Here is a 60,948-nt window from a genome sequence, read left to right as displayed (position 1 = left end):
TTAAAAGGACAGGTGATGGAAAAAGACAAGAGCAAGAATTTTGGGTTTTGATACCAACAAGAGCATCAGCAAATCCGTGCTATGTTTGTTCTGTCGGTAGGTAAGAATTAAATGGACCTCTTCCAAAAAAAAAAACATAAATAAATAAATAAATTTAATTTAAAAATAAAGTTCAAAAAATCAATAACAATGGAAAATAAAAAATATTAAAAGTCTAATATACAGAAATAGTTATAGAAATATTAAAAATGATTAAATATCGATAAAATCTTATAAAAAAAATCAAAAATTGTTGTTAAAAATGGAAATTTTTATTGCAATTTTAAAATTATTTTTTTAATTAATTAATTATTAAATTAACTAAAAAATTATAAAAATATTGAATGCATTTATATTTCTTTTAGTCAATCAATATATAATAAACGTTAATGATTATAAGTATAATTGTCAATTAAAAATATGCAAAAAAAATATATTTGATAAAAATATTTATTAATTAAGTTATATAAAATAATTATTCTAATTATATTATATTTTATAAAATATCATTTCAATACCACATTAAATTTCTAGTCTTGGATGGTTAAAAATTTTTGGTCTCTTCCTCTTCTTCATTTCAAGATATGAAATATAAAAAATAATAATTAAAAATTATATCTTACTAATAATTTTATATGTAATTGTTAATATGCCACCATATGAATTGATATTAAATGTCGCTATTTAAGTTAATAATCATTATATGATATTGGTTGACTGTATGCAAAATTATTATCTTTTTATTGTTGAATTTGAAATAATACTCATGAGTTATTATTATGACATTCTCTAAACATTCATCAATATTTTATTAATTCATTTAGCTACATTTGCATTGAATATATTCCTTGTACATCTTTATAATATTTATCATTTATTTCACATGCTTGTTTATATCTTTGTCCATATTATAATTTATATCTTCTTTATAATATTTATAGAAATATTATATTTATTATAGTAAAAAAATGATAAATAGAAAATTAAACATCAATATTAGTTATTAATTTTTTGAAAAAAAAATTTTAAAAATTAAATTTAATAGAAATTTCCAAAAAATTTCATAAATTTTTTAAAAATTTTGAAAATTTTCTATAAATTATTAATTTTTTAATAATTTTTTAGTAAAATTATAAAAAAAAAATTGATGTGAATATTTAACAAAAATTTTAATTAAGTATTAAAATTTCCATAAAAATTTTAAACCATTTATATTTAAAATCTAAATTTGCTATCTACCAAAAAAAAACAGAAATACGCTGAAAATTCTTGATTTTCGAAACTTGAAAACACTATCATGAATGCAACATGGACCATTCGTGGTCACCCATTATTTGACCTTCAATGTCTGCCATCTTTGACATTCTAACTGCAAATCCTAGCCGTCCAAACAAAAGGAGTACTTCTTTTTCAGACAAATTAGTACTAGAATTGCACCAATTCATCGTGCAAATAATCAAATGACTAGTCAGTCTTGGTGGGGACATTCAAATTCCCACCACCAAAGGAAAAATTTTCATTTTTACGAACTTTAAAATGGTTTTAAAATGAATAATATTGTTTAAAATGAGTATTACTTATCAATAAAATACTGCCATATCGTTTTAATTTTTTTCACCAATAGTAAGTAATAACATTTTTCTTGTTTAAATTTGTTTCTAATTTTGATTTTATTATGATTATTTTTTTTATTGTATTTTTAAATATAGAATAATTTTATGATATGGATCGTATTCAAAATTAATATTTTTTAAATTTGAATATAGATACTTCATATCCTAAAATATCTCTTTAAATATATACCAGACTTTCTGGTAGTAACATTTTATCAAATAATGTTTGACAAAATTTAAGGCCCTAATTGTATTGTATGTATACCTGGCAATTTGTGTTCGTGGGTCGTGTTCGTATTAATCCGTTTAATAATCATGTCAAAAATATCTAACCCGAACACGACCCATTTATTAATTGTGTCAGGTATCTAAAACACTAACCAGACCTGTTTATAAACAGGTCAACACGACACGACCCGTTTAACACGATTATTTTAACGGATCGTCTTAACCTATTAATCCGTTGACCTGAAATTGACCTATTAATCCGAAAACTAATCCATTAACTCGTTAACCCAAAAATTAACCTATTAACCCGAAAAAAAATTTATTTTTTTTTATTTTTATGTTTTTGTTTTATTAAAGATGTATTTTTTGTTTTTAAAAAATTAATAATAGAAAATTATTTTTATAAAATTTTTAATTTATAATATTTTTTAGTTATTAAATATTATATTAGTGATAAAATATTAATTTAAAATTAAATTTAAATGGGTTGTAATAGGTATATAATCGTGTCGGGTTGAAACTGACACGTTTAGTAAATGGGTCGTAACGGGTCAATTTCGAATTAAACAGGTTAATCTGAAAATGACACGATTAATAATCGTGTTAAATGGATTAACCCGATTATGATCCGAACCTATTTATAATAAATCCAAATACATTTATTTCGTATCGTTTTCGAATCATGTTGCCGTGTTATGACCCAAATTGCCAGGTCTAATTGTATGGAAAAAAATGTTTCGAAATTGCACTTATGAGTACATGTCGATGACTGTTATTTCTACTTGTAGGGGCCGATGAACTTGGAGGAATACATTTTGAATTAAAAAAAAAATAAAGGAAAAAAAAGAAAAAAGAACTATAAATTTTCTTCTTTTCTCACCAATGATTAGACAGGCTTTTTTCAGCTATCTTATGATTGGGATGCCACGTATTAATGATTTGGCAATCATCTTAATTTTTTGCATTCAAAATTTTAAAAAAATAAAAAAAAGAAAAGAAAATTAAAATCAAGGAAGCACTGGGGATCTAAGATCAGATGAGGATAAAATATCATGTTTGATTCATTCTAAGATTTGCTAGAATTTGAATGATTTCTATGAGTTTCTATTTTGTGGGAAAAGGTGTAGCAACCAATATAAGTTGAAAATTTTTAAAAAATTCGTATCCATGGATGGTGATAATATTATTATCTATTAAGTGGTTTGAACATTGAAATTCATCTCTCTCTCTCTCTCTCTCTATATATATATATATATATATATATATATATATTTTTTTTTTTTAAAGTAGAAACCAAATTCTAAAAAATTCCCATCAACAATGAGAGATAATAACCACTTGCAAATCCCACCCAAATCCCAATATTACAAAATTCAAAATTATTTCCCCAACAACAAAATCAAAATCAATAAAACTCAAGACTTAATTATAATTTATATATTTTGGATTGATTTCACAGAGAAAAAAAAAAAAAAAAAGGAGAAGAAGGAGAAGAAGAAGAAGAAAAGAGTACCATTTTTATGTCAAGAAAAGAGTGCCATTTTTATATTGTAGCGTCCCATATAACCCTTTTTGCTCTGAAATTAATTATATAATGGCCAAATGCAAAATAGCTATTAGCCTGTTATAGTACGCATCTTTGTTTTTTTGGTAACAATAATATGCAAGTTGTTTTTACAACTTTCTAGCATGTAATTCCCATCCTTGTATTGGCAAAACCCATATTTACTTTTTCTACTCATTCCTATAAATCTTTAAATTCCTAACTCATTTTTTTCCCCCAATTTGCACAACTTTATGTCTCCTATCACTTAATAAAAAATAAAAAAAAAACTTTTTGTCTCCTTCGGCAATATTTTTTTTATCATATCAAAGATGGAAATTAGAATTTACCCCAAAAAAAATGATTGAAATTTGAAATTTAAATCCTTACAGCAAATATTTATCCAATAAAATACTGGTTTTTTTTTTTTTTTTTTACTAATTGTTAACGTCACTACTTTATTTATTTATTTTAGAGTCCATTATCAACCATCAATTGGGTTTCAAATTTTATTCAAACATTCCAAGTCAAAACACATCATCCTCAATGCATTGTACAAAGTTTAAAAAATAAAAAAATAAAAAAAATAAAAAAATAAAAAAATAAAAAAATAAAAAAATAAAAATAAAACACAGCGTCAATGCATAATGCTCATTATACGATCAAAATATAAAAACTCTCAAAAATAAAAAACCCCTACAAAAATTTTAAAAAAATTCATTCAATTTCGTCAGTGATAAAAAAAAATCGATAACAAAAATCCATACAATTTTCTGCCACTCTTAAAAATTCAAAAAAACCAGAGAAGAAAAAACTTTACCATGACAGCTCAGGGTACTCAAAAGTCATATAACATTCTCAATCTTCCAAATTAATATACATCCCAAAAAAGAAAATTCACATAAAAAAAAAAATTCCAAAAAAGGAAAAAAAAATGAAACCAAAAAAAAAAACTCATACCCATTTGCCATTTACATGTAGTAAAAACCAAAAACACAAACCTTGACCTATCTCTCTCTTTCTCTAAAACAGTAACTCTCTCTCTCTCTCTCTCTCTCTCTTTTTCATTAACGGCGTTAAGTAGCATGTGAGTGGGGGCAGAGCGAGCAAGAGAGAGAGAGAGAGAGAGAGAGTTTAGAGAGAGAAAGAGAGTGGGAGAAGAGAGAGAAGAGAGGAGGGGCATGGTCCTTTACAGACTGTAGTTACTCACCTTCACCAACCAACACTCTACACACACCTGACCCAGAACCGCCATTTTTAACGGATTTTTCTCTCTCTCTCTCTCTCTTCACACATTCGTTCCCTTTCTCTTTCTCTCTCTAAAGCTCTCTTTTTTATTTTCCATCTTTACAAGTTCCCAAGGATATAATAAAACCCTATTCTTTTTTCTTTTTTGTTTGGGTTCCTTCTTCTTCTATCTTTTTTTTTTGTTTTTTTGGCTGGGTTCTCAATCTAGGGTTTTTTGAGAACTCTGTTATTTTCTCTTTTGTTTGCTTCGCTCTCAATAAATGAAAATGAACCATTAGTTGTTCTTTTTTTTTTTTTTTTTTGGTGGGGAATCCGATGAATCTTCCTGGTCACATTCTTTATTTTCTTCCTCTGCTCTTCGTCTCCACTGTCTTCTCCGCCTCTCAGTCGGAGCTCCGATCCCTACTTGAATTCAAAAAGGGGATCCAAACTGACCCGCTTCGCAGGGTCTTGGACTCATGGAACTACACTCCGCTTCAAGAACCCGACGCTTGCCCTCGTCAGTGGACCGGTTTGGAATGCGACGAGAACGGCAATGTCAGCGCCATAGTCCTCGACAGGCTCGGGCTCGGTGGGGAATTGAAGTTCAACACTCTGACTGGGCTTGGGGCTCTCAGAAATCTCAGTCTCTCCGGGAACAATTTCACGGGTCGGGTCGCCCCGGCATTGGGGTCCATGGCTTCGTTGCAGCATTTGGATCTGTCGGGGAATAGCTTCTACGGGCCGATCCCGCTTCGGATCAAAGACATGTGGGATATGAGGTACCTCAATTTGTCGAAGAACAAGTTCACAGGTGGGTTTCCGAGTGTGTTCATGAATCTTCAGCAGCTCAAAGTGTTGGATTTGCACTCCAATGACTTCCATGGCGACATTGTTGACTTGGTGTCGGAGCTGAGAAACGTGGAGCATGTTGATTTGAGCTACAATGGCTTTTCTGGTCGGCTATCTGTTGCTTTGGAGAAGATTTCGAGCTTGGCAAACACCGTGCATTATTTGAATTTGAGTCATAATAAGTTGAGTGGTTTCTTTAGAGGTGAAGCTATCCAGTTGTTTCGGAACCTGCGAGTCTTGGATTTGGGTGATAATCAGGTCAATGATCAGCTTCCCTCGTTTGGGTCGCTGCCTAATTTGCGGGTTTTGCGTCTGGGAAACAGTCAGTTGTTCGGGCCAATACCAGAGGAGCTGTTGGAAACTTCTTTACAATTGGAAGAATTGGATCTTAGCAACAATGGATTCACAGGTTGACTTTTCGTCTTTCTTTTCTCATTTAATTATGTTATATTCTCAAAAAACAAAACTGGCATATATATATATATATATTAATAAATTTTAGTCTGTGGAAGAATGGTTTGCATCTATATCCTGAGTGGGTATTTGATAGGTTGACTTGTTACTAAGCTTGGGAGCTTGTAATCGTTGCGCTGCCTGTTTTGTGTGTTACATGCCTTCTTCATTTGAATTCAAGTTGGTATCCATGACTTTTAAATGCTTTTTACATAGAAGATGGTGTTACAATCTAAAATTTCCTTGTTTGATATATATTTATCTTTCCTGAAATAACATAAAGCTTATCTAGCAATGGGCCTAGAAAATATGTCTACCTTAGCGACAGGGATTGCATGTTTATACTGGCCTAAGGGCCTAATATCTGGAAGTAATGCTATAGGTGTGATTTGAAATAGTCTGCTTTTGGGTTCTTGTAAATGTATATTTATAGCTTAACATATCCATGGGGCTCATGTTGATTTAATAATCTGAAATTAGAGGTGAAACCGAAATTAATTGACTTGTTTACAGATTAGACATATACCTGATTCTAGGTGTAGGATCTTGTGGCATTTTGTTGTTGTACTGGGGAATGCAGCATCTCTGTGTTTCTGTATGCATGTTGTCAGATCTGTGTAGCATAGGCAATCTTGGGCCCACAAATTCAAAATCCCCAAAACCTCCTATTTGCTGAGGCAAGGTCAAGTGCGCAAGATGGTCTAATTTGTAATCATATAGAAGACATGAGTTGGATAGCTACTTTGTTGATTTAAATGAATTTGAAATATCAACCTGTCATGAAATCCTTAAAATAACTCTTCTTTGCCTGTGAATCCTCAAGGGTTATCTGAAGGTCCAAATGACTATTAAATAATATAGATTTGCATTCAGCTTACTTTAAAATTATGGTATGATTTGAATTCTTTCAAGGTTTGATGTACTAATCTTGGATAATAGGGGCATACTGCATTACACCAAGTCTAAGCTTGCTTCAGGAGACATAATTCATTATGCACTAGGGTGCATTGAACGTTATCTCCATAGGCCTCCATAGGCGGCACCTATCACATATCTATTGAGAAAGTCGATTATAGTAAATGTCTGTTAAGATACTTGTTGTTACAGTGCAATTATGTGGACATTTGCTTTTGTATGAAGAAAAATGATTTCTACCAATTTAAATTCTGTTGTTAGTTCATTAACATTTGTTATTTGTTAAGTCGGTTTACCTTATGTTGCGCTTTTTCTGGATGAAGATCCCACCTATCCAATTAGCCTTTCATTTGGATGATATTCCTTTTTCTGTTTGCACAGTTGAAGAATTAAGTAATCTTTCCTTCTCATATGAATTTGTGGCTCAGGCATAGCTCATATGTAATATATTCCATATGAATCTAACCATTGAATTAATCAAGTTTATGGTCCTTTAACATGATATGTAAAGCGTCCCATCTGATATTTCCCTGTCAGAATTTGTAGAAGGCTATGATCCCATGGACTCATTCTCTCATCTCTTGGTTCTGCAACCCAAAAAAAAAAAAAAAAAAGATTTCCAAGGCTTTTAACTTTTATTTGCATGTGATTTTATATATGTTTTAAATAGTTTTATTTTCCTTATCTAATGCTACTAAGTAAACTTCTATCACCTTAAGACTAAAATGGTAACCTAATATTAAATGGGTAGTATCAGGGGTAACACTAAAAGTGGCTTCTATTTAGCTGCTATATTATGTTGGTAGTTTTGGAGATTGGATCCCTTGAGTGGCTAGTCAAGATTCTGAATGGTGACATTTGTCTTTGCTTGGAATCTCCTCTCCTCTCTGTCTTTGTGGTTGTGAATAAATTCATAGAAGAGGACGTTTTCCTAAGTAGAAATAAACATAACAATATAGAAAAAGTAAGCTTTTCATGGTTTTAAAGGACAAAATAAACACTAGTATTTCAGAAATGGGTTCCTGAGCATCATTTTTACAAAAACAGTATGTATTGAAATTTCCAATGCCTGCTTGTGATCAAGCTATCATTTAATTGAGGGATTTTCCAGATTATTAGGGTAATTCATGAACCCATCTAAGTGAAACCGATAGACAATCTTTCCACCTTTCTATAGTCCCATTGCGTGCTTCTCAATGGCCTACTGGTATGTTTTAAATTTCCTTTCAGCAGAATCCAACATTTGATGCTGGTATAGATAAAGTGCATACCGTGGATACAGTAGTATTGAAACAAATTACATCATATACAAACTGATTTCCTTTGCATATCATTAAAGTATCAAGTTTCTTTTTTCCTTTTTATAATTTCTGTTGGTGTACTGGAGGGTTTCTTGATTTCAGCGTTTATTAGTTCAACACTTACTAGACTTGCAGCCAGTCAAATCATATTATAGTTACTGTAAACCACGATAAAATCTTTGCAATCATATGCTAGAAAAACTTTCACTATTCAAAAGTATTTGAAACTTTTCTTATGTGTTGGTGTAGTAACTAAATTACTTTGCAGTTTTGTTAGTCATTTGATTATTCTGTAATTAATGTGTTTTTCTTAAATTTTCCATACTTTTAGTTTATCGATATGTTGTTGTAGAAATTTATTTGAGAATACTCAGAATAGAACATTGTTGGTTCTTTCCTGTGGTTAATAATCTGAGATTCTTCTGGGAAACTGTAGAGATCACTATGCTTATGATGTATGCATATGGATTCTGCAGTTACTTGTAGATGCATGTTAAGTTTGGAATGGAAAATCTTGTTAAATATTTTGATTCTTTAAGTAGTTATACTTTTAGTCAACACAACTATCATTTCATATGTTTGGTGGTTGTTGCGTGCACTTGTTTTTACTAATCTATTTGATAAATGTGACTACTTGCTCATTCTTTATTGAGCTAGTCATATTTGATTGCGTCTATTTCCAAATTTTGGTTCTCTTCTGATTATGTGTATGTTCGATATGTGTTTCCTTTTCTTTGATTATTTTTTTCCTTTTTGTACTGGTTGTATTAAGAAATAGGTGATTGTGGATCTGATCTTTTTCTTTATGTGAGTAAACTAAAACTTAATACAATGTATGAAGTATCTGATTTTTCTGTTTATAATTCTACAGGTTCGATTCCTGGAATTAACTCTACAAGTTTAAGATTTTTGAATCTTTCATCAAACAGTTTGTCAGGATCATTGCCCACAATTCCAAGGGAGTGTGTAGTTATGGATTTGAGTAGTAATATGATCTCTGCTGATGTATCGATTATACAGAACTGGGAAGCTAGTTTAGAGGTTCTTGATATGAGTTCAAACAAGTTGTCGGGAAGCTTTCCAAACTTGACTAAACAGTGTGGGAATCTAATGACACTTAATCTAAGAAATAATTCTGTAGAAGGTAATTTGCCTTCTTTATTGGAGACATGTCCTCGATTGTCAACGGTTGACCTAAGTTTAAATGAGCTTAATGGTCCTATTCCTGGTAGTTTCTTCACTTCGGGGACTTTGACAAGACTCAATCTTTCAGGAAATCATTTTACTGGCCCTCTTTCCCTTCGAGGTTCACATGTAAGTGAACTATTATCTTTACCTTTAGATCCATTGATCGAATATCTCGATCTCTCCAGTAATTCTTTGTTAGGTGCCCTGCCTCCAGATGTAGGGAACGTGGTGGGTCTCAAATTGCTGAATCTTGCAAAGAACAATTTTTCAGGACATCTACCTAGTGAATTAGGTAAACTTGGTAAGTTGGAGTATCTTGATTTATCTGACAACAAATTTAGTGGTCATATCCCTGATAATCTTCCACCAAGCTTAAAAGTATTCAATGTCTCGAACAATGATCTATCGGGTACTCTTCCTGTAAATTTGAGAAGATTCCCTGAAACTTCATTTCGTCCTGGAAATAGCTTGCTAAGCATACCGAATGATTTGCCACCTCCAACTTCTATTCCGGGTAGTATTAATAATCAAGGGAGACATCAGAGTTCGAAGGGAAATATTAGAGTAGCAATCATTTTAGCCTCACTTGGAGCTGCTGCGATGATAGTTTTTGTTTTACTGGTTTATCATCGATCGCAGCATAAAGATTTTCATGGAAGAAGTGGATTTGGAGGTCAAAGTACAGGGAGGGATGTGAAGTTAGGAAGATTTACACGGCCTTCACTTTTCAACTTCCACACAAATGATCAGCCCCCACCAACATCATTGAGCTTTTCACATGATCACTTGCTAACTTCAAAATCAAGGTCATTATCGGGGCAGACAGAGTTCGTAACTGAAATTGCTGAACATGGTTTGCCAGGTGAAGTGGCAACAACTTCAGCTTCTGTGAATCCCCTAGATAATCATCCAGCAACTTCTGGAAGGAAATCCTCCCCTGGTTCCCCATTATCTTCCTCCCCTCGTTTTATAGAAGCATGTGAACAACCTGTGATGTTGGATGTGTACTCACCAGATCGGTTGGCTGGAGAATTGTTTTTCCTGGATAGTTCACTGGCATTCACTGCTGAGGAACTGTCTCGAGCTCCAGCAGAAGTACTTGGCAGAAGCAGCCATGGAACTCTGTACAAAGCTACACTACACAGTGGGCATATGTTGACTGTGAAATGGCTACGGGTAGGACTGGTCAAACACAAAAAAGAATTTGCGAAGGAAGTTAAAAGGATTGGTTCTATAAGGCATCCCAACATTGTCCCATTAAGGGCTTACTACTGGGGACCCAGAGAACAAGAGAGGCTTCTTTTAGCAGACTATTTCCAGGGAGATAGCTTGGCTCTCCATCTTTATGGTAGAACTCTAGAAACCTAATTTCTATTAAATTATTGACATTGTTTTTATTCTTGTTGATTTTTTAAGATACTTCTGCAATGCATCTTATCAAGTTTTCTTTTTTCCAACCTTTGGTTCTACTGTGCTGCTATTAATTGCGAGTACATTAATATCCACTTAAAAGTCTTATCCAAAAAGAATCCTCCATGCATAAAATGTGTATTACACTTCAACTTTTTGTTTTGATATATTTTCTTGTTGTCAGATTTAATTTACACCAGAATAAAAAATGGTACATATCTGGTAAAATCTTTCACAATTTCTGGTTCATACTTCGCCCTTAAATGTCAGACTATCAATGAAACTCCAATGCATTATGTAACAAATCCTTTACATGTGACAATTGGGTTAATTTCTATAGAAATATGTTAGAAAAGCATTTTACTATTTGTTTGTCTACCTTTTTTCTTTATCAGCATGCTTTTTGGCCATGATTGGGTTCAAATCCAGGCTGGGCATGAAATGAATATGGCAAGTTGCGATCCTGACTTACTGGGTAGCATCGATAATAAAGTTTCTTGAAATAGATTTCTATTGAAGTTTCAGAATTTAGGTTTACATGAAAATAGATTTCTATTATCAACATCTATCATTAACTTACCAAATATGCTATGCAACAGCTTGAATGTGACACTATTGTTAGTTAATATGCTACATAAAAAGATTAGCTGTAACATGAGTGAAAACTAGCGGTAGTATATGATCATATGTACAAATAAGAAGTGAAAGGATCAAATGATCATTGGCGAAATGAGACCTGTGAAAGACTTGTATGATCATGATAGCCATGCTGCTATTGCTTTTATTCTAGATTCTCTGTGCTCTGGGACAAATGTATCTTCATAGGTATGAAATTCTAGGATTATTAAGAAACTTGGTGCTGTTAATTGCCACAAGCAACTAGATAAGATGACAAAACGTAATTTATTTTTGGGTTACCATTGTTAATTTTTGGAAGTGTTCTGGTATTTCTAAAATGTGACCCAACGAGTGCATCCACAGAGACATTGTGCTTATAATTTTTTGATTTGTACATATGCACTTGTATTTGCAAAAGCATGTGACATGCTATGGGCTACTTATTTTAGAGTATTTCATCTATGTAATGTTTACAGAGACCACACCTCGAAGATACCCTCCATTATCATTCAATCAAAGACTAAAAGTTGCAGTGGATGTTGCTCGGTGTCTATTGTACCTTCATGATAGAGGCTTGCCACATGGAAACTTAAAGCCAACTAATGTACTTCTAGTAGGCGCTGAGTATGATGCTCGTCTTACTGATTACAGTCTTCATCGTTTAATGACACCTGCTGGCATTGCAGAGCAGATATTGAATATGGGAGCGCTTGGATACCGAGCTCCAGAACTTGCTTCTTCAGCTAAACCAATCCCATCTTTCAAAGCTGATGTATATGCTTTCGGTGTGATCCTGATGGAACTATTAACCAGAAGAAGTGCTGGTGACATTATATCAGGTCAGTCGAGCGCAGTTGATCTTACGGATTGGGTTCGGCTTTGTGATCAAGAAGGAAGGGGAATGGATTGTATTGACAGAGACATTGCTGGTGGGGAAGAACCCTCAAAAGCAATGGATGAGTTGCTTGCAGTGTCACTCAGGTGTATTCTCCCTGTAAATGAGAGGCCTAACATCAGACAAGTCTTTGAGGATATTTGTTCTATATCTGTTTGAAATTTTTGTACATGCGTCTTGGAATTAGTTTTTTTTTGGTTCCTTGACCAAATTTTTTTTTTCCTCTTTATTTTTATTCTCCTCCCCCGTAATTGGTTTTCTGATTTGGCTAATCATCACATTTTTTTTTTTCTTTTTTGAAAATTTTCTTGTAAAGAGACAACCTATCAATTGATTATTTGACAGTGTTTGAGTTTGGTATTAAATTGAAATATGAGTGTTATTTTTTCTGTTTTACGGTGTCATTTTAGTTTATATTTAGTTGAGGTATTGTGATACACACTGTGGAGAATAATGACGTTTGTCAATTCGCTTATTATTATATAGAAGGAATTTAATAATATGAGGTTTGATACCCTTTTTTCTTCTTTTATAAAAAAAATATTTATAATTTATTTGTATGTTTTCTGAAACTTTTATTGGCTTTTGCATGTGTAAACAACAATATCTTACTATTCTACAAGAAGTCATAAATTGCTCAACCATTTTGCATTTTATAATCTCTGGCAAGTCTCTCCTAGGTTAACAAAGTTTAAAATTTCAGTGTCGATGAAATATCCAAAATCAAAATATGAAAATTTTCATGGATATATTAGAAAATATTGAATATCGATTAAAATTTATAAAAATGATGGAAATTTATTTAAAAAAATAAAAATTTTTATCGAAATTTTAGAATTAGTTTATTTAATCAATTAATTATCAAATTGATTATAAAATTACATAAATATTGATAGATATTATATTTTTTTTACTCATTTAATTTATAGTAAGTGGTAATAATAATAAATAAATTATTATTAATAAAAATATGTAAAAATAAGTACACATATAATAAAAATTGTTTATTAATTAAGATAAAACAATTATTACAATTATATTATATTTTATAAATATTATCTTAATACTTATAGAATTGTTAGATGGTTAAAAATATATCTTCTTGATAATTTTTCGTATAATTATTAATATGTCAACTATAAAGATGTTATATTAGATGTAGTTGTCTTTTATGTTTAATATAATATATTCTATCATCTTTTTATTTTTATTTGTTTAATATTATTAATTTAAATACTATCAATGCCAATTTTATATAATATTGTTTTTCCATGTTATTATTTTATGTTAGTATTTTCTATTATTATATAATCAACTATTAATTTGTAATTATGGGATTCTAATAAATACATTTTATATGTATAGCAAGTATATATATACTTTATCAATAAATAAAATTTATCAAGATTATTAAATTTAATTCACCTTATTTTATTCATACCATTAAATACTTGAAAGATAATTAAAAGATAAAAAAATTATCACTAAAATTAATTTGATAAAATAATTTATTAAACATTAATAATATTTATGAATTCTTTTATAAAAAAATTAAAAAAATTATAAATATTTTTGAAATTTCAATGAATATTATAAATTTTTTAATCAAATTATTAAGGATTTGATGTAAATATTTTAATGGATCCATAAAAGTTTTTATAAAATTTCAAAAATTTTAATGGATATTATGAAAATTCGATCTATTTATATTTGAAATCTAAATTTGTTTTCAACCTTTTTAAAAAAACATAAATTTTAAAAAAAATTTAAAATATTTAATACTTTGCATTCTAATCCATAAAATTCTAGAAAAGAAACGTCCGAACTATAAAATATTCAAAATTGAAGGGTTAAACTGTAACGTCAAAATGTTTAAGTTTGTAAATTTAAAAAATATATGCCCTAAAAGGAAAAAGCTTTCAAAATTTAAAAAGTGTAAACCTTAAACCCTGCTTTCCCCCTTTCCTTGGCTTTTGTGTGAAAATGCCAATTCTCGTATCTAGTCTCTGCTTCTTTCATTGGGTCTTACATTTCCAATTTGTTCCCTCTAAACCAACCAGAATTTTCTCCTCTCTCCCTCTCTCTCCTCTCCGGCTAAAACCCTCAATCCAAATTCGCCATTTTTCAGTTACCTCACGAATGCTTTCAAATTGACTGAAACCTAAGCTCTCTCAATCTCAGTATCCAGTCGCTTCTCAAGGGTCAAGGCCCTCAAAAAACGCCAATCCGTGCACAGTTTTCTTCGGGAGTACGGATTATCGGAAACCCAGATCCGATCTGCGGTTCGTGTCTCGCCCCAGATCTTGTTCGCTGACATTAACAAGACCCTCAAGCCAAAGCTCAAGTTTTTTTCGACAACTGGGTTGCTGGTTTAGATTAGGGTAAGTTCATTTCCAAGAATTCGATGCTTTTGACTGTTAGTCTGGCAGGAAAATTGTGCGCTGTGTTGAAATTCTTAAGGAAGTTTTCGGAATGGTTGGAATGGTAAAGATTTAACTCGGATTATGAGCAACTGGAATGGGGTTGCCAGGAAAGAACCACAATTTGGGTTGTTGGGAAACATTGCATTCTTGGAGAGCTGTGGAATTGTTGGTTCTCAGCTCTCTAAGCTGCTGAAAAGGAAGCCTTCAATTTTTGTTATGCCAGAACCTATGCTTAGAGACGTTGTTTCCCAGGTTTTGGGTATGGGTTTCTCGGTAGATTCTGGGATGTTAATCCATGCACTTGGGTTTTTATACCGTTAGTTGTTTGAGTGATCAGACACTTAGGAAAAAGCTTGACTTATTTCGCAGTTTTGGGTTTTGTGAAGACGAATGTATGGAAATGTTTAGAAGAGCACCAAGTTTGCTTAGGACTTCTGAGGAGAAGTTAATGTTTGGAATTGATTTCTTCTTGGATACAGTTAAGTTTAAAAAGTCTGTTTTTGTTCATAAACCAACTTGTTTGATGAGTAGCATGGAGAACAGAGTGATTCCTCGGTACAAGGTTCTACAGGTTATAAAGTCGAAAAAACTATTGAATAGGGAGCCAAGTTTGATCCGTGTACTGGATATGACTGAGGATGAATTCTGGAGAAGTTTATATCAGGATATAGAGATGACGAAGAGGAACTGTTGTTTGCATATAAGGGTCGTCTTTCGGATTCCAGTGAAAAGAATCTTAAAACAAGTTCTTCATGAGATCCTTAAGCCATTCTAATGGTGCAACATGCCATGTTCAATTATCTATGAGCATCTAGGGGCCATTGAAGATGAGAACAATACTGGTTGTAAGAAGGGCATGTTATGTTCAAGCAAACATCAATAATTGGTCTTACACTACAAGTATGTGAAAATTTTTTAACTTTACATTCTGGCCTTCTATTGGACTTTTATATAACCTCCATATCAGTCGGCAGCGTAGTTGTCATCGATTATGAAATTCCTGTCAGCATTGTGTTTTTATTGTATATAATAGACAATAGAAAATTCCCGTCAGCGCTGTGTTTTTTTTGTAGATGATAGACAATCATCAGCAGCTAAAGTGAATGGCTAAATCATAGTCCTCTTTCATTTTACGTGTAAAATTATTTATATGTAAAGAAAAAGTTCATCCTATCAAGTTCAATATGTTAGGTTTTGCACATCTCATGTTATGCAATTTACTTTTAGTCCTGTTTCAAGCATTGATCGATGCTAATATATTGGTTTTAAGATTTGTAGTTTTGCTTTTCTGAATGTAACAAACCCATCATCGAATTGTTGTATGATAATATGTTTACAAAATCATGTAAATTCACTGTAACTTTTTCATGCAAAATCTCATCAGAACTTTTCTAGATTAACCAATATAGTCAGCTTGTATGACTTATGTTTCATTTCCTTGATTTTGTTAGAATTCTAGAAAGGATGGATCTTTTCTGGCCTAAGTTTTATCATTGTCATCTAATTTATTGCTGAATCGAATTTTTCCCCAATTATCAGGGAAGTTTGTCAACTACAGCAACCACTCCTTATGTGTTGGATGACTGCAAGTTGAATCCATTTTCCTATACCCTTGTATGGACATGTGCCTTTGAATTTGAGCATAAATTAAGCAAATTAAAATGCAGTTTATTCTAGAAAGATTGCACAACGATTAGATGTTGATACCTTGGTTTGTCTTGAAATTTAAAAGCTTTAGAATATTTCTTGATGCTTTAATGAATGGTTGTTGCATGATGGACATAAACATGATGCAAGCACTATTTGCAAGTCTTCTGTCATCATATTTGCTATCTGTTGCTCTGTTTGTGCAGGACTTTCATCAATTCACATTTACAGGGTTCAACAAGCAATCAATATTTCACGATCAAGGGTGTAGTACTATTTGTAGTAGCGGTCCTTATATATCGTATTAACAATCGAAAGATGGTCGAAAGAAAAAATCTCTATTTGACAGGGCTTCTTCCTATACCTATGAATTTCATTGGACCCAGAAATGATACATTGGAAGAATCTTTTGGGTCTTCCAATATCAATAGGTTGATTGGCGTGCCTCATAGAACTTGTTTCCCAAGGTCTACTTATGATTAGTTGGTATTCATAGAGAAGGAATTTATACAAGGTGTTGGGAATTTTTCATGTTAAGATAGCAACTAGCAAGAAACCTGATTTGGTTACTATACTTTAAATGATTTCAGACTATGGGGCCGAGCATCAGCATTGGGCTAGGAAAGTGGAATAACAACTATTACATCTTCATATGGATTTAGAGAAAATATATAGTCTTCCAATGCAAGAGTTGTTCCATGCCATGCCGGAGAAAACTGTTCTCTTGGACACAGATTTCGAGGGTCTCATTTGAATGGTAATTTCGCTGGGGTTGAGACCAGACAATGTCGCATTTATTGCTCGTCTCGTTCAGAAAGGAATTGAATGTTCTAGTAATTACTCCTGTCTCAGACCACTGCTCAATGTATTGCCCATTTTTCTTGGGCCTAGTTAAGATCAATGATGAAATTTCAGAGTGAAAAAAATAAATAAATAAATTAATACACCAGGACAATTTGGGTATTATTATTATTATTTTTTTTTTCCTCTCTACTGCCGATCACAGTATTGATGACAGTTTTTTATAATATTGGTGATGATTTTCTAAAAAATCATCGTTAATACTATGAAAAACCGTCATTAATATTACGCTCCTCATACGAACCATCCTCACCATAAAATTTCCGTATATATCTATATCTATTATACTAATATTGCAAAATATATATATATATATATAATATTATGCTTTTGTTTTATTCAAAATAAAAAAATATATATTATGCTTTGTTTTATACAAATAAGAAAATATATATTATGCTTTGTTTTATTCAAAATAAGAGTCTAAAATAATCTATGGTCTGTTGATACTTTATAGCTAGAAAAACAATTATTGAATGATTAATTAAATATTAACTTTGGTTAAAAAATTAATAATTGCTTACGAATTCATTACAACTTTTTTTTTTTTTTTTGGGTTTCAATATAAACTAAGTTACAATTTTTTTTTTCTAGCAATAATGAATTAATTTAATGGGTACATTTAAGAAAAGAAGGGTAGGTTGCATGTGTTACCCCTGATCTCATCATGTTTAGTTTGCATGTTTTACCTTTAAGCTCATCATGTTTTGACATTTTAATTGCATATATATATATTATATTTTTTACATTTTGATTTTTGAAGTTGAATTTCGCTTTAAAAATGATTTTTAAAGTGTTTATAGATTATTTATGTAAGTAAAAGTTTGAGTTCTACTATTGTAATTAAAATTCAAGTTTCTCAAAGATTAAAATGCTAAAAATTTCAGTTTAATGATTAAAGTCTTTCAGTTGAAAAGAAAATTATGCCAATTACTAAGTAAAAAAAAATTAAAAAAGAAAAACCCGTTGTTTTGGGTCAATCAAAATCCTACTATACTCTGTCTCTATAGCCGTCTCAGACAACTCCTAGTCCTTGCCACCTCTCGCAGCCGAACCTCCTCATCCGTGCCCCATATCGGCGCCGGCGCTTCATGGTTCGCTGTTATCTGGTGCTACCGATGAAGGTAAGTGTACAAAATTTTGGAATATACATTTTCTTTTCCTTTTTTCTTGTTTCATTTATCTATTTATTTCTATTTTATGTTTATGTTCGTTTTTTGGAAAATGAAATTGTTCCTTGTTTATGATGTTTAGCTTTTGTTTAACTTGTCTTCCCAAATTACTCTTTGATGCCATTGTTGGGTTTGTTTGTGTAATTTTATTTTATTTTATTATTAGTATTTTTTATTATTATTATTTGTGTGTGTGTGCGTGCGTGCGTTTCTAATCGTCTTTCTGTTTTTCTGTCTGCTGTGATCACTGAATTACTCACTAGCCAAGCTCTCCCAGATATTCCTAATCGTGGTTTAGAAATTCGATGTATCATATCCAATATCTCAGTGGCTTAGCCATAAAAAAGGGAAAAAGTTTGAAATATTTTGGTCTAATGAAGAACCCAAAAGCTTCATAATATAAATGCATATGTTTGTAAACTGTCATTCTCCTATGAGGACATTTATTAATAGATTCAAGGGCTGAGATTTAAAATTATAATCTTTGAATTGTACAACTCTTGTGAAGCACTAGGATCAAGGAGGGCAACAAAGTGAACCTGTATGTACTTATATAAACTTCAAATACATCTTTAAAACTTAAAGCAATTGAAAAACCAATGCCATTCTGTGTTTAAATGGATGAATTTAAGATAAAAAGGTTTTATGTGTGAGATTTCAATTTGTATTACTGCATCTTGTATTTGATCCCAGATATGCCAAGTTCTTGATGACAATGACTGATGCTGAATATAATGAGTTCTTTTGGGGATGTGACTTTGGCACTTAACATATATAGGATGGTTGTATTCAAACTGATTTTACATCTTTCCTGGAACTAACTGTTGCATTTACCAAATCCTAAAATACTTAGTAATAGTCTGGTTCTGTAAGGTAGAGTTGGGAGCCATGGTATTGGTCATTATTATTTCTAGTTTATGTTTTATTGCTCTTTGCTAGGGATCATTCTTCTGTATAATATACCATATTTTGCAGTAATTATAGCTGCTTTCTTTGTTTTTTTTTTAAATGAAATGTTATTGTGCACCTAGTTTGACTACACGTTTGATATGTTTTTTTTAAATTCTCCAGATAAGAGAGATTGTAGTCCATGCAGTTCAAGTTGTTCTAAACAAAAAGGAAAGCTTTAGTTACATCATACTGCAACTGCTCGTTTAAATGCAGACAGCAAGTTTTCTAGCGGTTTAGTTTCCATGAGATATTTCTTTCACTGATCTACAAAGTTATGTATACTAGATTTTTCTCTTCTCTTTCCTCACCTACCAAAGCCCTCAATCCAAATTCACCCTTTTTCAGTTACCTCACAAATACCTTCAAATTGACTGAAACACAAGCCCTCTCAATTTCTAATCGCTTCTCAAGGGTCGTGGCCCTCGAAAAACCCCAATCAGTGCACAATTTACTTCATGAGTATGGATTGTCAGAAACTCAGATCCGATCTGCGGTTCGTGTCTCTCCCCAGATCTTGTTTGCTAACATTAACAAGACCCTCAGGCCAAAGCTTGAATTTTTTCAACAACTGGGTCTTGCTCTTCCAGACTTGGGTAACTTCATTTCCAAGAATTCGACGCTTTTAACTGTTAGTCTGGAAAGAAAATTGGTTCCCTCAATTGAAATTCTTAAGAAAGTTTTGGGGAATGATTGGAATGGTAAAGATTTAATTCTAATTATGAGCAAATGTAATTGGGTTGTTCGGAGAGACCCTCAAACTGGGTTGTTGGGAAACATTGCATTCTTGGAAAGCTGTGGAATTGTTGGTTCTCAGCTCTCTATGTTGTTGAAGAGGCAGCCTTGGATTTTTGTTATGCCAGAACCCCAACTTAGAGACATTGTTTCGCAGGTTTTGGGTATGGGTTTCTCAGTGGATTCGAGGATGTTGGTCCATGCACTCTATACTGTCAGTTGTTTGAGCAATCAGACATTTAGAAAAAAGCTGGATTTGTTTCACAGTTTTGGGTTTTCTGAGAATGAATGTATGGAAATGTTTAGAAGAGCACCAGGTTTGCTTAGGACTTCTGAGAAGAAGTTAAAGTTTGGAATTGATTTCTTCTTGAATACGGTTAAGTTTGAGAAGTCTGTGTTAGTTTATAGACCAACTTGTTTGATGAATAGCATGGAGAACAGAGTGATTCCTAGGTACAAGGTTCTACAGGTTATAAAGTTGAAAAAATTACTGAATAAAGCGCCAAGTTTGAACTGCATCTTGAATATGACAGAGGATGAATTCTTGGAGAAGTTTATATCGAGATATAGAGATGATGCAGAGGAACTGTTGGTTGCTTACAAGGGTCATTTTTTGGATTCCAGTGAAGAATCTTGAAAATATTATTCATGAGATCCTTAAACCATGTTTATTGGAGCAGTATTTTATTTTCAATGATTTCTGTGCATCTAGACTAGGAGCCATCCAATATGAGAACAGAACTTATGTGAGATGTGGAAGTTCTGTTCAAGCCAACATCAAGAATTGATCTTATACTGCCAGTTTGTGAAAATTTTTTGAACTTTGCATTCTGGCCTTCTCTTTGGACTTTTTATATAGCTGTCAGACGAGTCTGGTGGCATAGTTGCCATTGATTAGAAATTGCTGCCAGCACTGTGTTTTTAGATATGTACACAATCATCCACAGCTAATGTGAATTGTGAAATCATAGTCCTTTTTCATTTCATGTGAAAAATTGTTTAGATGTAAGAGAACAAAGTTAGTCTATGAAGTTGAAATTTGCTTGGTTTTGCACATCATAATATGCAATTTACTTATTGTTCTCTTTTGAGTAATTATTGATGCTAATATACTGGTTTAAGATTTTTATTTGTGCTTTTGTGAATGTAACAGACCCATCATCCACGTGTGGAATGGTTATATGTTAAGAATATCTTGATGTAAATTCAGCTCAAGTTTATTTTCTTGCTTGTTCTCTTCAATAATTTTCTAGATGAACCAATGCAGTCAACTTGTAGACTTAGTTTTCTTAAATTTTATTGAATTCTAGAAAGGACGGATCTGTTTTGGCCCTCAACGATTATTGTTTCCACCTAGTTGATTGCTAAATTCAAATATTTCCCCAATTTCCAGGGAAGTTTAGTCAACTTCAGCAACCACCCATTAATTCTTCTTCCTATAGCCTTATCTGGACATGCACCTTTGAATTAAAACATAAATTAAGCAATTACAATTCATTTTATTCTAGAAACATCGCATAAAAACTAAGCTGTGTAGTAATACTTTGGGTTTATAGAGAATTTGAAAAACTATGGCGTATATCTTGATGCTGTAATGTAAGGATGTTGCATGTTGGACATAAAAAACCTGTTGCAAACACTATTCTAAGCCTTCTGTCATAGTATATCCTATCGGTGTCTCTGTTTGTACAGGACTTTCATTTGGTGGCATGCCTCACGGAATCCTTTTTTTCCATGGACTAGGTATGAATTAATGGCTATTCACAGAGAGGGATTTGTACGAGTCATTGGAAATTTGTGATGCTTAAGATAGCAGCTGGTAAGAAACCTGTTGTCATTTCTGTACATTTTCTGATTTCAGGCTGTGGCCAAGCATCAGTCATTGGACATGGAAAGTGGATTAATAACTATTACATCTTCAAATGGTTCAAGAGAGACAACGTAGTGTCTTTCAATGCAAGAGCTGTTCCATGTCATGCCAGAGAATACTGTTTTCTTGGACAAACAAAGATTTTAAAATGGTGTCATTTGAATGGTAATTTGGAAGAAGCTTTGCTTTTCTATCTGATACTGGAATTGGCTTTGATACCACACTATATATATATATCTGTATATATCACATTTCTTGTGGGTGTACTTGAGAAATGAACTGAATGTTGTAGTAATTAATCCATTTTCTTGAGCATGGTTTAAGATCAATGGAGAAGTTTCAGAGTGAAATAGATAAAGACAAATTAAGAAGACCAAGAAGACTCATTTAGGACCAAGTGTCGTTCAAGCGAATGGGAAGCCTCATATCGAGGATTTGTTTTCATATCGACAATGTTAGATAATTTATGTACCTTGTGGATGTTCGTCTTTCCCATAAATTATTTCATTCTTTATTTGTTTATTTATTCAGTTGTTATTATTATTACAATATGGATTATCATATAAGCTGTATTGTTTAGTACTCGTGCATTTCCTACCATATTATCCAAATAGATTAAAAAAAAAAAAAAAAAAAAAAAACTTCGATAAGACTTATATGTAAGGAAAGATATAAAACAAAGATGGCATATATTTAAAAATGCAAATTAATTTATGACTTCTATGTCTCAAAAAAAAAAAAAAAAAAAAAAAACACAGTTGTGCCTCATACTGTGCCGTTGGTGAGTTGGTGTATCTACGTCGATGGCATTGAAATTGTTGTCGTAGACGGTGGATCCTTTCGCGGCTGACATCGTACACTAGTCCATAAAGAGGTGCCGTGATGGGATTTAGGAGAATACCAAAACTACGTCGTTTTGGGTCAAGTTTACAGGCTATCCTAGGGCACAGTGTATACTCCCATTTCTTTCGTTTTTCTTCTCTCGGAGCTGTATCTTTCTCTTTGTTTGCTGGCTTCATCCTTTGTGGTTAGCTGCCAGGCCGTCTCAACAATTTTTTAGACTGTAGGCCAAAAAAAAATTTAGGATCATAATTAAATATTATTTTTTATAAAATATATTTTTTTGATATAAAATCTATATATATATATATATATTGCTTTTTAGATATAAAATTACTAATTAAATTTTTATATTTAAAATTTGATAATAAATATTTTTCAATTGATAAAATTATTAATTGTTTAATTTTTTTGAGATATAATTGAACAAAAATAACCTTTTATTAATTTCAATTTTGAAAATTTTTTTTTTATTGAAGCTGCACTAACAAAAAATAATAAATCTATACATAGGGAATATAATTAATTTTTTTTAAGTTTTAATTCTCAAAATAAATCTAATTAATTTATTTGAATTAAGATATAAAGAAAAAAAATATAAAAGCAAAAACTAAAGTCTACTTTTTTATAAAAAATTAGAATAATTAGTAAATAATTAAAATTATGAATTCATTAAAAAAAAAAACCAAAAATTAAAATATTATGAAAATGAACAATACAAATCCATTAAAATAAATTGTCACTTACAAGCTTAACTTTTATTTCAAAGTTATTTGCATCAAAATTGCAAATAATATGGTTGGATACCAAAACTAAACAAATATAAAAGACAAATGAATGATAAGGGATGAAAATAAGTGAGTAAGATGAGAAAAAACGCATAAACAAATAAGAAAAAATGCATAAACGAGAGGAATATTTAACATTTTTTTTCTCATTTTTTATTATTAAAATATAATCAATTATACAATATAAAATGTTTAATTGAACTTAATTAATGTTATTTTCCAAAAATAAAAATAGTTAAAGATGATTACTATAATAAATTATAAATATAAATTCACCTAAAAACAAATAATCAATTAGAGATAATTTAATTTTTTTAAAGTCAGAACTCTTATACTTTTAAAACAAATTAATAATTATACTCTATTTAATATATGTATATATTATATATATGGATTTTTTTTTTTTGAGGGGCCCCAATAAAATGGGGGCCCGAGGCATGGGCCTTAGTGGCCTATGCCTTAAGCCGGCTTGTTAGCTACCACTGCCCTCTCACAAATTTTGAATAATGGTTTAGAACTAAAATCTATTAGAGCCAATATCTCAGGCCCATTTAACCAAAACAAAAAAAAAAAAAAAAGGAAAAAATATAGAACTTTAAAATAAAACATTTTGGCCTTAATCCATGTCGATGCAGAAATTTGGTTTGACCAAAACTCTCGTCTCCTTGACTCCAACCTGTAAAAGATGTTAGAAAAATCTTGGGTTGACGGTGTGTTATTGGCGAAAGTCACTCCAATGTTCAAGTCAGTATCGGTATATTTGAATGGAAGTAGACAATTAGTCAAGAGATTTTGAATGTTATACTAGTTTGTTGATGTAGTCTGTATTTATAGTACATTTGAGATACTTGATAAGTTTCGTAGATGAGACTTGATTATATTGTTTATCTTTTGAGATTTATTCAATAACTGCTAATCAAGCTTTTGAGATCATGTTATCTTTAAGAACCTCATGATATGTCTATCAAGAGATTAGTTGAGATTATTCTCTCACTTTTTATTAGATTAGAATATTTCATTATTTATAGTCGTAGACTGTTTCCAAAAATGGATCACTTTTTCTGATGTTTCAAAAAACTCCGTTTCATTTTTTTATGATGTTTTTAGAAAACTCACTTCATTACTTGATTCAGAACATCTGTTCCTCGATAGTATCCAGCGATACTTTCAAAAACCACGAAGGAATCACTCTATTTCCTCTTTTTGGACGACACAACCACAATTATATCTAACCACAATTGTAAAGAATCTCTGTCTTGTTTTCCACATCTTTATTTCTTCCATTAATATATACAAACTATCTTGCTATTTCTTCTTTTTTGTCTCATATATCATATAACATATAATAATAAAAGACTTATATTATATACGTATTAAATAAAGATAAAACCCGCCGTAAAGTAAAACAAAAAAATGAATATTTTTTGGGAATTCTCAGGTAGAAGTAAAAAGGGACTTATTTTTTTGTTTTAAGAAAAAGAATATCGACTATCTACTGTACTGAATCGTTGTACATTTCAATTTGAATTAGGGATTCTACGTACAAATACAAGTGGTCAGTCGTTAACTACATATACACATCGGGTCATATATGTATTACCATTATGTAATACATTTTAGAATAAAATTACAATAACGAATAAAGAAGGAGGATTTTCAATGCGAGATCTAAAAACATACCTCTCCGTGGCATCGGTAGTAAGTACTCTATGGTTCGGGTCTTTAGCGGGTTTATTGATAGAGATCAATCGTTTATTTCCAGATACGTTGATATTTCCTTTTTTTTCAATCTAGTTAGTGAGATGGGTGGGGGAGGGGGGTGAAGAAGATTAGAGATACAATCAAATATCTGGGACTAATCCCTCTCCTTCTTTTTTTTTTTTTTTTTTTTAATAAATGGAAATGTGATGGCTGTAGCAATAATATCATACAAGATACTTAAATGAAATACTGTACAGCGATTTGTATTTATTATAAAGTGTAAATTAAATATAGTTAGCAATCATTATATTTCTTATTATTATTATAGTGATTATTGATTTATTGAAATTGAAAGGAAATCTTTCATAATTTTATTTTATTTCGAGTTAGCAACTTCTATTTTTTTTTTTTTTTCGTTCCTTTCTTCTTCCCTTCGGATTGGAAAATAGAAAAATGGAGTCAGTCAAAAACCCAAAGGAGGTTCATGGCCAAGGGTAAAGATGGACGAGTAACGGTTATTTTGGAATGTACCGCTTGTGTTCGAAATCGTGTTAATAAAAAATCAATGGGCATTTCCAGATATATTACTCAAAAGAATCGACATAATACGCCCGGTCGATTGGAATTGAGAAAATTCTGTACCTTTTGTTACAAACATACGATTCACAGTGAAATAAAGAAATAGATCGAACCGATCGCCTCCGTGTCTGCCTTCCAATCCAAGGAAGGTGAAAAACGACATATTATATATAACATAACCATTTCTATAACATATATTAAATATAAACAAATCCTATTTATTAATTAGTTCGATATAGGATTGTGGTGCCCATTTAAGTAAATAGTGCCACATAAGACTACCATATAATCATGAGTCAAATTCACCGACAACATCAACCACCTAGCTACTGTGAACTATTAGAAAACTAATAGAATGTGCACAGTAGCTTTTGAATTATCTTGAAAACATTAGTTATACACTGAATGTTGCTTAAAGTTAAGTTAATATCATCTAATCATGACTTCATGTTATTTAATGCCGACTTCATGTCATATATCAAGTTATTTATGTTGAGTAATGTTGACTACACTTCGTATATTGCATATGTCATGCAATAATCGCCAACATATACCAAACGATGAGGACTTTAATCCTTGCTAGAAGTATAACCTTTTATTATTCTCCATACACTTTCTCATATTTTGGTCGCTCACTTTTAGTTGTCCTCTATAATTTCATTGACTCATGAAGCTTTAAGGAACATTTATGCTCTTGAGTATGAAGTTATCCTTGAAGATGGGATGATCCTTAAAGATGAGATAATCCTATAGAATCCTACAGTACTAAGAATAAATCTACTTCCTTTTTTGTTCCTAAGGACAATGTAATACTTAAGAATGTTCTGACTTTTGAGATTAAGTTAGCTTTTGACAAAGTATCTCATGAAATCAGTTTAGCTCCAAAGGGTAACACAACATCCCAAAAGTCATAAATCCCTCCAACAATATCATTAAGGAGATGATCCATGAAGCAAAAAGAAGATGGGAAGAACAGGGTTCAAATAAAACCATTAATTCATCCCTTGAAAAGAAAGGTAAGGCTATATTTGTGATCTTTTTAAGAAATCTAGAAAGGTTGATGACATAAGTATTGACCTTGAGGTGTCCCACCGATAGAGCCACTACTTGACCCTTGACCATTCTAATGCCCAAGCCAACTCCCTAGGTACTTTTAACCAATGGGTTAGATAAGTTGTCAGAACCCATCCAAGATCTACTATCGGAACCCTAAATAAGCCATGATTCTAGGGAAACCCTATTGGACATTTCAATAGAAAATTCGGTAGCATTTCCCCTAAGGGTTGGATAAGCCACAAAATTCTCTGCATAGAAAAACACTTCTAAAAGCACCACCTTATTCCTCCCACCGTACTACAAAATAATTCCACACATTTCAACACTTCAATATAGATCAAATAGGGAACACAAATAATATTAATTAAATAAATATCCAACACAATATATAGAGTATCATAGAGTTTATAAATGAATACATAGTTTAATACAACATAAAGAAATAAAGAAGAAATATTACAAAGAAGCAAGAAAAAGAAAAAGGACTTTTTGGGATTCTGCATGAACAAAAAATGTCGAACTCGGTCCCAAACGGTCAACACCTACTAACCTGGGCATAGAAGAACAGATTTAAAAACATGAGATATTAATCATCCAGTAGTAATCCCAACTACTACATAAATAATAATAATAATAATAATAATACTGGTATATAAAATAAAGGCAATTGATAGTAATAATAACTAAAAAAATAAGTTAGTAGGTAGTTAAAAATAATGAATATGTGAAAATAAAAAATTTCTCTAAAAACTTTAACAATTTCACTCAGTTTGAAAAGTTCCCATTTTAAAAACTATTTTCATAAAATCCATCATTTTATACTCCCAAAATCAAATAAATAAATAATAAGTGAAACACACATAAAATACAAATAATTTAAAACTTAAAATTAACATTGAAAATAATTTAGTAACCAATTATTAGATTTGAATAAAATATCATAAAACAAAATTAAATCACAAATAAAATTTGTGATAGAAAAATTTCATATCAAAGCAAAATTAAACTCAATATATAATTTATAAAATTTTGATTAATTAAATCAATGAAATAATAAAGGAACTATTTTAAATTAATTTAATACCTCAATTTGAAATAGACAATAAAATACATGTTAAACCTCAAATTGAAATAAATAATAATAACCTAATGAAATGCACTTTAAAACATCACTTTAAAATAAATGATGAAAGTATGATAAAAGACATTTTAAAACATGAATTTGAAATAAATAAATAAAATAAACAGTAAAAATATGGGAAATTACATTCTAAAATATCATATTGAAATAAATGATGAAAACGTGATTAAAATATATTTTAAAATATTTTGTTTCGAAAACATGTTAAGAAAACTACTTGATGCACTACATTATATACTAGTGGTGCCAGGTAGTATCCAGCATCCCAAATACCATTATGATGGTGAAATTAAAGAGAGAAACTTGCAAACGGTCGTTTTGGCATCCCAATAGTACCGATGCTTATAATAATCATCCTGGCCATAGAGGGGGGCGACTCATGATCACTGTGTAATACTTGTCAAGCCTCAGGTCCATAGCATTCCATAGGATGACCATATAAACTTGTGCGCTAACAAATAGATACAGTACAGAACATTAGTACTGTATGGTACATCTAAAACTGATAAATCATCATCTCATAAAACACAACATGTTTACCACATCTTTTTCACCCCATAAAAATTCATATTTCTTTTTAGCCTTCCGTCATAAATCCACCAATCTAGATACATGAATTTTTCCCACAATAAAATCCAAATCCATATATAATTAAATGCATAAATATATTTTTGAATACAATAATTTAGTACAAATATTTTCTCAAAATCTTAAAATTCATTTGTGTGACAATTACGTAAAATCTCATAAAATTTGGATAGACTTAAATCCACATAAATACATCTTTATTATGCACAATAATTTCAAAAATAAAGTTTAACAATCATTTAACCGAAATTTGAAACCATAATTCTTTTAAAACCCAAAATATAAATTGGCAGCAACATGTATATTAAAATCAACATAAGTTGGCATTATAAATCTAAATAGCAATTTCTCTTAAATATTAAACACAAATTATTTTTTAGAAATTCAAATAATACAAAATATATATGTGTATATATATATATGTATATATATTTTAACAGCCCTAAAATAGTTTTTGAAAGAGGATCACTTACCTTAAATGCATAGATCACTCAAGATCCTCCACTGGTCGGCCCCATGATTCACACGTGTCTAAAATATCAACAACACAAATTATGTAATACCCCATCCCGAAATACACTGAAAAATTTTCAAGTTGACCGCATTGATCGAGAAGGGTCAAACTTTGACTTTTTGACTCTGCAAGAATTCTAGGTTGATGAGGCATCGTTGCGAAGTACACATCGATCTGAGTTTGAAGACTAGTAGCACGATGAAAATAGAGCTATGGTTTGAAAGTTATGGGCAAAACAAGTTGAGGTCCAAACTGTCCGAGGATGCCGGAGTTGACTTTTTATTTTTGTAAAATTGAGCTTTAACTCATGTATGGTTGTGAAGTACTCATTGAGACGAGTTCATAGACTAGTGGCACGCCTAATTTGGACATTTTGTCAAAATGTTATAGACCTGCAAAATTTTTCTAACACTGCAATATTTTATATTATTTTATGCTTGTGTAAAATGTGTGCACAGTATGTGCCACGTGTGAAAATGCCAGCCACTCCCATGAGTGCACAGTGGCACCCATGGGATGGTTTCTTATTAGTTTAAACCCATGTGTGAATCGCGGGAGAAGAGAGAGAGAGCGGGGAGGAGAGAGAGAGAGAGCCATCACCAACCAGCCACCATTTCCCAATACGCGCCACCCCACCATCTCCCCTTCTCATTTCCGGCCAGCCCACCAAATCCCATGGCCAACCGATTGTCGACGTGCCCGGATCGAGGTTTTTTCTGGTGGCGGTGCTGATTGCTTCAAACCCAAATTTCTCCCTATCCCGGCATCCATTTGCCTCACTATCGATCCCATCCATTCATCCATTGTTCGATCTACCTTTTCTTCAAAAATCACGGCCAGTGGCCATCGGACGCTCCGCCGGCAGTGACGGTTTCCGGTGACCATGGTGGCTCATCGGAAAACTTGATTCCGGTGAGTTCCCGATCACACCGCCCACCTTTTCCCACTAATCCAAACCCCCTGAACCCAAATTTAAGGTTAGTTTCCTCCAGTTCATGGCAGTTTGTGAGATCTGGGGATCTAAAGATCGAAACCTTCCCCACGAGATTCTAGCCACCTCGGGGTCTGATCTCCGGAAGGAACACGTGTGAATTGTAGAATCAATCCTATGGAGGATCTTCGTTGATTTGCGTGCTCGAGGTGAGTGGCCCACCTTCAAAATTATTTTGGGTTGATAAATTGTATATATTTTTGTGTTGATTATATATTTGGAAATTATATTTCATGTGTCAAAAATTTTGTAAATTTATATTTGGAATTTTGATGCCAAAATTGAATGAATTATAATTATTTGTGCATTCAGAAATATTTTGATTGCAAGAATTTTATGGACATAGAATTTTGTTAATAATTGTTAAATTTTATTGTTAGAATATTGTGTAATTAGAAATGCTTTCATGTGAATTTTAATATATGTTTAATATCTGAAGGAATTTCCATTTAATTTTACAATGCCAATTTTTGATGATTTTAATATATGTGTTGTTGCCAAAAAATATTTGAGATTTTAAAGGAATTATGGTTTAAGGTTTTTAATAAATTATTGTTAAGTTTGATGTTGATTTTATGATGCATAATAAATGCGTTTATATAATTTTAAGGATATATGAATTTCATGTGATTTTAATATTATTTTTGACATAGTGGTTTTAATAATTCTAGAAAAATATTTGTTCAAGCTGGTGCTTCCAAAATATATATATATATATATATATATTTATGCGCTTAAATTATTAATTGATTGATTTTATAGTATTTGAAAAATTGTATAATTATATCGATGGATTTATGATGAGGATTTAAGAGAATGTGGGTTTAAAAAATGGTATAATTCCCACGGTGAAATTTGAAAATTTTTGTATTTTAATAATAAATTTAGTAATTAATTTTAGACGCACTCATATAGTACTGGTGTTCTATACTGTATATGTGGATAAGCGCGCAGGTTGTAATGTCTTCCGTGAATTGCCATCGGATCGAGGACAGGCAAGTTTGATATTGGCCATAACCGCCCCCTTCTATGGTCGGGATGACGGTTTAAGCAGCGGTGCTATTGGGACGCCGAAGCGACCATATGCAAGTTTCTCTCTTTAACCTCCCGCCAAACGGTGCTCGGGACGCTGGGTATCGTAGGGCATCACTGGTATATAGCGTGGTGCGTCAAGTATTTTACAGATATAAATTTCAAATCCCAAAGTTTGAAAGTCTTTTTAAATTAAATATATTTAATTTGTTTTATCACCTATTTCCAATTAGTATTTTTCTAAAATGTATTTATTTATGCTTTTATCAATTATTTTAAATTGATGTTTTAGAATTTTATTTTACCATGTTGATATTATTTATTTAAATTTTGAGATTTTAACATGAATTTTATTGTATTATTTTATCTATTTTAAATTGAGGTTTAAAATCTATTAAAATGTTTTCTCTGATTATTTAATTGATTTAAATAATAAATTTTATAATTTATATATTGAGTTTATTTTTGTTTTATGCCAAATTTCCTTAATACAAGTTTATTTATGATTTTATTTTATTTCATCTTATAATATCTTATTCTAAATTTAATAATTGGTTTTTAAAGTGTTTCCAATGTAAACTTTTGAGTTCTAAATTAATAATTGTATTTTATGTGCATTCTAGATTATTGCATTCCATTTAATTTAATATTTCCTTGATTATTTTTAATGTAAATTTATTATGGTTTGGCTTATTTTATTTATGACATTTTGTGTACAATTTAATAATTGTTATTAAAATTATTCTTGTTTCTTATTATACATTCTAGATCTTTAATTTAATGTATTTTATTTATAGTTTATTTAATTAATTATTCCTTGATTTTTGGGGTACAATTATTGGGTTTTGTGAAAATGTTTTAAAAAGGAGAACTTTTCCAACTAAGTGAACTGTGAGGGTTTTGAAAGAAAACAATATTTCAACTACTTATTATTTATTTGATTATTTATTATTAATTGATCAAGTTCATCTTATCGTTATATTATTATTATTATAATTATAATTGTGTCGTAGTTAGAGTCACTCACTGAGATGATTAACATCTCATGTTTTTAGATTCTGTTCTCCTAGATCTAGGTTAGTAGATGTTGATTGTCCGGAGGTGATTTTGATGTCTAGTTCATTGCTGAAAGTTCAAGGGGCCTTACTTACTTTTCTTCGCTATCTTGTATTGTTTCTTTTATCCTTTGTTGTATTAAATTTTATATTTAATTGTATCTTGATAAAGCTTTGTATACTGTCTTGAATGTTTATTTATTAATTATGCACCGATTTCTTGTTATTCATTTGAAGTGCTGTAAATTTGTGCAATTAAATTGTAGTAAAGTGCGAGGAATAATGTGGTGTATATAGGATTGTGTTTTTAGTGCAGGAAATTTGTGGTAAGTCCAACCGTTAGGGGAGGTTTTACTGGATTTTCCATTGGAGGGCCTGGTAGGGTTTGCTTGGGATCAAAGCTTGTCTAGGGTTCTGTTGATAGTTGGTATCAGAGCTCTAGGTTCTAGAATTCCTAAGGGACTGTGCATTGTTATGCATCCATCCACATCCTTTCCCTTGTTTTAACCATCTTAAAGCGTTATTTCTCGTATCTCAAAACGAATTCGTTGTCCTAGTTTAAGTAACTTTAATCTTCCAAGGTGCCAATTAGAATCGTCTACCCTTAGGGGGAGTCTGTATGGCCTAGTCAAATGGTTAAAGGAATGCCTCTTTCTTATCGAAGATCAAGTGAGGGAAGGAAACCTGATTAAGTTGGATCGTTTGGACTCTAAGTAATCCTAGATGCGAATTGGGTAGCTGCGAATCTTATGTCTATGGATTGCTACCATAAGGAAGTAACGTTTAGGTGATTCGACCTACATGAAATGTTACTTCATGGAGGAGTTAGGAGGCCCTTACTAAGGTTAATTTTTACCCTCGCTGTTGAGGAGTTATCGAAGAGTGGTTGTTAAGGGTATCTAGACCATGTGGTTGATGCCCGAGTGGATGGTGTGTGTTGGAAGACGTGCTCGTAGTGGGAATCGTTTGAAGATGTTTCCAAAGAAGTTATCTGAGTTACGACCGCAAAAAGAGATCGAGTTCGCCATCAAGCTGGCTTTGGACATTGACCTAATTCTTTCCAGCCATATCGTGTGGCTCCATCAAAATGTTACGAGAGTTAAAGGATCAACTGCAAGAATTGATGAATAAGGGATTTTCTCGAAACCAAGCATATCATTGTGAAAGGTTCCAGTTTCGTTCATGGAGAAAAAAGATGATAATCTAAGTTGTGTATCAGCTACTGACGACTTAACAAGGTGAGCACCCCGTAATTGATATCTATTCCCGAGTGTGGATGTGTGTCGATCAACCCCAAGGTGTTAAGGTATTTTTAAGATCGACTTAAGGTCCACGTATCGTCAATCAAGAATTTAAGAGTCGGATATCATTAAGTTCGAAAGAAAGATCCTAAAGGAAGCATGTGATTTGATGTATGCAGTACACCCCGGAAGTGTGAGGATGTATCGAATGCTCACTAAGTAATATTGGTGGTTTGGCATGATAAAGGAAATTGCAGAATTTGAATCAAGGTACTTAAGTTACCAACAAGTGAAAACAGGAAGCAGAAACAATCAAGATAGCTTCAACCCTTGCCGATCCTTGTGTGTGGAAATGGGAGCGACTCAACATGGATTCCGTATACAAGCTTTTCCCCACAGCGAGAAGGTATAACGACATTTGGGTGATCATCAACCAAGTCAGAGTACTTCCTATCTATGCGAGCATGGTTCTCACCAGAGCAAGTTGGCCGAACTTTTTGTAAAGCATATTATGAGTTTACACGAAGTGTTGATCACCATTACATCTAATTGAGATTAGTGTTTACTTCAAGACTATGGTGTATATAGAAGTGTGGTTTCAGTGCAAGGAATTTGTGGTAAGTCTAACCCTTAAGGGAGGTTTTGTTGGATTTTTCATTGGAAGGTTTGGTAGGGTTTCCCTGGGATCAGAGCTTGTCTAAGGTTCTAGTGAGGGATCTTGGACGGGTCCTAACATAGTACCAATCAAAACAATATTGTTATCGTGTATAATACACATGAGTTAGCCAGGGAAGCTAATATAAACATTGTCCAAAAAATACAAACTATATACCAAAACGAAGCTTGTAACACAAAGATTATGGATTGGGCATCACCTCTTGGCGATTGGATTAGTGGTGGTTGGAATCCAATCGGGGAGGGTCAGAACTAAATTTCCTTGAATCTCCCAATCCATTGGCATTTGGAGGAAATGGACCTTGGATTTTGGGTTTAAAGAGGTCAAAATAGAGGGAATAGATGGGTGGTGTCATTGGAAACTCATCGGAACTCACCGATGAATGTTGTCGGTGATGTCGTGTCTAGGGGCCACTGGCCGTGAAATTTGGTGGAAAGGTAGATCAGAGGGTGGGTAACATGGTGGTATGGGTGTGTCGAAAATAGGTGGTTGGATTGAGAGAAATCGACTGTTGAGGTCGATGGCATGTTGCAGGAAATCTCACCAATCCTGGTGCGTCGCCAGCCTACCGATCATGAAACTTGGCCGGCCGGTCGGTTTCACTGTCGTCGACCTGTTGGTTTGGCATGTACATGCCAGCAATGGTCGATTTCTCTCCCCTTTTTTTTCTCTCCTCTCTCACGCCTCTCCACCAATCAAAAACACTTGTGGGTGCCATTGTGCACTCACAGGAGTGGTTAGGACCTTGACACATGGCACCATGTCATTGGGTACTATTGGCAAAAAGAACTAACTTTTGAAAGAAGCATGTTTGCTTATCTTCACGAAGAAATAATTCACCTTCAAACAAGGTGCACTAATTTTTAAAACCTCATGGAGATTGAAAAAGTCGAGGTAGCCTAGAAAGTGTTTAAGGCATTAAAATCTTTTGCTGAGATAGTAAAATTAATGAACGAGAAGGTTGTTCAAGGCTATTTGGATTGCTAGCATGAAGTATCTAACAAGAATCCTAGTGTCGACATCAAATAGGATTGGAGAAAGATGACAACCTTCAAGATGGTGATGATACTCTTGAAAAATGATGGATGATCACCAACACGTTCAAAGTAGTTTGAGTAATAGGAAATAGATTCGTTGTTGCTTGTCTTTTATTTTTAGTAGGATGTAAGATGACATCATATTTATTTACTTAGGATGTAGGCTGATGTCTTTTATAACTTCATATTTATTTTTCTAGCTTCCATACTTTTGATAGCATATCTTTCTAGTATTCCTACAAGACATCAAAGTTATTAATAAATTAATTTAGATTTTATATTTATCTGAGTTTTTATGAAGATTTCAATGCATGATGATCGTCATATCATTAACTTTTTTTCGATCTTTCATTATCCACAATATTTACTTTGCATTGATTTTGTATATAATTTTTTTCATGCAATGTCAACATTGTGTCATGTGCTGCATATTGTGTCATGTGCTGCATAATCCATGATGTTCTATGTCGAGTATTGTCGACTTTACATCGTGTGTTGTTTAATATCGTCCAACACTAACTCCTCGTCGTACAACACGTTCTCCACGACATTCATGTCGGGGTGATTATTTAATTTCATTCAACGTCGATTTGATGTTGACCATTACATTATCCTTGATGTTTAAGTCATTGTCTGTCATTATTGTTTATCCAATATCAACTTTATGTCATACATTGCATTGTCCATGACATTATGTCGTGCATTTTATTTATTTTTCATCCAATCGACTTTATGTCATTTATTGCATTATCCATAGTTTTTATGTTGTGCATTTCTATGTCACTTGCTTTCTATCCAACCTTCTTTGTTTTAATTTTTATATTGTATTGGAATACCTATTGCCTACCATTCTATTTAGTTAGCTGATGAAATCCAGAATAGGTGAATGGAATTTAGGTCATGATCATCATTCTCTTTAAGTTAAAATGTGATCTTTCTAAGATTAAGCATTCCTACCTTGAGTAGTATCATAGCCTCAGCCTTAAAGGCAAGAGTGAATGTTATTTCACCAGTTGAAGTTCTTGCTGTGGTTTTGTAAGCCCAAGAACATCAGGTGGCTCATCAACCTAAAACTCCCTTTAACTTTTCTAGCTATGTCTTGAGGTTGAGTTTGATTATCTTATTAGCTATTGGAACCTATTCAATTGCTTATGGGTAGGTTGAGGAGGAAAATGAGTTCGTTATTCTCAACTTCTCATACATATTTTTGTCGCTATTAATAATGATAGTATGTGGAATACCGAATCTATTGATAATGTTCCTTATGATGAAATTTAAAGTCTTGCTCTTAGTTAGTGATGCTAGAGGTTTTGGCTCAACCCACTTTATGAAATAGTTGATTGCATTAATAGCCTACTTGGTTTGCATTTTTTTTTCCAACAGGAAGTGGTCTAATGATGTCAACTCCTTACTAACCAAAATGTTGTTGACGGCTTAAGGGTCAACTGCTAAGCTAGAAGGTATGGGATCATGGAATCCTTAAACATTGTTAACTAAAAGATATCTCTGCCTCAGAGCTTTGTACGCTAAAGCTCTTCCTCTAAAATGGTTTCCACATATCCCTTCTTGGATCTCATGTAAGTTATACTCAGCTTCATCATGCCTCAAGTAATGTAGATAAATCCTCTCTTGTATACGACACCATCAATGAGTGTTATATAGTTGATTTGTATCTAAGTCGATGTGCCTCCATCTTATCATGAGGTAACTTACCATTTTTCAGATTTTGCTTGATTGGGTCGATCCACTATTCTGCTGTAATAGTTAAAAGAGCGTTATGTTTGACCACATGAATACTAGGCTTAAACAAGAACTCTACAGGTAGAAATCTCATGAAATCACCTATTGTCGAGGCGAGTTTTACAAGAGCATCTGTATTTATATTTTCAAATCTTGGAATCTGCATTATTGTGTACTCATGAAACTTTGTAAGCTACTCTTCAGACTTTGTTTGATATGCCACCATGTTGTCTCCTTTTACCTGATAGTCATTTTTAATCTCATTCACAACCAGTTGTAAGTCACTATAGATTTGTAGTATTTGACCTCCCGTTGTTGTAGAAAATCTCAACCCTGCTAACAAATCCTTGTACTTAGCTTCATTATTCGAGACTTTAACTTGAAGTGCAAAGAATATTTGAGTTTTTTGACCTTAAGCTCCAGTGTAATCAGAATCAATCTAGCTCCACTTCCTTGATTATTTGACAATCCGTCGACATACAAGGTCCATACTTAAGATGGTAAATTTGGTCAATGTTTAAAAGATGACTCCGCAGGAACATGAGAGAACTCGATAATAAAATTAGCGATATCCAAGGTTTATATCAAATGTCAAACTCTTTGAGCTTAACTGACCATTTCCCAAGATGATTTGATTATTCAGATGTCTACAAAATCTGTTTTAGAGGTTGGTTGGTTGGCATTATGATTGTATGGCTTGGAAATATAGACGAAGTTTCTTTGCTGACATTACAAGAGCTAGCACAGCTTTCTATCTTTAGATATCTAGTTTCTACCTTAGCTAATGACTTGCTCATGTAATAGATTGGATGTTGGGTCAACCTATCTTCCCTGACTAACATTGAACTCACAACATTAGGTGAGCAAGTTATAGCAACATGGCTTCTCCTAGGAAGGATTTTGAGAGAAGTGGAGGTGAGTTGAGGTACTGTTTCAGTTATTGAAATGATTGTTTGTATTACTTGTTCCATTCAAACTTCTTGTTGTCGTTTAATACTTTAAAAAATGGTAAGCATCTATTAGTGGCTTTGGAGATAAATATGTTTAGTGCTATGATTCTTCCAGTCAAGCGTTATACTTCTTTAACAATTTGAAGTGATTACATGTCAAATACATGTTTGATTTTGTTAGGATTTTCCACGATACCTTTTTTGTTCATTATAAAACCAATAAACTTTTCAAACCCAACTCCAAATGCACATTTCTTTGAATTCAACCTCATTTTATACTTTTTCAAAATATCAAAAGTTTGCCTCAAGTTTGCTACATGAATTGTCAACTTTTTATTTTTAACCAACATGTTGTCGACATATATCTCCATAGATTTGCCAATTTGTTTTTGAAACATCTTATTGACCAATCATTTATAGGTGGCACCAGTGTTTTTCAGCCTGAAAGGCATGATTATATAGCAATATAACCTTCGATCAGCGAGGAATGTAGTTTTTTGTTAGTCAAGCTTGTGCATTTCGATTTTGTTGTATCTTGAAAAGGTATTCATGAATGATAACATCTCATTCTCAGCTGTAGTATGCAGGAATTAATCAATTCTCGAAATGAGAAAGTTATCTTTTGGACATGTTTTGTTGAGGTATGTGAAGTCGACATGGACTCCATTCTCCATTCACTTTCTTAACAAGTATAACATTAGCTAACCAATCAGGATATTCTACCTCTCAGATGAATTCGGTTTTTATAGTTTCCTAACATTTTAGTGATTACCGTGGACATCTCAGCATTGAATTTTCTTCTATTATGTTTTATGAGTTTGAAGTTTGGATTTGTGCTTAACCTGTACTAAATGATCTTGAGATCAATTTCTGGCATGTCATTATGCAACCATGTGAAGATGTCATCATACTTTATCAATAGCTTGACTAAACGAGCTCGAAGTTTTCGATCTAGATTCTTTCTGACGTGTATGGATTTGGCCATGGGGTTATCTCTATGACCTCTAACTCCTTTGCCAACTCTGCTCTGTGAATATTATCATTCCTCATAGTTTGTCCTTCTATAATCTGGTAAACCATTTCAAAATTCTTGGCATGTCAATTCTTTGGCTTTAATGTTATAATATAGCATTATCTAGATTAATGTTGTTCAACTTGTAAAACTCCAACCCTACTCTCGATAGGAAACTTCATCATGAGGTGATATGTCGAGGTTATAGCTTTCACAGAATTTAGTGTTAGACATCCTATTATAATTTTATAGTTTAATAGACAATCTATAGCTCTCATGAAATTTATTGTTAAACATCCTATGATGATATTATAGACTAATGGATAATCCATGACCAGAAAGTCGAGGTTATAACTTTCACTGAATTTAGTGTTGGACATCCTATTATGATGTTATAGTTTAATAGATAATCTATAGCTCTCATGAAATTTATTGTTAAACATCCTATGATGATATTATAGACTAATGGATAATCCATGACTAGAAAGTCTGTTATGAAAGTGACTTGATTTGGGGCTCATCAGTTGTCATTGAGAGTTGAATTATTACTTTTAGGCTTTCGCCTTCACCTTCAACTCCCAACAAAGATGTCATTGTTGGCTTCAAACTATCTTTGTCGATCCCCATCTTGTTAAAGATTTTGTGAGGTACAAAATATCGATAAGCTTCCATTATCCACCAAGATATAGTGAACCCTATGATTACCTATCCTCATAGTGATGACCAGTTCATCAATATGAGGATGATGGATGCCTCATGCTTCCTCATCAGTAGAAGTGATCATGCATGTCTCCTTTCTCATCTCTTTTGTTGGTCTCTAAATTAAATAATGAAATTGGTTTTTGGGTATTTGGCACATCGAGCATAGGCTTGTCCCGCTTAGTTTGAATCTCCATTGAGATATGGACCTCCTAAAATGATATCAATTTCTTTGGTAGTCTCACAATGTCCATCTTAATGATCCAATCATTGGCTCATCTATTTCCTTCATTATTTCTTCAGCCATCGTTATTTGCTATAAACTCTTTCAGATGTCCTTGCGAGTCTGATCTTCGATCTCATACTTCAACTTTGTGCAATCTTCTCTGAGATGTCCATGATCATTGAAGAAACAATAAAACTTGCTTTTGTTTCTTGTTCATGGATTGGACATAAGCTTATTTGGCTAATGTAGCAAACTTTGATCCTTGATTTGCATTAACACTTGTTCACATGAGTTGGTTAAAGGAGTATATCTGTGGAAGCGAGTCATAAGTGGACATGGAGGACGAGTTTGACCTGATTGATCTATCTATTGACATCCATTCTTCTCATGATCAATGTTTTTTCGATGCTTTTTTCCCCCCTCCCCCCTCCCCTCCCTCTCTAGACTTGTTATTTTCTTTCTTTTCCATCATTCTAGATTTAATAACCTCTTTAACATTAATAAATTTTTAAGCCTTGTTGAGTACATTAGAGAAATTTTTTAGTGGCTTTTCTTTAATTTTCCATAGAAATTTTTCAGTAGTCATGCCTCCCATGATAGTCATCAATGTTACTTCATTATTGTATGATTCTACCTGTAGAGCTCCAAAATTAAATCCGACAATTTAATCTTTGAGAGACTTACCTTCCTTCTGTTTAACCAATAGAAGATGAGATGCAAGTTTCCTCATGACCTTGGCTCTTACAAACTAAGCAACAAAAATGTGTCCTAATTGAGTGAACGACTCAATTGATTTTGTTATGAGCTTTAAGAACCATATCCTAGCTGATCCAGTTAGTGTAAAAGGGAATACTCGACATATAACTAGATTCAAAATTTCCTCAATCTCCATCTAGAGATGATATGATTGTAAATGTTCAATTGGATCTCCCATTCCATCATAAAGGTTAATTTGTGGCATGGAAACTGGGGTGACATAGGTGCTTCTAAAATCTCCTCCAATAAGAAAGATTTTATCTCTCCTGAAAGTTTAGTTGTCTTAGCTCCATGATTGATTTTAAGGTCATCTATTTGCTTTGTTAGTTATTTAATCTACTCTTTTAAGCCTTGCTTTCCCCTTTTTCTAAGGTAAAAAGTCACTGAACCTTCATGTTGACCTCGTTGACTTGTGTCTAAAAAATGACATAGGTTAACCTTGTCTTTGAGACATTTTTCCTTATGTCTTGCATCTAGATGATGATGTAAACTAGATCTGTCTTGCCTTTCTTCAAGGCAAGAGCTCATTGATCTCTAAGTTCAGCTCGACACCTTGCAATAAGATGATGACATAAGTCAAATTTGTCTAATGTTTGATATTCTTTCTTAAGCTCATTAGTTTTTTAATCATTTCTCCTAAAAATTGGTCTCTCCTTCATTGCTACTTGACTTCTCATGAGACTTACTTCCTTTAAAATAAGGTTGCTATGGACTTATTCAAGTAATCATCTGTTCAAGGCATTTAAAAACATTCTCTATCCTATTTTCTAGATTTGTATAGAACGATGGCACTTTATTCTTTCTTTGGATTTTCTTTGTTATTGATGAAGGACAAACAAAATTTTAACCTTCTTTGGTTTACCTCTAGCTTTTAATTGAGCAAGAGGTTGAGATTCATGCTTAGGATTCATATCGAAATGAATGTTGTTTTGAGAACTCTTTTGGATGTTCACTGCTCTGTTTTAGCAATACCAAAACGTTGGCCTTCCTTCAAGCATCACATGTTGATACAAAAATCTGGCTTTTAACCCGGTACGAAAAAAGGAAACATGTCATAAAATTTAAAACAGTATGACGTAGAAGTCAAGATACATGAAAAAACTCATAAATAGCTAAATTCATACCTTGAAACAATCGATAAGTTTTTAGGTGAAGTAATCATTTCCAGAATGATTGTTCTAAACATTGGCTACATGAGGTGGGAAATCCTGTCTAACCCATCGGTCGAAAGCACTTAGAGGGTTGGCTTGAGTATTAGAACGGTCAAGCAGTGGCTCCATTAATGGGACATTCTCAAGGTTAGTACTTATGTTATCAACATTTTCAAATTTCTTGAAAAGATCATAAATAGCCTTACCTTTCTTTTCAAGGGATGAATTAAGGATTTTATTTGAACCCTCTTTTTTCCTTTTTCTTTTTGCTTCACGGATCATCTCCTTGATGATATTGTTCAAGGGATTTACGGCTTTTGAGATGTTGCATTACTTTTTGGAGCTAAATTAGTTTCATGAGATACTTTGTCAGAAGCTGGCTTAATCTCAAAAGTTAAAATATTATTAAGTATTGCATTGCCCTTGGGAATAAAAAGGAAAGCAAATATATTCTTAGTGCTATAGGATTCTGATACAAATCTAGGTCGACTTGCTCCTAAACACATATTATATTAGCTCGGATCAAAAAATTAAGTTCAAGTTTTTATGGTCACCTCAACCCCTAATCAACCTGTGACTAGAAACCTTGGTATATGATGAAGACGCCACAATAGGTGATGGACGTCTTATTGATAAGTCAAACTAAAACACTCACTCTCTAATGGTGTTTTAGGTGTTCAAAGAGAATTAAGAGAATTCTATCTCACAAATAAATTTTTGAACAATATTAAAGGTGGATTATCATTGAAAAATAAGACCTTAAATAGGCTAAAATCACAAAACAATAAACCCTAACTTGCTAGGCAAAATTCGGCCCAAAGGAATTAGGAGACAAGCTTGGTCGGATTTTTCATGTTTTCCTAAACTAATTTGGATTAATTAATTCCCTTATTTTGAATTAGGAAATAATTAATTTACAATTGAAATAGTAAAATAATAAATTTTCTAAGTTTATTTGTCCAGCAAATAAATAAATAAAAACCAAATAAAAGAGTAATTTTCTATAATAAAAAGTCAAATTCAAATTAGGAAACTAGTTGACTAGTTTGACTACTAAACTAACTTTGACTAATTTTCAACTTGTAAAGGCTTCAAATCAGATCCAATGTGCCATGTAAGATGCCAAATAGGATTATTTATGATTCCCATACATTGCCCTTGATTGGAGCAAAGAGAAAATGCTTAATCAACAAAATACAGTAAAGCCATCAACAAATTCAACAATTTTGGCCAAAAACTCCTCCTATGCTCAAATGGCTTCTTTGATTACTTTTGCTTCTACATTGACTTGTTTTCATGAACTCTTAGTGATATCAATTGAGTTCAAGAAGTGTTGAACGTGTTCTTTGCTATCCAGAGTCCACAAATGCACTAAAACAGCTACCCAGGTCCATATCGGCCACTACCACTTGAATGCTTAAAACAAGTTTCGAATATTTAGGTATTGACAAGCCCTTTTAAGAATTGATGACTCCTTGTATAAGATCAGCTAGTTTGTCCTTAACTGTATCAGATCTGTACCCCAGCGGGTTATCGATTGTGCGGGCATGGACGGATTCTCATCAGACTCTCTAATATTATCTCATCTTCAAGGGTGACCTCATACACAAGACCATAAATGTTCCTTAAAGTTTCAAGACTTAATGAAACTATAGAGGAAAACTAAAAGTAAGCGATCAAAATATGAAAAAGTACATGGATAATAATAAAAGAAGGTTATACCTCTAGCAAAGATTAAAGTCCACATCATTTGGTATACGTTGGCGATTATTGCATGACATATGCAATACATGAAGTGTAGTCGACATTACTCAACATAAATAATTTGATATATGACATGAGTTGTCATTATACAACATGAATTCACGATTATATGACATGAACTTGACATTAAGTGCATTCAATGTATAACTAATATTTTCAGGATAATTCAAAAGCTATTGTGCACATTCTATTAGTTGTTTTCAATTATACACAATAGCTGGATGGTTGATGTTGTCGGTGAATTTGATCATGATTACATGGTAGTCTTGTGTGGCACTATTTTCGTATATGGTTTTGGAATCCTGTGTGGATTTATCAATCAAATATTGGATTACTATTGAAATGGTGTATTACTATAAATAATTAAATATTCTAATATGTAATCTCTGATATCTAATCAAAAGTGAGAGAATAATCTCATCTAACCTCTTGATAGACATATCATAAGGTAAATCTCAAAGATAATGTGATCTCAGGCTTAATTAGTAGTTATTCAATAAATGTCAAAAGATAAACAATATGAGTAAGTATCATCTATGAGACTTATTAATTATCTCAAATGCACTATAAATACGAAGTAAATCAACACTACTGGTATGACATTCAAAATCTCTTAACTAATTCTCTATTTCCAGTTAAATATATCGATACTGACTTGAATATTGGAGTGCCTTTGGCCAATACCATATCGGTACTTTAAGCTTTTTCTGACATCTTTTGTAGGTTGAAACCTAGGGGATAGAACTTTTGGTCTAGCCAGATTTCTACATCAACAATTTAGAACTAAAAACTTTATAATTTACACACATACACACACACACACACACATATATATATATATGTATATATATGTATATTGTATAACAATATACTTGGTTAGTTAACAAAGGTTGCTTATTGTTATTGTTATTGACTTGTGTTTCTTTCACCAATTATGTGTGTAAATAGCCTAAATGGAAGACCAATGTCATGCTGTGTTTAGATGGAGGAATTTTAGAGAGAAAGGTTTTTAACATGTGAGATTTGGATTTGTACTACTTCATCTTGTATTTTGAGTTTGCAAATATGCCAAGTTGTTGATTGTCATGAACTCATGTTGTTTATAAGGAGTTATTTTGGAGACGTGACTTTGAGACTTAAAAGATAATATAGGATGATTGGATTCAAACTGGTTTTGCATCTACAGTGGAACTAATTTTTGTATTTTACCAAACACTAAAATATTATTGATATTCCAATGCTGTATGGTAAATTTGGGAGGAATGGATTAGTCATAATTACTTCTAGGCTATGTTTTATTGCTCTTTATTGGTAGGGATCATAATTCTATATAATGTGGCATGCTTTGTATTATAACCTCTTTTAAGTGAATTGTGACTGCCTACCTACTTTGTTTACACCTTTGATATATTTGTTTTAAATTATTTAGGTAAGAGAATTTGTAGTCCATGCAACTCAATATCTTGTAAATAAAAAGGAAAGCTTCGATTACATCACCTTTTGCAACTGCTTGTTTGAAGGTAGATAACAAGTTTTCTAGCAATCAAGTTCCCATGAGATATTACTTTCATTGATCCACAGAACCATGAAGATTAATGCATTTATCATATCTTTTCAATTCTGTTCTAGTCTACTTAAAATAATTGAGCCTTTGCTATCACGTGCCTTTTAGCTTGATTTCGTTCCTTGTGGATACCAATTTAAGGCCAAAAAGGTTCAAATATCCTCAATTTTAGACCCCCACTTTCAAATAAAATTGTTAGGCGAATTATGGCCTAGCCTTCTAAAAAATGCTATCAAATTAGTCCTATACTCTCAGTGAGGCTTAAGATATCCAAAACTATGGTAATATCAATAAAAGGCATGGATTTGGGTATATATGGAGGGTAGGCTACTAGATCAAAGGCTAAAAGGAAGAAAGCAGAGAAGATGGTATTTGATGTCAAGTTAAAGAAGTTTGATATGTTGATAAAAACAAGGTCATTAAGGAAGTTAGCGCTTTTATCAATCTGAGATTGAAGGTAGTTAAAGAGCTAATTGAGAAGGAACTTGTTTTGCTTAAACATGGAGCTAAAAAACATTGGGCAAAAGGCATAATAGAGAAGATAAAGGCTATCGGGAAAGTTACAATTATGGATTAAAATTTATGTATTATTTTGATATCATTAATTCTATTGTAGCTGGTTTGATGATATCAGGAAAAATTTCAACCTTTCAAATTATGAAAATTCTGTAATGTGGCCTAGTTAAATGGCTGCTCATTATTTATGGTAAAAAAGATACATGAAGGAATAAATTAGTCTTTTAAGTTTTCAAGGTTGCGAAATGAGTGTTATATATATTTTGGATGAATACAAAGCAAATCAACCAAAAATTAAAAGACTTTTAAAAGATCCAATGACTCATCTTGTATTCTAAAGGACAAATAATTAATTGATTATATGATAGATCCTTTATGATCTAGACGATAGGTAGGAATAGCCAATTGATGCCTGGCTTTTGAAATCGCTATATAAAACATTTCTGTCATGTCTTATTCATTTAGATGCATGCTATTTGGAAGTTTCCAAACCAAACAATGCATAAGTTGTACCACAACCAATCGAACCACTATTAGCCCTAACTGAAATCCTAGGTAAATCTTTCTTCTAGAACTAAGGGTAAGTAACTTGAAATCATGTACATAGACATCGACATCATTACCCAAAAACCTTCCAGGAAGAATTTCTCTATATCACTCCATGCTTTTAGGTTTCTCCTAGTTGCCTATCATTGATGATGACTTGTGTTGTTTTCAATATGTGAAAGCCATTTAAACCACAATTACATTTTCTAATCCTCGTCATCACTAGGAATTTCTACTTCACTAGGAATCGCATCCTCATTTTGATCATCTATAAATGTTTTATAATCTATTTAATCAATCCCTTTATACCCATCATGAAGCATGTTTGATTCATATTCTTTTTGTAACACCCCGTCCCAAATCGCACCGGAATCCGTGCACGTTGACCGAGGTTGACCGTTGACCGAAGGGGGTCAAAAGTTGACTTTTTGACTCGGTGAGAATTTTGAGTTGACTAGGGTACCGTGGCGAAGTGCACGATGCCACGAGTTCGTAGACTAGTAGCACGTCGAAAACGGAGCTACGGTTTGAAAGTTATGGACGAAACAAGTTGCGGTCCAAACTGTCCAAGGGGTGCCGGAGTTGACTTTTTGTTTATGGGGAATTGAGCTTTGACTCATGCATGGTTGTGAAGTGCTCGTCGATACGAGTTCACAGACTAGCGGCACGCTCAAAACGGACATCTGGTTAAAAAGTTATGGACGTTTGAAGTTTACCGGATACCGTATTATTTTAATGTTTTTGGGTCGGGGAACAGTGAAACGCCACGTGTCAGCTTCTAATTGGTCCACTTGGCATGAACAGTGTCACACAGGGGTTTTATTTGTTAAAACACTCGGGGAAGAGAGAGAAAGAGAGAGAGAGGAGAGAGAAAGAGAGAGAGGAGAGAGAGAGAGAGTCACCGGCCGCCGGTCATTTTCACGTTTTCCGGCCTAGTTACTGTACACGCGCAGGCCAGCCAGGTTGCCCACCTCATTTCCGGCAAAACCTCCAAGTTTCACGGCGAACGGCCCTCCGAAGTTTGGCGGCGATTTTTCCCCCTCCACCGCCGGCCACCACGAATCGGCACTATTCCGGCCGATATACAGTACACGCGCTGTACACCCATCATCCTCTCCTCAAGTCCGGCCTACCCACCAAAAATCATGGCCATCGGACCACCGACGCGCCGGGATCGGAGCGTTTTCCGGCGAGGGATCGGAAATCTTCAAACGGTGATTTCTCCGCCGTCCGACCTCCGTTTTGCTCACCGCCGGTCCCGTTGGATTGGTCTCCTCAAGATCTACAAGACTGCAAAATTTCACAGCCAACGGCCACCGCACGAGCCGCCGCCGGCGACGGTTGCCGGTGACCGTGGCGGCCCGCCGGAAATTACTGTTCTGGCGAGTACCCGAAATTCCGGCCAGCTCCAGTCCGCTGTGTTCGACCTCCTGAATCTGAATCCGGCTTCCGTTTCCACCAATTCGCGACGGTTTGGGAGAATTGCAGAGCCGAAACTCGAAAAGCTTTCCGGCGAGATTCCGACCCCGTCGGGTCCGACCACCGGAAAGTAAGACCGAATCTGTGATCAGCATCACTCGAGCTTCGATTCGGTATATAACTCGTAAATTCTAGATATCGTTTGTGTTTTGACCCCCCGGGTACCGGGTATTATTTACCCGAATAAAATATTAATTTATTTGACTGTCTGTGAATTTTGTTCTAGGAGCACCGGTGAGTCGTAGAATTGATCCCGTAGTGGATCGTGGGTTAATTGCGTGCTCCAGGTGAGTGACCCACCTTCAATTTAATTTTGGAAAATTTAATTGGTGAATATATTATGTGTGATTTAAATATTTGGAATTTAATTTCTATGTGCCAAATATTTATTCAATTTATTGTGGAATTATTTATGAATTTATTGGATTTAAGAACATGTGCATTTTACAAATTTATGCCATGTGAAATTATGCTATGGTTTTGAGGATTTTGAAATTGGTGTGATTTTAATGGTAAATTGGGCACGATTTGATTTTCAAATATTTCAAGGAAAACATTTGGTTATGTTGGTGATTTCAATTTTTATAAAATATGCCCATGGAATATTATGAGATTTGATTATGATATTTCGAGAAATTATTTATGCTTGGAAAAAAAATATGGATATTTGAATTGATGGATTTGGAAGTTGGTGGATTTGAAAATCGTGGAATTTATGGTATGGATTATAAGGAAATTGTGGAGAATTTCCCGGTTCAAGCGGATGGATTATGCCCGCTATGCTTATGAAAAATGTGAAATTTGTTTTATAATTTAAATTTGCGGATTTTATAATTTTTAGATGCACCGTGCACGTACTGGTGTTCTGATTATGTGATATGGTATATGTGATATGGATATTGTGCACACGGATATGATTAGCGCGCAGGTGGGTGTGAGTAGCGCGCAGATGATATTGTGAGGGTGTCCTGTGGATGCCATTGGAGAGGGTGGCCACCCCCCTTTGGCCGGGACACCAGGTTAGCAGCGGCGCAGTGGGACGCCACGCGACCGTATGCCGGTTTCTCTCTATAACCTCCTGTCTGGCAGTACCTCGGGACGCTGGGTACTCTGGCGCCACTGGTATATAGTGGGTGCATCAAATGATTTTCAGAACTGTGTTTTAAAAATAAAATGTTTGGAAACTGTATTGGAAAAATAAAATTAATTATTACTGCTTCCGGTATTTAATTATTTGATGTCTTGGTTTTCGGGGAATATGAATAAAGGGTTTTGTGAAAATGTTTTAAAAGGGGAACCTTTCCAACTGAGAGAATTGTAAGGGTTTTGAGAGAAATTATTATTTCCAAATAATTATTATTTATACTTATTACTGTGATATTATATTGTATAGTAGATAGGGTCACTCACTGAGATGATTAGCATCTCACACTCTTAAATTCCGTTCCTCTAGGTACCAGGTTGTCGGTGTTCATCCAGAGCGGACTTGATCTTCATCGCTGTTTTAGTTCGGCAGTACCCGTTTATTCTTTTATTGCAGTTGTAATATTTCTTTCACTCTTGTTGTATTTATTTTGCACTGGATTACTGTATTTTTATTTTGAAGTGCTGAAATTTGTGGAACCAACTTGTAGTACTGTGGGAGGAATAAGGGGACAATTTTAGAAGTGTGTTTTCAGTGCAGGTAAATTTGTGGTAAGTAAATCCCTTAGGGGAGGCTCTGCCGGATTTTCCGTTGGCAAGTTCGGTAGGGTTTCCCTGGGATCAGGGCTGTCTAGGGTTCCGGGGAAGGAATTCTGGACGGGTCCTGACACTTTTTCCTTGCTATACACATCATAAAACTTTATCATTAAACCATATTTGATAAGGACATATGAAGGAATTTAGAGTAGATGGTGGTGATTAGAGAAATAACAAAGGAGACTGATGAGCCAATGATCAAGATCGCCAAGATGGACTTTGTTAGGCCAAGGAGATTCATATTATTTTTGGAGGTCCATATGTTGTTAGGGATTTAAATATATCATGACAAAATTATGCTCGATATGCTAAAGATCTGGAAGATAATTATGCCTATTAGACTTAGAGACCAACAAAAGAGATGAGAAAGGAACAGCGTGTGATCACTTTTACAAATGAGAAAGAACGAGGCATCCATCATCCTCACATTGATACATTGGTCAGCACCATGACAAAAGCTAATAATAAAGTTCACAGTATCTTGAGGAACAATAGGATCTCCATTGGCATTTTGTACCTCATAACCTTTAACAAGTTGGGGATTAGCAGGGATCATTTGAAGCCAACAGTAATAACTTCGCTTGGATTTATGGGAGAAAATGTATCCCTAAAAGGAATAATTCAACTTTTGATGATAATTGGTGAGTCTTCTAATCAAGTTGCCCTTATGGTAGACTTTTTGGTGATAAATTGTCCATCAATATACAACATCATCATAGGATGTCCAACACCAAATCCCATAAGACTTATAGCCTTGATGTTTCACATGATGATGACGTTTCCTACCATAAATGGGGTTAAATTTCTGCGAGGTGAATAATACGAGTCCAGACAATTCTATGAAACTGAAAAATTATCATGCTGGGAATTTTGAGATAATTTACTAGATTATAAAGGGACAATCATTGAAGAATGATTATATTCATAGTATAGAACTTATAAAGGAGTTAGCGGTCATAGAGATGCCTTAGAAGATCCCCCCAAATCCATACTTATTGCAAAAAATCTAAATCTAAAACTTTGAGCATGTTTAGTCAAGTTACTGGTCGAGTATCATGACATCTTCACATTGTTGCACAATGACATGTCAGGAATGGACCTCGAGGCCATGAAGCATAAGTTGAACAAAGATTTAGATTTCAAGCCTGTAAGATAGAAAATAAGAACATTCAATGCTGAGAGTTTGATGTAATTGCTGAAGAAGTTGAGAAATTATTGAAAGTTGGATTCATCCAAGAAGTAGAATATCATGACTGGTAATCTAATATCGTCCTTGTTAAGAAAGCGAATGGAGAACATGGACCTTAAAAAAGAATGTCCAAAATACAACTTTCCATAACGAGGATCAATCAATTAGTAGATGCCATGGTTGAGATTGAAATGTTGCCATCCATGGACACTTTCTCAAGATGCAATCAAATCAAAATGCACAAGCTTTACCAATAAAAAATTGCATTCATTACTAATCTAGGGCTATGTTTTTAAATAGTCATGCCTTTTAGATTAAAAACATTGGCACCAGTTATAAATGATTGGTCAAAAAAATGTTTCGGAAACAAATTTGTAGATATATGGAGGTGTATGATGATGACATACTGGTCAAATGCAAAAAGTCGACAAATCATGTAGTAGATTGAAGGAAACTTTCGATATTCTAAAAAAGTATAAGATGAGATTAAAACTGAAGAAATGTGCATTTGGAGTCTGATCTGGAAAATTTCTTAGTTTTATGGTGAACCAATAAGGTATCGAGGCAAATCCTAACAAAATCAAAATTGTACTTGACATGCAATCACCTCAAATTGTGATGGAGGTACAATGCCAGATTGGAAGAATAGTGGAACTGAACAAGTTTGTCTTCAAAGTCACTGATAGATGCTTACCGTTTTTTAAAGCATTAAAGGGAAATAAGAAGTTTAACTAGAGCGAACAATGCAAACAATCATTCTAACAATTGAAATAGTACTTTAGCTAATTCCTATTTCTCTTAAAATCTTTTCTAGGAGAAACCTTATTGCTATACCTTGCAATATCGCCTAATGCTATAAGTTTAACTTCAATTAGAGAAGATGGGATGACTCAATGTCCAATCTACTACATGAGCAATTGATGGCTAAGGTAGAAATTGGATATCTAAAGATAGATTGGCTAGTATTGGCCTTTGTTGTCTTAGTAAAATAATTTTTGTCCATATTTCGAACCATATAAAATTGTAGTGCCTACCAATTAGCATTGAGATAGATAATGCAAACAGCTAAAATATCAAATCATCTTGTGAAGTGATGATTTAAGCTTAGAGAGTTTGACATTTGATATAAACCTTCGACTATAATCAAAGATCAAGCCATCACTAATTTTATTACTGAGTTCTCTCATATTCTTGAGTATTCATATCTCGAACGCTAAGTAGATTTATCATTTTAGGTTTGGATCTTGTATGTCTACAAATTGTCAAATGATTAAGGAAGTGGACTAGACTGATTCTGATTCCACTAGAGCCTGAAGCTAAAAAACTCGAGTATTCTTTATGCTTTGGGCTTAATGCCTCGAATAATGAAGCTAAGTACGAGCCTCTATTAGTGGTTTGGGATTTAATAGAGCAATGGAAGCTAGAAAACTATAGATCATTAGTGACTTTCAACTAGTCATGAACCTGATAAAAAATGATTATCAAACTAAAGGAGACAACAAGGTGGCATATCTAACAAAGTCTAAAGAGTGACTTGGAAAGTTTCACGATTACACAATAATGCAAATTCCTAGATCTAAAAATGCAAATGCAAATGCTTTTGTCAGATTTAACTCAACAATAGGTAATGCTTTTATGAGAACTACATTTATATAGAGTTTTTACCTAAGCCTAGCTTTCTCGAGGTCGAACATAAAGCTCTTTTAATTGTTAGAACCATGTTGGATTGACCCACATATACAACATTAGGAAAGTGGTGAGTTACTTCATAACAAGATGGAGGCACATTCACTCAGGTACAAATCAGCTTGCTACATACTCAATGATGGAGTTTTATACAAGAGAGGATCATTTTGGTCATACCTGCATTACCAAAGGTTAGATGAAGTTGATTATGTCTTACGAGAGATCCATGATGGGATATGTGGAAACCATTTTGGAGGTAAAGCTTTCGCCTACAAAGCTCAAAGCGAGGATATTTTTAGCTCACAACATTTGAGAATTCCAAGTAGTCCTCCAAAAAGTGTGGTAAATGTTAATGTCATACCATGATCCCATGCCTTTCAACTCCATAGTTGACTCTTGTAAGTGGTCCATGGCCTTTTTCTCATTGTTAAGTTGACAACATTTGATAACTCCTTATTGGAAATAGACAAACTAAGTATGCTATCGTCGCCATTAACTATTTCACAAAGTAGGTAGAATCTAAAACATTAATCATTGAAAGCAAGACCTTAAGTTTCATTAGGGGTAACATTATTACTAGATTTGGTATTCCACAAATTGGGTGATCTAGTCTAAAATAGAGTAATTCCAAATACCAAAAACATCAATATTGAATGTTTTCAGTCCTAATTGGGAGGGTCCTTATAAAATCAAAAAGATAGTGTAACTTGGCACTCATGAACTTGAAGACATCGATTGAAAGATCATAACTTGCCTTTGGAATATTGAACATTTTAGAAAGTATTACTACATGTCAAGCTTAGCTTATTAGTTTCATTTTAACAAATTCATCAACCCACATCGGTGTATGTGAGAACCAGTTATTTATGAAATATGTTCTTTATTGGATATTTATCAAAATTTCAATGTGCCATGAACTAAATTCCATTTATCTAATCTAGATTTTATCAGCTAGCTAAATGGAATGAGGAGAAATAGATACTCCACTACAAAATAAAAATCAAAACAAAGAAGCTTGGGGCAAAAAGAAAGAACCATAAAAACACATGGCTTGAACATCGTCAATGATGCAACGTATGACATAAAGTTGATATAGGATGAAAATTAAATATAGCACGATGGCCTAAGCTTCATGGATGATGCAACATATGACATAAAGTCGACGTTGGATGAATATTAAATAATGCATGATGATTTAAATGTTGTGGAAGATGCAACGTATGATATAAAGTTGACATTGGGCAATATTAAATTACGCATGACATGAAGTTAACAAAACTTGACATAGAATATCATGGATTATGTAGTGCATTACACGATGTTGATATTTTAAGAATAAAAATATATCAAAAAGCAACGCACAATTTAAATTAATATTGCTTGAAGTAAATGTTGTGGATAATGTGAGGTCGACAAAGTGCCAAAGATATAATGATCAGCACGCATAAAAGCTTCATTAAAACTTAAGTAAGTATAGATTCTAAATTAATTTAGTAATAACTTGAATGTCTTTCAGGAATGCTAAAAAGATGTATCATCAAAAGTATTAAAGCAACAAAAAGAAATACTATGCTATGAAAGACATTGTCTTACATCTTAAATAAACAAATATGATGCCATTAAAAGATAACATTCAACATCTTGCTAAAGGTAAAAGATAAGCAGCAATGATGGCTCATCATCTTGAACTTTGGAGAGTGTGATCATCATTCTGAAGGTCGTCGTTTTCCATCTAATCTAATTTGATGTTGACACCAAGCTTCCTATTAGATACTTGACATTAGCAATGCAAATAACTTTGAGCCACCTTCTCGTTCATTAATCTTATAATCTCAATTGAAGATTTGAATGACATGACCATTTTTTAGGTTGCATTGACCTTCTCAGTCTTCATAAGCTTTTCAAGAATAGAGCTTTTTTTTGAAGTTGAAATATTTCTTCTTTAAGATGAGCAAACATTTTTTTTTTCCAGTTTTTGTAGAGTTAGTTCTTCTTGGCAATTTGATAATTGAAGCTTCACATATTTAAGCTAAACAAATCTATCATGAGAATAGGAAAATAATTAATTATAATGAGTTTGGCAGTCCAGCATGATATAGGTAACCTATGACATAAATGTCAAGATATATGATAAAAAAACTCATAAATAGTCTGATTTGTACCTTGAAGTAATCGATAATATTTTTAGTGAAACATCGTTTGTTGGGATGACTATTCAAAACTTCGGGTACATGAGGTGGGATGACCTATCTAACCCATTGGTTGAAAGTATCTAGAGGGTTGGTTTGAGCATTGGAGTGGTCAAGCAATGGCTCCATTCATTAGAACCTTTTTAGATTTCTTGAAAGGATCATATACAACTGTGCATTATTATTATTATTTTTTTTCTATGGATGAACTGAAAATTTTATTTCAACTCTCTTTTTCTCGCTTTCTTTTTGCTGCACGGATCATCTACTTGATAATTTTGTTTGGAAAATTTATGACATTCGAGAATATTAAGTTATTCATTGGAGCCAAAATGATTTCATGGGATACTTTGTCCTCATGAACTAAAGTGGAATAGAAAGTTGACTTAATGTCATAAGTTGGAACATTCTCAAATATTGCATTGTTATTAATAGAACAAATGTTGGAAGTAGGTTTGTTCTCAGGTATTATAGATTCTTTGGGATCATTTCATTCTCAAAAATCATCTCATTCTTAGGAATCATCTCGTTCTCAAAGATAACCTCATTCTTAAAAGCACGATTCTTTCTTAAAGTTCCAAGAGTCGAATAAATTGCGGACAACAACTAAAAGTGAGCAACTAAAATATGAAAATATGGTAACTCATGTAAAGTCAAATCAAAGGCTTGTGAAAGTGTACAAAAACCACAAGATAATATCAGGGGTGTGCATGAAACCAGTCGGAAAAACTGACTAACCGAACTACACTGATTGAAATTTTTTGGTAATCGACGTCTGGTTGGTTGATTAACTGCCACAAAGAAGGAGAAGTCAGTTGGTATCGGTCTCCCATTTTCCATAATTGATGGTTACCGAAACCAACTGATTCTCTTTTCCCCATGTATATCGTCACCAAATATCTATTACTCTTTGCTCAACATCTCCAAGTATCATCAAATAATAGGTTGATGCTTTGCATCTCTATAGTTGGGACTTAGAAAAAAGGACATGAATGAGAAAAAACAAAAAAAAAGAAAAATGAATGACGAATATCATCAAAGAAAAAGAATGAACCGTGACGAGGCTTTGCATCTCCGTTGAATAGCAGTAATACTTGCATTGCCACTTTTTGGAAAAGGTTTGAATCGTGCTAAGACTTGCATCTTTGTTGATCTGAAAAAGGGAGTGATGATGCTATACATCGTTGAGTAGAACACATTGATCATCAACGCTGAAAGAATTGTGACCTTGAATAGTAAGTCTGAAAGAAATCGTGATTTTGAAACTTATGAATATCAACCTTCTGTTCGGGGTGGAATTTTTATTTTCCAGTCAAAAAAGCGCCATGAAAATCGGTGATAGTAATCATGCATATCAATCATGCAGATTATCAACCAAAATCGATTTACCATTGATCAGTCCTTATGCATCGATTTATGATAGTCCAAAAATAGATGTCGATGGAATAACTAACTGAAATCCATTGGAATCGACCGATGAATAGCCCGAGGCAACATATGGAATTGCAAGAAATAATTATAAAATGATTAAATTTTCGGAAGCTATTTATGTCCATTTTTCAGATTGCATAACGTAACTTTGGGAGGGAGCTGATGTTATGGTTGAATTTGGCTCTCGGTCACGTGGCAATCTTATATGGTGGTATTTGCTTAAAAGGCATTTTCATCTTGCTTGGTCATCATATTTAACACCACAATTTCTGTGATATCATCATTTAGCTATTAAATTACTGGTGAAATAGTATACTGCTATAGATGATAAGATATCATGAAATATTATATCTGATATCTAATTAAATAAGTGAAAATAAAAACCACTAACCTCTTGAAAAATAAATTATGAAATAAATCTCAAAAATAACATTTGATTAATAGATATTTAATAAATATCAAAGGATTAAAGATATAATTAAATATCATTTTTGAGATTTATCAATATATATTCTAAAAGACATTATAAATACGAGCTATATCAATGCCATTGACGTGACATTCTAAACCTCTCTACTAATTCTTTAGTTCCATTTAAACATGTTGGTATTGATTCAAGTGTTAAGAGTATTTTTGATTAGTACCAGCCATACCAATACTCCAAAAATTTTCTTGTATATATTGCAGGTTGCATATTGAGAGGCTGAAAGTTTTGAAAGAGCCAAATTTTTGCATCAATAATTAGTATTTATATGTCTAAAAAATAATGATGATCACCATGTGAGTTTATTTATTTATTTTTAAAAAGATATCACATGACAAAAGCATCCACAATAACTTTTTTTTTTTTTTTTTTGAATCGAAAGAAGAGCCGCTGACTGCTTGTCAGGTGTTCGATGCATGGCTACTGTCTGACAGGGCATCGACAGTCATTGAACTATAATATATCAAGGTCACGCTTAGACTATTAAGCATATATATATATATATATATATGATATAAAAAAGGTATATATTAACATGTATGTATATCATTATCAAAATATATATATGTATGTATATTATATGTGTTAGATTTTGAAATTGTATGGATTTTTTATTATTATTTTTCTTTTAATATGATTACATCTATTTAAAGGAATTTCACGCATATTTAATATTTACTTGGAAATGAATCCCATGGTTTTATCATCGAGCTAATAACTTACCATGGGGATATTATATGCACCTCATCCATTATCCATGTTGTCACATATTTAAAAAGACTTTTAAAAAATCAATTAAATTTAATATATATATATATATGTATTGAATCAACTATTTATTGAATATTTATTGGTTTAGTTTAGTAATAAAACCATTTAAAATATATCCCTAGCTTGTGCAAATGTTGTGGCCGACCGGGATCGATCAAATCGTCTGCCAGTACATAAACTAGAAGTTATGGCCCCCTCTTAAAGAGGTTTTGAATACAATTACTATTTTGTTTTGTCTTATTATACACCCATGCCAAAGCATCTTTTTATACAAAAATTGAAAGATTAACGTTTACAATGTAATAAGGAAAGAAAAGTAAATAAGGAAAAGGAAATAAATAAATTATAATATTGAAAATTGACTGAATAATAGCTATTTAGGTCTTATAGGTCTGGTATGATGTTGGCTTACTAATATAGTTTTCTCCCCTCGTGCTGTCCTTATTTTGATTGGACCATTAATGCTTTTCTTGTGTGTTTGATCATGTACCTTGTCTGTAATAGTTGAAATAATTTCTTTGTTATCTCTTTGGTCTTTGGTAGAAGTAATTCTTTCTTGTAAAGAATCCATTTCGGTACTGATAGTGGGTTGATATCCCACAGCGGAGTGTTTGCAGGTACATAAACTACTTGAATAGAAGTTATGGCTCCCTCTTTGGTAGAAGTAATTCTTTCTTGTAAAGAACCAATTTCGGTACTAAAAGTGGGTTGATATCCCATAGCGAAGAGCATTCTATCCAATAAAGCCGATATTTCGGATCCCACTTGGACAAAACAAAAGATATTATCAATAAATAGAAATACATCATGTTCATTAACATCTCCGAGTTCAAATATTGATTTATATGAAATTCTTCCCATTTTAATTGTAATGAGTTTAATATTGATAAAAAAAAAAACTAATGATAATAATACCTGTGGTTTAATGCAAATGTTATGGATTGTTTCTTGATATCATGTCACATAAAATATCTTTACTTTATTACATAAACACAATGATGTTATAAAAAGAAATATTTATATATATAAACAGCTTTAATTTAATTTGCTATCTATCTCATATTATAATGCATGATGTACAATACAAAATGGCAGAAAAAAGAATGCATAAAATGTTAATTTTAATTTTAAAAAGTCTAGTTTGATCTAAACATTGTATGACAATTTAATTAGTTATTAAAAAAATTATTTCTTCTACTTACATTTTTATTATTAAAAAAATAAAAATAAAAATAAATATTGTAAATTGATATTTTCATCTATAATTTGTAATTTTACACCTTTATATTTAATCTTAGAATTAGTTGGGTAACTTACTACATTATAACTGTACATATAAATAAGGTACATGCAAAAGTATATTTGAAATTGAAGAAAATTAATCTATTCAACAAACAGAATGCTTTTTATTTATTTATTTTTTCTTTTATATGTGGACCCAAAAAAATTAGATGGAATTTTTTATTATTATTATTTTTTTTTCAGTAAATCTCAACTCATTATAGTTGGGTAAAGGAATTTCGTCCAATTAAAGTTTGGACCCAGATCTGAAGATATATTCTAAGTACTTTTTACCATTGGGCCAAATCTACAAATACAACAAATTACGTGGTTTGATTGATGAAAAAAATTACGTTTCTGAGTTATGAAGAAAATATATAAATTACTACAAAACAGAGACAAATAAGTTCAGACAAGTTTTTAAACTATAGTCCGCTGTTTGCATTAATTTCTTCTATATATATATATATATATATATAGATATATATTAGACCCACCCAAACCAAACCAATCCAGTCTCAACGACCTCCATCTGCATCCCCATGGCTTGGATGTGGACAATTCTTATACTGCTCTTGCTTGCTTATCTCCTACAACTCCAACCATGGAAAAGAACCAAGAACAACAACAAAAGATTACCTCCTGGTCCAAGAGGCTTCCCCCTTTTCGGAAGTCTCCATTTGTTAGGAAAATTACCTCACAGAGATCTTCACGAACTCGCTAAACAATACGGCCACATCATGCATATCCGCTTAGGCCAAATTCCCACAATTGTCGTCTCCTCCTCTGAAGCCGCCGAGCTCTTCCTCAAGACCCACGATCTTGTTTTCGCATCCAGACCTCCCCATCAAGCCGCCAAGCATCTGTTTTACAACCAGATCGATATGGCCTTCTCCGGATACAGCTCTTACTGGCGCGATCTCCGAAAGATTTGTGCCATGGAACTGCTCAGCAACCATAAGATCAACTCTTTCGGAGCCATGAGGAAGGAAGAGGTCGGCCTGTTGATGGAGTTCGTTCGAGGGTCGGCCATATATGGAGTGGCAGTGAATCTGAGCACAAGGATTTGGTCTCTGAGTTACGACATGAGTTGCCGGATGGTGTTCGGGAAGAAGTTCTCGGAAAAGGTGTTTGACGACGACAGAGGATTCATGGCTGTTGCCTTGGAAGGTATGCATTTGTTAGCTGTCCCTAACTTGGCTGATTATATTCCTCCCATCGCTCGGTTTGATGTTCAGGGATTGACGAAGAGGTTGAAGAAGGTAAGCAAAGCGTTTGACGAATTTTTTGAGAAGATCATCGATGAACACATTCAGAGCAAGGATGAAGATAGAACCAAAGACGTCGTTGATGTAATGTTGGGTTTCTTGGGATCATATAATTCTGAGTATCGTATGGAAAGGACTAACATCAAAGCCGTTATTCTGGTACCTTCAATTTACTCTATTTCTTCTTTTCTACCTTCAATCCTGTTGGACTAGTAATAATATGTCATCTTATAGTTTTTTTTTTATCTTTTTACTTAGTTAATTTTGTCTAATTGAATTTATTTTTTGAAATTGATGGTTACATGTACATGTTGGGAGATGGTATCTGTATTATAATAAAGAAGGCCAGTAAGCAAATGGGAGGTCAAATATAGAAAATGCCGTTATAAGAATGAATCCAAAATGTTGTTAAAAGACAGCTCCATGCTTTCTTTCCTTTGAATCGAAAAATGAAATAAAAAATAAAATTAAGGAGAGCCATATATCCTTATCCTTAATTTTATCCTTAATTTAATATTTAATAAATTATTAAATTTAATAAATTCAAAAATTTATTACTTGGGATATATCCTTAATTTTATCCTTAATTTAATATTTAATAAATTATTAAATTTAATAAATTCAAAAATTTATTACTTGTTTTAAATTTATTACTTGTTTTGGGGTAACCAAGTAGTTATTTAGTTTATAGGTAGTTATTTAGTTTATAGGAAGCAAAGTCAAAATTGCAAGAATGGATTTTTCTTTGGTAACATAAGATTAAATTGGAAAAAGAATCATGCGATGGAAACGCATATGAGATCATCTTCTAGGGAACAGAGCAAGACATTTAAGTGGGAAAAAAAAAAAAACAAAATTAAATTGAAGTTTAATTCAATTAAGTATTATTTTTTATGATATTATGGATTGGGTTTCCAAGTCAGAACAGGCTGTTCACTAGAAACAAATATATATATATATATACTAACCTATTTGACTGGCTATTTATATATATAAATATATATACGTATTCTATGAAAACTCTACATGTGCCTTGAATATGCTTTTCCGGTTTAGGGTCTTGACTCAAAATTGAAGAAGTTCTTACAATGCAACAAATAGTTTAGAGGTAAAATGTCATAAAAAAAAATTAAGGGACACCATTGTGCAAAAACAGATATAGTTTAGAGTATATATTATGTCTCATTTTTTATGCACATCCTTTTTCCTCATGATCAGGACCTTCTCTTAGCCTCCATAGACGCTACAGCAACAGCAATCGAATGGGCACTCTCTGAACTCATCAAGAACCAAGACATAATGCAAAAAGTACAAAAAGAGTTAGAAAAC

At 32.8% G+C, this 60,948-nt stretch overlaps 3 protein-coding genes and 1 pseudogene across 3 annotated transcripts in view; all 4 read left to right on the top strand.

Annotated features, from left to right (window-relative positions):
• Positions 1-4,521: 4,521 nt before the first annotated feature.
• On the top strand, positions 4,522-12,671 carry LOC107425471 (probable inactive receptor kinase At5g10020). Its single transcript, XM_016035469.4, has 3 exons — positions 4,522-5,911; positions 9,043-10,707; positions 11,864-12,671. Exons 1-3 carry the CDS (start codon positions 4,987-4,989, stop codon positions 12,439-12,441), a joined length of 3,168 nt encoding a protein of 1,055 aa, XP_015890955.2. The 5' UTR covers positions 4,522-4,986; the 3' UTR covers positions 12,442-12,671.
• Positions 12,672-12,735: 64 nt separating this feature from the next.
• On the top strand, positions 12,736-15,890 carry LOC107425468 (uncharacterized; annotated as a pseudogene).
• A 2,251-nt stretch (positions 15,891-18,141) lies between these two features.
• Positions 18,142-21,152, top strand: LOC107425470 (uncharacterized). Its single transcript, XM_016035468.4, has 2 exons — positions 18,142-18,337; positions 19,457-21,152. The coding sequence occupies exon 2, from the start codon at positions 19,611-19,613 to the stop codon at positions 20,703-20,705; it is 1,095 nt and encodes a 364-aa protein (XP_015890954.3). The 5' UTR covers positions 18,142-18,337; positions 19,457-19,610; the 3' UTR covers positions 20,706-21,152.
• Positions 21,153-58,828: 37,676 nt separating this feature from the next.
• Positions 58,829-60,948, top strand: part of LOC107425467 (cytochrome P450 71AU50) — a 2,748-nt gene continuing 628 nt past the window's right edge. The window contains exons 1-2 of the mRNA XM_016035464.4: positions 58,829-59,778; positions 60,838-60,948. The exon at positions 60,838-60,948 is cut by the window's right edge and continues 628 nt beyond it. Coding sequence (XP_015890950.4) covers positions 58,894-59,778; positions 60,838-60,948 — 996 coding nt within the window. The 5' untranslated portion in view covers positions 58,829-58,893. The remainder of the gene's footprint in view (positions 59,779-60,837) is intronic.

The sequence above is a fragment of the Ziziphus jujuba genome, chromosome 7, assembly GCF_031755915.1.
Source record: "Ziziphus jujuba cultivar Dongzao chromosome 7, ASM3175591v1".
In the NCBI taxonomy this organism is placed as follows: Eukaryota; Viridiplantae; Streptophyta; class Magnoliopsida; order Rosales; family Rhamnaceae; genus Ziziphus; species Ziziphus jujuba.
This window is presented reverse-complemented; position numbering and strand designations above follow the sequence as displayed.

Excerpts from the sequence above, each read along its gene's own strand:
- LOC107425471 (XM_016035469.4), top strand. The coding sequence starts at position 4,987 with ATGAATCTTCCTGGTCACATTCTTTATTTTCTTCCTCTGCTCTTCGTC. Across the intron at positions 5,912-9,042 it reads TAGCAACAATGGATTCACAG|GTTCGATTCCTGGAATTAAC; the intron begins GTTGACTTTTCG and ends ATAATTCTACAG. Across the intron at positions 10,708-11,863 it reads CTTGGCTCTCCATCTTTATG|AGACCACACCTCGAAGATAC; the intron begins GTAGAACTCTAG and ends TAATGTTTACAG.
- LOC107425470 (XM_016035468.4), top strand. The coding sequence starts at position 19,611 with ATGTATACTAGATTTTTCTCTTCTCTTTCCTCACCTACCAAAGCCCTC.